This window comes from Scomber scombrus, chromosome 11 (assembly GCF_963691925.1).
Source record: "Scomber scombrus chromosome 11, fScoSco1.1, whole genome shotgun sequence".
In the NCBI taxonomy this organism is placed as follows: domain Eukaryota; kingdom Metazoa; phylum Chordata; class Actinopteri; order Scombriformes; family Scombridae; genus Scomber; species Scomber scombrus.
Window position 1 is genome coordinate 3,659,924 of NC_084980.1, and position 71,499 is coordinate 3,731,422.

At 38.0% G+C, this 71,499-nt stretch overlaps 6 protein-coding genes across 9 annotated transcripts in view; 3 read left to right on the plus strand and 3 right to left on the minus strand.

The window, feature by feature from the left end:
• The first annotated feature begins 4,489 nt into the window (after positions 1–4,489).
• cdc14aa (cell division cycle 14Aa) lies at positions 4,490–10,645 on the plus strand. The gene is made up of 12 exons (XM_062429026.1): positions 4,490–4,546; positions 4,640–4,732; positions 4,839–4,918; positions 5,043–5,109; positions 5,529–5,591; positions 7,250–7,337; positions 7,495–7,725; positions 7,857–7,995; positions 8,998–9,214; positions 9,460–9,551; positions 10,341–10,481; positions 10,597–10,645. The coding sequence occupies exons 1-12, from the start codon at positions 4,505–4,507 to the stop codon at positions 10,643–10,645; spliced, it is 1,302 nt and encodes a 433-aa protein (XP_062285010.1). The 5' UTR covers positions 4,490–4,504.
• A 3,452-nt stretch (positions 10,646–14,097) lies between these two features.
• On the minus strand, positions 14,098–22,002 carry dnai4 (dynein axonemal intermediate chain 4). The gene is made up of 17 exons (XM_062429129.1): positions 21,944–22,002; positions 21,676–21,844; positions 20,537–20,700; positions 20,320–20,426; positions 19,870–20,026; positions 19,544–19,683; positions 18,622–18,786; positions 18,184–18,369; positions 17,870–18,024; positions 16,619–16,699; positions 16,358–16,512; positions 16,103–16,263; positions 15,858–15,982; positions 15,547–15,645; positions 14,588–14,814; positions 14,334–14,487; positions 14,098–14,142 (listed from the first exon to the last, which is right to left on the minus strand). Exons 1-17 carry the CDS (start codon positions 22,000–22,002, stop codon positions 14,098–14,100), a joined length of 2,349 nt encoding a protein of 782 aa, XP_062285113.1.
• Positions 22,003–23,808: 1,806 nt separating this feature from the next.
• On the plus strand, positions 23,809–32,600 carry fam151a (family with sequence similarity 151 member A). The gene is made up of 13 exons (XM_062429130.1): positions 23,809–23,855; positions 24,065–24,228; positions 26,402–26,548; positions 26,662–26,811; positions 26,907–27,069; positions 27,429–27,486; positions 28,013–28,102; positions 29,118–29,194; positions 29,519–29,655; positions 30,260–30,430; positions 30,775–30,881; positions 31,366–31,545; positions 32,264–32,600. Exons 1-13 carry the CDS (start codon positions 23,809–23,811, stop codon positions 32,570–32,572), a joined length of 1,800 nt encoding a protein of 599 aa, XP_062285114.1. The 3' UTR covers positions 32,573–32,600.
• An 819-nt stretch (positions 32,601–33,419) lies between these two features.
• acot11a (acyl-CoA thioesterase 11a) lies at positions 33,420–48,019 on the minus strand. Of its 2 annotated transcripts, none has more exons than XM_062429729.1 (17): positions 47,983–48,019; positions 45,101–45,289; positions 44,812–44,881; positions 44,651–44,711; positions 43,230–43,334; positions 43,003–43,138; positions 42,423–42,514; positions 41,692–41,753; positions 41,043–41,162; positions 40,720–40,858; positions 39,126–39,181; positions 38,592–38,658; positions 36,358–36,441; positions 36,140–36,273; positions 34,677–34,844; positions 34,468–34,594; positions 33,420–34,388 (listed from the first exon to the last, which is right to left on the minus strand). In XM_062429729.1, the coding sequence occupies exons 2-17, from the start codon at positions 45,279–45,281 to the stop codon at positions 34,149–34,151; spliced, it is 1,842 nt and encodes a 613-aa protein (XP_062285713.1). In that variant the 5' UTR covers positions 45,282–45,289; positions 47,983–48,019; the 3' UTR covers positions 33,420–34,148. The 2 variants fall into 2 exon arrangements, with proteins under 2 accessions (XP_062285713.1, XP_062285714.1); XM_062429730.1 differs by lacking the exon at positions 47,983–48,019 and adding an exon at positions 47,327–47,367.
• Positions 48,020–49,186: 1,167 nt separating this feature from the next.
• mrpl37 (mitochondrial ribosomal protein L37) lies at positions 49,187–55,086 on the minus strand. Its single transcript, XM_062429731.1, has 8 exons — positions 54,627–55,086; positions 53,437–53,620; positions 52,355–52,470; positions 51,948–52,133; positions 51,704–51,858; positions 51,412–51,543; positions 49,592–49,666; positions 49,187–49,463 (listed from the first exon to the last, which is right to left on the minus strand). Exons 1-8 carry the CDS (start codon positions 54,991–54,993, stop codon positions 49,386–49,388), a joined length of 1,293 nt encoding a protein of 430 aa, XP_062285715.1. The 5' UTR covers positions 54,994–55,086; the 3' UTR covers positions 49,187–49,385.
• An 8,724-nt stretch (positions 55,087–63,810) lies between these two features.
• The window catches only part of LOC133991237 (casein kinase I-like), a 20,108-nt gene continuing 12,419 nt past the window's right edge, over positions 63,811–71,499 (plus strand). For all 3 annotated transcript variants that reach the window (XM_062429735.1, XM_062429733.1, XM_062429734.1), the window contains exons 1-4: positions 63,811–63,941; positions 66,858–66,898; positions 69,760–70,917; positions 71,160–71,229. In XM_062429735.1, coding sequence (XP_062285719.1) covers positions 70,636–70,917; positions 71,160–71,229 — 352 coding nt within the window. In that variant the 5' untranslated portion in view covers positions 63,811–63,941; positions 66,858–66,898; positions 69,760–70,635. The remainder of the gene's footprint in view (positions 63,942–66,857; positions 66,899–69,759; positions 70,918–71,159; positions 71,230–71,499) is intronic.

Genomic DNA, 71,499 nt, shown 5'->3' on the forward strand with positions numbered 1-71,499 from the left:
TCTTAGTCTTTAGAATAGAGAGCCCAAACTTTATATACAGCACCATTCTGTCAGCTCATACATGGAATAACTGAGCAACACAATGTTCCAATATTTTAATATAAGACTTCCTGTTCTGTGGCTATAAATAATGAATTCAGATGATTGGAGTTGTGGTCAGATTCACACAGATTGCATGAGTTTAAGGACATAATACATGTAATTTACACATAGCTCAATAGTGCAATGTAAATCCTAACAGAAGGAACTTTATAAAAGTGGTTGTTACTATAGTCTGCTCTTAATATCTAACACAGCCCATCTTCTCATCTGTACTTTTCCAGCGCTAATATAATCCGTCACCTCCTACTTGAACCGTGCGCAAATTCATCTGAGTGCACGACCCAACAGATCACCATGCATATTAAATCAATGCTCCATATTAATACAGCTCGGAGCTATTTAGCTTTATAGAAAACAAGGTCTTGCATATGAGACCCCTTACATCTGGGGAGGGCTGCTGCACTCTGCAATCAGTCAGAGGAGTTGACCGTCTGCCAAATGAGGTCACTGCTGCTATAATAAAGTTGATTTATGTTGCACGTATCAATATATATTGATCACAAAGTGCTTTATGAGGACAGAATGAGGGAAAAAAAAAGAAAAACATGCAAACCAGCCTGCATATACATATAAATACATACATTTTATTTAAATGTGCACAATTTGAATGAGTAAGAGTAATTAAAAGAGGTAATTAAAAAGCCTTTAGATAAGAAAGGATACTATAATTGGAAGTGTGAGTTTTATTTGGACGTTGTGTTCCAGAGTTGAGGTTGAAGCTCTTTAGTCTTACTCATCATTCCTGCCCGATGACCTCACACTGCATGTAGGGACAACCAGGCAGTGATTAAACATGACCAAAACATATGAGTCATGTCATCACTCTAGTGTCATCGCCGCTGCTCTCTGCTATGACAGATTTAGCGTCCACACCGCTGGTAATTACACTCTCTGCTATGACACATCGATCCAAAAAGCAACAAGGTTAGACTTTCCTTACCTGCTAAAAATAAAGAACGTGCGCCGCCTTAGTCGTTCATTTTAATAGCATACTGCTTTTATTTATGGGAGGAATTGTGCAAGGTTTTTAAATGAATACACATTAGCAGGTAAGATATTAACCCTTACATAATGTCATGAGCTGTAAAAAAAACACTATACACATTTCTTTAGCCACACTTTTCTCTAAATGTGACCCACTGTTTACAAAAATGGAAATAAAATGTATAATTGTTCATTTTTGTACAGCTGATACACATTTTTATACATGCAAATGCACAAGTTTGACCTGTTTATTTATTATTTTATTTTTTTTAAACCCTCAGAAATCTGCATTCAAAGAAGTTATAATCATCATATTCTATAAAAAGGTCTTCTGGATCATAAAATAGTGATTGTAAAGCCACAGTATATAAAAAAAATGGAAATAAAATGCATCATTTTTCCATTGTTTGTGCAGCTGATACACATTATGTACACATTTGACCTGAATCAGCAAATCAGATGACTCTAACAGAAGGATGAATCAAACATTTATTAATGACTGATGGGGAATTTATGAATGTGAATTGGCGTAGAGACTCTATTATGAGTCAGAATATAGACAGCATGTAAAGGGTTAAACATCTTGAAGACAGTTGACATATTAGAGGAATAACCAGATTAAATGAGCTTTACATTCAACCCCAGTTCATCACCTATGGGAGATGTTAGACACGGCTCAGCGTGATGTGTCACCACCCCAGACATGTTTAAGTACAGTAAGCCAAGGAAATAGCTCAGTCATAGTTAATCTTACGTCTCTCATCCTTCTTTCGGTCATTCTTGCATCTGTTCATTTGAGTTGCAGCCTGTATAGGTGAGGCACGGAGCAGACAGAGGTTATGATCCCACTATAAGACGTAGGTCAAGATGAGATCAGTGGCTGTGTCCTCGTGATGGGAAAGGGGATTTAGGGCAAACTATGAATGACGTCAGTTGGACTGGATCCTTCCAATCTACCATTAGATGGAACAAATGTATTATATAGCGCTTTGGTCCTGAGCCCCAAGCAAAATAACAAGAACACACTGAAACCTGTTTGTTAAATTTGAGGGGGAAAAGTTAGAAAATATGCAAAATTCTACACATGCCTCCAGGATTTAGTTTAATAATTAAGTGCATTTTAATACACACATCGTAAGTTTTAAGTAAAGCATGAGCATAATACAAACATTATGGGTCCTCCATGTGAAAGCACAGTACAGCTCACTGTTCACGCTCCCAGTCCCAAAGCATGCGTGCTGATTTAAGCTCATTATGCAATCACGTTTGAAGGAGAGCTTAAATGTGCAGATCAGTGCTGGAATTCATCTGAGATCAACAAACTCCAAAAAAAAAGAAATAAAAAAAATGCATTTGATTTGCAGGAGAAGATCAGCAGGATTCAGAGAATGAGCATTTTGTTTAATGTGAGGTTAAAGGGCAGCGGGCAGCAGATGTGAAACATTGCTCTCTGCGACATTATAATATGTTTGCGTGCCAGCTGTCGTGCAAAATCAGCTTATTTCAAATCATCGATGCAAGCGCAATCATGGCATGTTTGTCAGTAACACTGTAATATCAGTAGTTGGGGTAAGGGTGGATATGAACATGTCTCCGTGGGCGAAAAAAAGCTGGACCGCTGCATTTTGGAAAAGTTCCAACCGAGGCCGAGATCTCTGGCTCCGGAAGGCAGAAAATGGAATTATAATAATCCAAATGAGATGAGATCAAAACATGGATTATTTCTGCAGGTCATCAAACAATGAAAAAGAAGTCGTTCCAAAAAAAGCAGGACTTTGACACAGAGGTCCAGGACCATGAGCATAACCTGATTATAGATTTGGTGGCAATCAGCGACCCTCTCCTATGTATGTTTGTACTTTATAAACATGAATATTAAAGGATTTTATATGGAAGTGCTCCCAGCTAGTTTTATAACTGTTCTATGAAGGGTGGGGGGGGGGGGGGAGTTCATAGTCATAACATGAGAGAAAATGTTGCAAACTTTAAAGATTGAAGTCTGACACAGCTACAGTAGAGATTCCATTGCCAACCTAAAAGTGCCACTTTTTTACCTAGGCACCCTGAGGCTCAGGCCAATCACATGTCCAGTGGTGCGTAGGTTTCACCTTAGAGGGCCAACATGAACAAGCAGCAGAGGTTCAACCTTCTCATTTTTATTCAAGAATATAATTCATTTCCACTCATGTGTTTTTTCATTGAAGATAGAGACCTCAACAAACAGGATATACAGGATCATTGCAGGGTCACTACAGATCACTGCACTCTTATCATTATACGTCAAACTCAAAGCCTGTTTTAACAATCTTACTTGGAGCAGATTATCAGAACACACCAGCGTCCTTTTGACTCTCTGAGACAAACCAGATGTCTCTTGTGTTTACTGGCTCGGTTTCACTTGATTTTTATTTTTTTCCTTCATTAAATTCAGTGTCTCAGGAATCTGTAGTATTACTATGTCACATTTTTTCAATTTAAAAAGTCAGATATTTATTTGAGAAAAAAAAAAGTCAGAATCAGCCTCAGAAAACCCAACATGTATAATATGTGTGTCATTTATAGAAGGTTAAGTTCATGTTGTGTTATTAACCTTTACATACTGTTCATATTCTGACTTATAATTAGTCATATTCATACATTCCCCATCACTCATTAATAAAAGTTTGATTCATCCTATAGAAAAAATACATTCAAAATCCCTATTTTATGGTCCAGAAGAACATTTGAAAGAATATGGTGAACACAAAAACATGTTTGAATGCTGATTTTTTATTTATTTATTTTTTTAAATAAACACACATCAAATTTGTACATTTATGTATATATGCATATATAAAAATGTGTATCAGCTGCAAAAAAAAAAAACACTTAAATGGTGCACTTCCATTTGTTGTATACTGTGGGTCACATTAGGAAAAGTCCAGCTAAAAGAAAGAAAGCATATAGGGTGTTTTTTCAATTTTACGTTTTTTACAATTTGACCCTAAATGCCCCCAGTTTCATCTTTTACCTCAGTGTCCTCAGCTTCACCCATATTTCATTTTTTCAATCATTTTCCTGATCCAGATGTGACATTAAACATCTGTAAATACACATCTTTTGTGTCAGTCGTACATATATTGAGTTCCATTTGACCACAGTAATTGCTCTATTATAATATATGACAGTTGTACACAGTTTACTAGATTTCAACATTTGCATTTGCATTGACAAATCCACACCAACAACCAACCAGCCACTTTCTTTTAAAGGCTTGAATATGATGGACATGTGTGAGAAAGTCTACACTTCTAAAAGTATAGATTTGCATGTATTGTGGATGTAAGTGATATGACCCATATAGAATAAATGAGCAGTGTGTGTCTGTCCTTGTGTGTGTTGCAGTTTCTATGCCGATTTCGGTCCTCTCAACCAGGCCATGCTCTACAGATACTGCTGTAAACTCAACAAGAAGCTCAAGGTAACACAAGCTGATCAGCTCTGAACTTCACACATACTTTCTATTATTCATTCAGTCTACAATGTGAATCCTCACTTTATTTCATGTCGTCAGTCCTTCACCATGTCCAGAAAGAAACTGGTTCACTACACCGGTTACGAGCAGAAGAACAGAGCCAACGCCGCCGTTCTCATCGGTGCCTACGCTGTAAATATCCTCTTTATTTGTCCCTCTGTCATTCTGTTCATCCGTCTGTCTGTCTGTCTGTCCATCTGTCCGTTATTAATAATACAGCATGACGTTTTTCATGTAGGTCATATATTTGAAAAGAAGTCCAGAAGAAGTCTACAGGACTCTGATCTCAGGGAACAACGTAGGCTACATGCCTTTCAGGTAAGCTCACGCTACCTGAAATGAATCTGCAACTATTTTCATAATGGATTTAGAGCCTTTTTTATGTGTGTGTGTGTGTGTGTGTGTGTGTGTGTGTGTGTGTGTGTGTGTGTGTGTATCACAGGGATGCAGCAGCAGGAGAGAGCTCCTTCAACCTTAACATCCTCGACTGTCTACAAGGAATACGCAAGGTGAAGTACACACAGGCTCAGATCAGTTGAAGTAGACACGTTCGACTCTATCACCAGAGCAGTGGAAAGTAAGTTAGTGTAGTTAAATCCTGTTTTAGTTACGTCATATTAAGGTGATGTAAGATTTGAACAGCGTCTGGTAAACAGAAAAAAAATCAGCAGCTGTACGAAGGTCAGAGATTTTCACTATATTCTTAATCCTTCAGTCTTATGAGAGTTTACAGAGGTCATGAGGAGAGACGTTGCATCACAGTATTAGATTTTATTGAGAGAGCTGCCCTCAGTCAACTGTCCTCTCTCCTCCTCTTCTGTCCTCGTCTGTCCTCTTCTGTCCTCGTCTGTCCTCTTCTGTCCTCTTCTGTCCTCGTCTGTCCTCTTCTGTCCTCTTCTGTCCTCTTCTGTCCTCTTCTGTCCTCCAGGCTCTGCAGTACGGGTTTCTGGACTTTGAAAACTTTGACGTTGAAGAATATGAACATTATGAGGTGAGTGCACACAGACACACAGACACACATACACACAGACACACAGACACACAGACACACAGACACACAGACACACAGACACACAGACACACAGACACACAGACACACAGACACACAGACACACAGACACACAGACACACAGGCTTTGCAATTAAAAGGATGATTATAAAATAACGCGACAGAATAAATAACTAGCTAAATCACTGCATGAAAAGATAAAGGAGAGAAAAGATGAAGGGCCATTCTATTTTTGTTTTTCCGTCCTGATTAATCATCCTATGTCTGTGATATTATTTGAGTGCTTCTATGTTACTTTTATAGAACATGTGATCCTGAGTTTCAGTGATCACTAGCATTAAAAACTCATGACTGAATATTGAATTATTCACACCCCCAGTATGTCATTCGTACAAACTTTCTGTTATGAATGTGCAGCCAAAGCAGAGATATGATGAGGTTATTTTCTCCAGCTGTATTAAGCTCCTCCACAGCCACAGCAAATATCACACAGCTGTTTCTACAGGCTAAGTATTACTCATCATGAGGAGTAAACCGACCTTTGTGTGTACAGTCATTCGTTCTAATTTACATCACTTATCACACTTTTTATATTACAAGTCTTTGCTATACATATCAGAGTATTTTTTTTTTATGACAATGTCTCATATTTTATAAACTGATCATATGATTTGTACGTACAATCTTAATCTGACACGTAACTAGTGTCTATAGCTGTCAAATAAACATGGTGGAGTAATAAGTACAAGTACAAGTAGCATGTTTAGGCTATGTTATGACCTCAAGTTGGTCTATGGAGGCACAGTGACATAAATAAAGTGAGTTTATTGATCTTTTATTGCCAGTTATAGTAGCTTGAATATAACTTGAGGGAGAGTCTTGATCAAAAATAAAAAAACCAAACAACCTTGAGTAGAAATAAAACCAAAATGCTAAATAAATGACCCCAAAAAAGGTTACAAACACCCTAACAAAACCAAAAAAACCCAGGAGAATAAGAATGGAACAAAACTGGCAGCTCTGCCCTGGATGTGAGCACATCCACTTATATTATGGGTGAATGTAACACTTCGGTAAAGTTCGAGTACATCAAAACTGTAACACAATACTTGAAAATGTACTTCACGACAATTCAGTTTCCACCACTGACAGTTTCTTTGTTGTTATTTTGCACTGAAAATGTTTTAAAGTGAATAAATCGTGACTACATTCATTCTGATATATAATTGTAAAGAACATTCACACATGAGAGGAATAAGAAGTCTGGCTGTATGAATCTCTACAGTTATTTTTACATTGAGGGACATTTGCTGCACTACTGAACACAAACAGCCAGAGGGCGCTGTTCTTCCTGCACAAACAGCTAAAACTGTATTGCAGGTGGTAGAAAGAGTGAGAAGATCATTTCCAACATACATATCTTCTTACAGAATCATTCACTAAGAAGACTGATAGGAAGAGTGGTCATTTTAATAAACACTAGTGCTGGTGTGAGATTAATGCTCCAAATTATCCAATTAAATGCTTTTATTCATAAAACCTGAGTATCAATTTTATGGTTATATTCTGATATTTGTAAATGTTACAGGTAGTCAGATGACCTCATTCACTGCATCTTCTTCTTCTTCTTTGTGTTTTAGCGAGTAGAAAATGGGGACTTGAACTGGATCATTCCAGGGAAAATTCTGGCCTTCAGCAGCCCTCATCATCGCAGTAAAACAGAGAACGGTGAGTCAGGTGAAAGTCAAAAATGATGTCCAAAAGTAAAGTAAAGAGAAGCATGTATTGTAATATTTATTTACTATTGTATTTAATTATCCTTAAATAGAAACTACTTGTCTGAAAGCTATTAGATCATATGATCATCATGTGGATTCTTCTCCAGGTTATCCTCTCCACGCAGCAGAGGCGTACTTTGCATACTTCCATCAGAATTATGTCACAGCCGTGGTGCGTCTGAACAGGAAGTTGTATGAGGGCAGGAAGTATGAGGATGTAGGGATCGAGCATCACGACCTCTTCTTTCTGGACGGGACCACGCCCTCCGACCTCATCGTCAGGCGTTTCCTGCACGTGTGTGAGAGCACAGAAGGAGCTGTGGCTGTGCACTGTAAAGGTGAGGAGGGTTTTTTGTTTTTGTTTTTTTTTTTTACAGTCAAATATAATAAAATGTGACTGTCAGGAAGGCAGAAAGTCATACAAACCTTTTCTACAATGTCTCCCATTAAATACTCCATCCTATCGTAGCTGGCCTGGGTCGTACTGGAACTCTGATTGGATGTTACCTGATGAAGCATTACCGCTTCACTGCAGCGGAGGCCATCGCTTGGATCAGAATCTGCAGGCCTGGATCCATCATTGGCCCCCAGCAGAACTTCTTAGAGGAGTGAGTCCCAGTTGTGTCTTGTTTGGCCTTTGGTTAAATTACTTTAAAGAGGATTTTGGAGTGGTCACATTTAGTTAATTAAGTTAAATATGATCAAGATATCATTTTATAAAATATTTTTCTTATGGTCAACAAATCCAACAACAAGACCAAATTCAACAATGAATTGATATACTAATAAGTATAATGTGTGATATATCTTATTCCTCTGTGTCATAGAGCTTCATTGTTGTCCATAAACTAGTAAAAACACATCATTGAGTCACACTGTTGCACTAACATGTTCCTTCATTACCATGAACACACACACACACACACACACACACACATACGCACGTACACACACGTACACACACGTACACACACGTACACACACACACACACACACACACACACACACACACACACACACACACACACACAGACAAACACTACATCCTGCTGCTGTAAATACTCGAGCATCAAATGTAGATTCATCCACCGCTTAAAATAGTCCCCAACAAATGCACTATTTCTTCCTGTTTGAGTAACATTTGCTAAGAAGCACACTGGCCAACTGCTTTAAGAAATTACTGAGAGCATTTACTTTATTCATTTAAATAAATTACTTTATTTTTTATTGTTCAATTTATTTATATTTTCTAAACTTTTTTTTATCATCCTCATTTTCTCTTGCGGGCATTGATATCAGTTTTTGTCTTTTAATTTGTTCTTTGTTTTTGTTCAGTCATCGTTTTTATTCCTTTTCTTTATGTTGTCACTTGTTGTGTCTTATTATCAACTATGAAACACTTTGAACTACATTAACCTGTATGAAAGGTGCTATATAAATGAAGTTTTATTGATTGATTGATTGATTGATTGATTGATTGATTGATTGATTGATTGAGTTGGTTGGTTCTATGCAGTCATTTTTGTCATCTTTATTTGTTCCGTGTGTGTGTGTGTGTGTGTGTGTGTGTGTGTGTGTGTGTGTGTGTGTGTGTGTGTGTGTGTGTGTAGGAAACAGCACAGTTTGTGGGTGCAGGGTGACGTCCATCGCTCCAAACAGAAGCTGGTCCAGCAGAGACAGAGTCGGCGGCAGCAGCTGCAGCATCAGCAGCAGCCTCACACCTCTGACTCTGCGGTGACCAAACAAGAAACTATGTCCCGCCTGCTGTCCAGCATGGATGACCTGTCAATCAACACCACCCTCTACAAATCATACAGCGTGGATGAGGTGAGGGGCGTTATCATTGCTCCTTTGGAGTGAGGATTACAATATTTTAAATTATGAATAGACATTGGCTATGTATTTAAAATTAGAGCTCACTGATGACCTCACATTTTCTTCAAGTTTGAACAGCTTTTTTTGTTTAATTATGTTTTGTATAACATAACAGTATAACTGTTTGAATCATGTATTCATTCGGGAGCTCAGTGTCTTGTCACACTGAAAAAAGTCTTTATCTGTGTGTACATTAGAATAACTTTAGGGAAGCCAGTTTAACTCAGGGAGACCACCTCAGAGCCCTGAAGGGGAACCGTCCTCCTAGATCTGCCTCATCCTCCTCAAGGTACACTGCACTGTGTGTGTTTGTGTGTGTGTGTGCATGTGTGTGTGTTTGTATTATTCACATTGCAGGCAGAAAAAATAGTTTATGATGTGAAATTATGGGAAGTTTGACATGATAAAGAACTGAGAAGAAGCTTAGATGAAGTTACATTCATCTCAAGTATTTAGCATTGACTTAAAGGTTCAGTATGTAGAATTTAGTGGCGTCTGAAATGGAATATAATATTCATAGTTATGTTTTAATCACCTTAAAATAAGAATTGAGTTTTTCTCGCCTTGGAATGAGCCCTTTATATTTACAGAGGGAGCGGGTCCTCTTCAACCACCATGTTGCACAGTCATGTTTCTACAGTAGCCCAGAATGGACAAACCAAACACTGCCTTTAGAGAGGGCCTTTTTTATTTTTTGCGAGTTTTACAGCCACCGTAGGTTCTCCTACAGTACATATATGGAAGGAGAAGGACAGTGGTATTCAGTTGGTTGTAATCACCAATCTCACCACTAGATGTCACTAAATCCTACACACTGCACCTTTAACCTAACAGTGAACTAACACTCATTAAGTGATAATCAAGTGTTAACTAATCAGATAAAGTAATAGTGACTTCATCTTTTACTAGTGGTGATAAACAGGAATTCATAATACATCCTGTTTTAATTCATGCATTAAATCATCATGATTCATGCATTAGTTAAGTGTTGTTTAGCATGTTATATATTATAAAGTGTTACCCATACACACGTACACATTTGTAATTATCTGATGATGCGTTTGTGTGTCTTAATCAGATTGAACTTGTCCAAGGCTTCTTACTGCTCCATCCCCTCACCCCCTAAGTCCTCTAAGGTCCCCCTCTCCTTCTCCTCATCCTCCTCCTCTTCTAAGAAGCTGATACGAAGTTCCTCCTCCTCAGCCATGCAGATCAGGAGGTGAGCCTCCACGTTTGTAACCACTTTTCAAATACAGAAGAGCTTAATGTTAATTCTCATGTCTCATAATTAAACAAATTCTTCTCTCTCTCTTTTGTCTTTGTCTCTCTTCCAGTCCCTTCAGCCTCAGTCTGTTCACTAACAGGCCTGCTGTCATTCACTGACTTCACAGTTTCCAATCTGCTGATAAGCTGAGTCAAGCTGACCAGCTTCTCTATTGACATGCTGTGGTTGTGTAGGCCTTAAACATTTTGTCAACCTTGACAAATGTTTTAATGATCTGTCTGACACAGTGCAGGGAATCACAGGAACAGGTCATCTCACGTAGAGTCATCTCAAAGTTTATGAAACACTTATTATGCGGACAGTTAAAGGGCTTTATGGATCATTGGTCACCTTAACCGATATGTGCTTAAAGTACTGGCATCAAAAGTAATTTCCATGTCTCCAGTACATTATAACCAGATGCTGTTATGTAATTATAGATCATTAACACGATTTTTTAACACGAGAAAATGAAACGTTGTAACAGCTGTAACACTGGATTACATAATAATTCAATTAAGAGGGTTATTTTAGAGAAGAAAACGTTGTTGAAGCAGAGCACTGACATTACACGCGTATAGCATCAGCTGCTTCGTTTATCCTCAACAATCATTGGCTCATTCATCAACATAATATGACACTGTTTCCTCCCAGCAGAATTCTTTCCTCTGATTTGTATTTAATGAATCATTAATGGCAAAAACCTTTCGAAAGTTTTGGAGAGCACACAAGTGTTTTTTGGAGTGCATTGGAAATCTAGTGTTGTTAAATGCTTTGTACAGCTTTCGTTTGTATTGCAGTGTCACCCATAGTTAGCACATTTTCAACACGTTTTAGTCACTTGGGGATAATAATATAGAATATATTCAATCTGCACATCTGGCAGAATGAAATAACATTAAATAAGAACTTTGAGGCACTATTATCTCCATGTGGTGGATAATGCTGCTTTAACTTTCTTACTCATTATCATACATACACTTTGTTGCTGTCACATATTGATGCAGGTAACAAATGTATCCAAGTTTAAATAGGTGCTAAAAAGGTATTTAGCACCTTTTCTTAGCCTGAGTTACTTTATGAGTTTAAATCACATCACATAAGTAGCAGCAACCTAGACATGATGTAAAAAATGAAGTCCACACACATCTGAAGTATACCTGCTCTGTACATCGCTGGAAGCAGCAGCAGTGTATTACAACACTGAATTCAAGGGTCACTATATGGCAAAAAATAGTTAAAATCAAGAAGTGAGGACAGATCATAAAAGGAAGGTTGCCAGTTTTTCTTTTAATGAATCAGAATATTTAAACAATGTAGACACTGGTGGAAGAGTGACAATAAAGCCATGTGACTCTCATCTGCAATTGCACTTTATTTTTTTAGCACTATAAGATACAATACATGTTTTTGAAGTTAAAAAAAAAAAACTTCATAAATGATTACTAGATATTTGTTTTGAATCAAGTCAGAAACACTGGGTATCAACGGTTTATATAGGTACATATAGGTCAGTAATAATCACATTTATCAAACACGACAGGACACAGAAACTTGAATCACAAAGGTGTTTTTAGTTGCCAATGACATCATTTTGGCGACTAGAGACATCTTCATGTTCATAAGGGAACTTTCTATCAGTGTCAGGCCACAGAAGCCGAGCTTGTGTGTGTAGCTGTGTTTAACGTTTTTTTTTTCTGTTTTGTGAGCAAATGCTATTATAATGATATTTGTTTAACTTTTTTTTTGTTTCTTGCGACATGAACGCTAATATTACTATGCAAATAATGTGCTTTTACTGTTATGAAGTGTAATAATCTTCTATTGGAATCTTCTGTGTTGTTTTGGGAATGTATTGTCTGATCACTGATTGAATTTTTAAAAAAATATATCATTTGTGATGTAAAATCTGATGAGATGGTTTTCTTTAGTGTTGCTGCAGAGATTATTGTTTTTAAAAAGAAGAATAAAGGCTGATGAACATAAAATGATTCATGTTATCCTTTATTAAGCACACATATCAGTAGGAATGACATATGTGATAATTGTCAGTTTTTGCTTTCATACTTAAGGTCATATAATGTTATATTAAGTTCTCATAAAAAATAAAGAACATGCATATTCAGAACTTGAGGTTTTGAGATTATTTCATTAAAAAAACCTGATTCATAAAGTGAATGGCATCGTTTTGACCACCATCAATTATTGTTGAGAGATGTAATAACAAAACCTTGTGACACTTGTTATCACAGCAGCAAAGACAAAAAAAAATGAAAGAAAATGTATGATGTAAAATTTATATTACACCAATATTCTAAGAAAATACTTTAAAATGCCTTATTCATGAATGTAGGAGTGTTTTATTGCTTGATTAAGCTGTGTTAAGGATCAAAGGGGGCTCTGTTCCCTGATGCAATCTCCACAGCCTGTTAGGAACATTATTATGTGTTCTTGTTGCTATGGCTCCCATATGGACAAACAGGGGAAGTTAGGATATATTATCACAGACATAATGTTAATGGTTACTGTTGCAGTCTACGTTGAGGTGCTGTTTTATCAGCCTTATAATTTATAGTATTCATCTTACAGTAAAGCAGCAGTGTGTGAAATGTGCAAACACTTGCAGTCACTGTGTGTGACAGAGTACAAGTCTGGTTTAATGTAGTTCATGATGGGTATAAAAGTCATGGCCAGTCTTTGATGGAAATGAACACAGCACAGATAAACCAGCCACAGCATCAACTGGGATGGGGTCAAAGGTCATCAATCAGGAGTCAGTAAACAGCCAGAGAAAGATCAGGCCTTACTCCAGTCATGTATTAATGCTTCTTACTTCATGATAGATGAATGATATCACAAACCAACATCCAGTTTCCATCTTTGTCATTTGAGGATGTTCACTTGATGATGGATACAGTACTGTGCAAAGATTAAGCACTTAGGGCCTGATTTACTAAGATCCCAAATAGTGGGTACTAAATTGCTTCGTTTCTACACATGCACACCTTTAGTAAATCCGGCCCTTAAAGTGAAGCGAGGCTGCTTTAAAAAAGAATGCCTACCATGCATACAAAGTTGATCAAACACAATAAACCTAAATGAAAACAATATTTGGTTTGAGCAACTTTGGCTTTAAAACAGCAGCACATGATGATGTTGAGATCATGTCCTTGGTCTTCTTGTTGATGAAGATAGATCTTTATGAGTCTGGCTGTATGTTTGATGTCGTTGTGATGCTGCAGAATACATTTAGGACCAATCAGGCGCCTCTCTGATGGTATTTCATTATGGATAAGAATCTAAACATCTAAAGCACCTAAAACTATTGCACAGTGCTGTATCTGTTCATGTGTGTATTTGTATTAAAGCTACTTGGATATTATCTTGTAAGCAGCTGGATTTGTGACACGCTAGAATCCATGTTGTCAGGCTTCAAGTTTCAAGTCTGTCGTGATCGTGTGATCCTGCCAATCCAGCTGCCTTGCAAGGTAAGACAGTTATAGACAGATGTGTCATCCAATCACCTGCCAGGTATTTTTTTTTACAGTGCCTGCCCCATGATGCATCAGGCTTATCTGGATATTGCAGAATGGATGATGCTTTCCAGAATATCCACCTGAAAGAAAAGATGCAGAGACATACTGAGAAGTCGAACATCAAGTAAGACGCTAAACTGCATAAATGCTTCACAACAGTACGAAAATCTGTCAATAAAAGGCTAATACTACATGAGGTGATAGTGGAGTCATTTTAATTAAAGTTCATCAATTGTATTTTTGTCCAACTGGCCACCTGTTCCTGTATTACCTGACTGCTCTCTCCCAAAATGACGTCCTTGAGCTGGTAGACGGTCACTTGTCCATCACTGTCCCCTACCAGCACACAGTCTGTCTGTGTGGCAAACAGCAGGGACGTCATCTTCACACCAGGAGTAGCAGGCTGCACAATAATGGGGTCCAGGCTGAAAGAGAGACGTGTTTATGGACACACAGGACACATCAGAGAGACAACCAGGGTGAAGCTGAGTGAGTATAGAAGTCTTCTCCTTCATTTTGACTCACATGCTTGAATTCAGGTCCCAAATTTCCAGCTGTCCCTCATTAACAGCTCCGAATACCGTGGCCCACTTTGGGGACCACTTGATGTCGCACACGCCTCTTTGGTTGGAGGGGAGACTTAACACGGGGCTAAAGTGGTCCTGCCTCCAAAGCTGAATGGTCCAATCAGAGGAGCAGCTCAGGAACACATCAGGACTGAGTGGACACCATGCGAGGCAGTTGACAGGACACTGAGAGGAGCGAGATCAGTGAATGTTACCATGGGGTTTTCTGAGTGTTCAACAATGACCCACAGACCTTTAAAAAACAATATTTGTATGAAAGAGTAAAAAACTGAAAGCAGAAGAATATACAGTGAATTAATTCCCTTTTTAAGGCTATAAGTTATTATTCCTAGCACCAGAAATATCATTAAAGTTTTATACAGTAGTGTTCCTAGAGAGAAGAAACTTCAAAATAAGAGCATTTTGATTCCTAAACAATAGAAATGGCTAGATTGAGTAACATAACTTACATAAAAAGCCCTTAATGGGACCAAGCTACATGGCTAACTCCTTTGTTTACAATTTGCCTTCGAGAACACTGCGACCATCTGCTGCTGGTTTATTGGAGCTTTCTAGCAATAGAAAGAAAATCAGGATTGCAGCCTTTGTTAATTACATCCCCAAACTATGGAACAAACTACCTTAAGATATCACAGACATTTCTGGTGGATTTTCACATGATGACACACACATTGCCACATGATGAACATAACTCATCAAAAGCAGCATCAATGAAGTTAAAATACTACTGCATTTCACATCCTCAAGCTTGATGAAATGACATATGAGCTTTTGCAGTCTACATGGAATAATACACCTCTGGGTTTTTGGGTTTTAAAGCAGCTGCATTAAAATAATTGATACGATGTAATATCCAGTCATTCTTCACGATTGAAGCTTTTATACTAAAACCCTTACAAAGTGTTTCCTGTAAGTCTCCAGAAACTGCTGACTGTTGTAGCAGGAGCACTTGTGGATGAGACCCTCCCATGTACCAGCCAGGTAGATACTGGAGTCCTGGAGAAACAGAAAAAAAAGGAAAAAGAGAAGTGTGATGCATGGTACCAATGTCACAAGACAAATATAGAGAAACACAGGTAAGTGAGTGAATGTCAGAGCAGTTTCACCACCACAGCCCTCCAGCATGTATGTATTTCCACAATAATGGATGAGAAATCAAGCTCAACTACAACCAGCACATGGTCAACTCATTTATATCGTTAACTTACTGTTGGATGAAAGTCAAAACACAGACCAGGAGTCAGTGCTGATAAAACACTTTCTGTATTCTTTTCTGTCTTGGTCCCTCCAGTCTTCTTCTTAGTATTATGAATCTTCTTGAGCTTCATCAGGTCTACGGCAAAAGATGCACAAGTTGCTGTAAATTCTGCTCGGTTCTTCGTCTACTTCTTAATCACGTGTCTCAAACAGAAATGACATGGTTAAATCCACTGGCAGATGCTGAGTAGAGTACCTGTGCATTCGAGGCCATTGTTGCAGACAAACCACTTGCTAATCCTGCCATCTGCAGCCACAGAGAAGAGAGCTTCAACCTTTTCATCTCCTGTTAAGCTCAGTTCCTGTTGAGTCCACTTGAGCTGCCACACTGGACCCAAGTGTTTGTTGGGATACTCGCTGTGTTAGAGACGAACACAAAGAAAGAAACAGCAATGACATGAGTGCTGCTCGATTGTCTGTGAGCCTCTCTGTCCACGTACACAGTCCTCACCGGCTGCTGATGACACGTGCGTTTTTGTCTCGACTCTGCACGCTGTGGACAGCAATGCTGCCATCTTGCATCCCAACAGCCAGCTGACCGGGGTTGTTGGCTGAGAAATCCAGAGAAGTCACAGCGCTTTCACAATGGATTACACGCTCAGGCCACTGCAGAGGAGACACATGACAACAACCAAAAAACCTCACTCAGTATTTTGCATGAGGTAGCAAGGGGAATTTGAGGATGACATCTAAAAGTGAATAAAGGCCATACCGTGGGGTTTTTGAGGGACCAGCAGCAGACCAGTCCTGGTTTCTGAGAGTCGAACTCACCATAGCCCACAGCCAGGAGGTCCTGCAAAAAAAAAGCAGTGTCGTTTCACAAGGTGCATACCTTTCATTTATTAGGTGTCGTTCACTTTATGTTTATAGCTTTCAAACAAATAAGAACACACAGTAATAGAACCATAAAGAGTGAATCACTGCTCATTGTGTTGTCATTGTAATAAAAGTGTCAGTCAGGGCAATTCTGTTAGTTGGTAGAGCTAATGATTGATTTGTAGTTGCATATGAGACTATTTATAGTGTTGGCATGTGTCACCATCATTTCCATGTCTAACATAGTGTCAGTTTTATGTGTTTATATATTCTCTTGGGTGAACTTTATTTTGTCTGTGGTGCTCAACGCAGTAAAAACAATGTTTGAAAAAAAAACAAACCCAAATGTTCACAGGGACTATTTTTCTTGAGGAAAGTTCTGTAGCTCCAATGAAAGCTGCTGACTGCATGATGTAGCACAGTAGGACATTGTTTCCGCAAAGACACATTACCATTGGGTTTTTCACATATAACTATTTAAATCTTTTGAGAAAAAGTTTGTTAAATGGATATTCTGTGATACTTAAAGGTGTGATAGACCACAAACACTCAAAAAACAGCTCAACAAAATCTTAGAATCAGTGGTCTACTTGTCCTTCAGCCACAGCAGTCAGGCTTTAGACCAGATACATACCTGATATAACTGCTGTTATGGATGACATTATTGACTCACTCGATGAAACACAACACTGTCGATGGATCTTTGTCGATCTGTTCAAAGCTTTTGATACTGGTGATCACAACATTTTATCAAATAAACAGCTTTCTTTGAGTTTTGATGCTTCTGCCTACAGCTGGTTCAAATCATATTTCTCTGCTAGAGTTAAAAATGTTGCTGCTAATGGTTTTAAATCAAGACCCCTAGTAGTTGATAAAGAAGTCCCTCAAGGATCAATATTAAATCCCCTGCTATTTACTCTATCCATAAATAATGTTTATTTTCCAACTCAGCACTGTAATGTCAATTTATATGCAGATGATACCATATTGTATGTCATCCATCCTACCATGAACCAGACCTTCTCCAGGTTATAGTCTGCTCTCAGATCTTTCTTGCAGAAGAGATTTTCATCTTAATAAGAGTTCCTGAATAAATAAAACCTAATTAAAGATGACAGAATGACAGCAGACGGTGTGTCTGTGTTACCGGGTTCTTTGTGTTCCAGGCTATGCTGCTGATGTTGCGTCCTCTGCTAAGCTCACAGGTGAAAGTCCACAGATGTTCCAGGGCAGGAGATGGAGAGCTCTCTGAATCTTCCTGTCTACACCCCTCAGTTCCAGGCTTCACTGGACTGTCAGGATCTGATACAAGCATTACATTAATGCATACTGATTTATTCAAAAAGTAGCAATTTAATAACACCACAACAAATTATATTTATGTATGGGGGGGACTAGCCAGTCAGCATATGGATTTAACTGCATCATCACTTGTGCATGTGACTGATGAACTGACTTTACCTTCTAGTACGGGCAGCTGTCTGTAAGCAGCCAGCTTGGGTTGGAAGGTGTTTCCCACGATGCTTCTCTCCATAACTAACAGACTATGCAGACATTTCTCTGAGTGCATGATCAGCTGCAGGTCTGTCTCAGCATTCAAACTGGTCCCAGACACTTCCACATCTTTCAGTGAGCTGGCAGCACTGCCTGAAGACAAATAACAGAAAGTAATGCACATTAATCAATGATATCCTTGAAAACCTATTCTAATGTTGTCTAATGATATCTAAATGACATCAAACCCTTTTCTCTATATAATAGCTGTGCCAGAAAAGTCACTTGCACCAACTGTAACCACTAGAGGCCTGAGAGTCATTTATTAACATACTGTTGAATTTTCACCACAGGATTATTCAGACTTGAATTACACAGTGTGATATCAAAGAGCTTTAATATTACCTGTGCTGGCTGTGCTGCCCACTGACACGCTCCTCTCTGCACCTCTGCTGGTGTCCACTGCAGCCTCTGGATACTCAGCCTTCTCTGGTTCAGGGCTACACGTTGTTTCATCCTGCTCAGTGCCGCACGAAATGTCATACATATCCCAGGTGGTAACAGTGGTTGCTGTGGACATGGACACATTTGACAAGGTACTTTGAGAAACTGAACATCGGACAGGATTGGTTCAATTTAGGTAGCAAAATCATCCACTGTTTAGATGTTCAAGTCAACCCAGGACAACCAAAATACTCAGCTCAGTATTCATCTTTCAAATAAAGATAATTGTTGTTTTCTGAAAACATACAGCAGTATATCACATATCTGTATTTTGAGCTAAGAGGGTCAAGGGGTATTAGTGAGGGGTATATAACATTCAGTTGGGGGTAGTTATCAGTGCACAATTGTGAGAAATGAGTGTTGATATATGATTATTGTTATTACATAGTCACAGTTTGGCAGTACATTAAAATATATCTACTTGATTTGACTCATATGGACGGCTGAAGCTTCATATTAGCTTCAGATCAACTTTTAAATTCATGTTTACACAGAAGGAGGACTGTGGATTTAGTCATCCATCACTTACATTGTAAGTGCATTATGAAAAGATCTTCTAATGGTCAGTATGAACAGGAGGAATGATTACAGCAAGAACAATCTATATCCTTTGGGCTCCTGACTGATGTTTTAAAAACTGTGAAATTATCCATTAATGTGAAAATATTGATTTGTTCAGCTTTAAAAGTAACAAAACAGAAGTCCAAATGAATGCCAAACTTTTTCTGTGTTTGCTGAATGATCTACCTGTCATTCATTTTAATGGATATGTATAAATCATCCTTTAAAGTAATACTAAACACAGAGAGCAATTAAGCCTTACCTGCATCTACCATGACCATACTGTCGCACTGGATCTGTTTGTTTTTAGTTGCTCCATTCAATGTCTGCATAGATCGATCAGTATACTTATCATTGCCCATTCTGTTCCTGCAAACCTTAGCATACTGATTGTTTCGTTCTCTGTTAAAACAAGAAGATGAAAACAGCTTATTACAACCAAACATTTTTAAAATGACTGGTAAATGAATAAAAATAACTTCTATTGTACAGTATGTGTGTCCCAGTCATGTCAGAGTGGTGTGATGTTTAGCCCTACTCAAGGATGACTTGGTAAAATAAAATCAGGAAGTAGAAGCCTTCACTCACATGATAGCTTGTGCATCATCAGCATCCACTGACACAAAGGTGCTGGGTATGTCCAGCAGTGAAATGCTGTCTGTCTCAGAGATGTGGACATCTATGACCACTTTCAACATGTCCTCTGTCACCTGCTCTTTCACAGTGTTTTTCTTTCGATGCAAATCTGGCAGGAAACAAACACGGCACACAAAAAACCTTTCACCACTTTCCATAATGAATGCATTAGAATTATCTGTTAGAGAGAACTTTGAATAAATCATGATAACATTTATTTGTAACTGTATTTAGCTGCATTTAGGTTAATTTCACCTTTTGCCATGTATATCCATGAAATATTATGTAAAAAAAATAATTAATATAGTAATTAAAAGAAATAAACAGTAGAACAAACATACCAGTGATGCCATATATATTTTTAAATGAAAGGATAAAAGAATATATAGTATTGTAAAGAACCTGGGAAGTTGATGGGTAACTCCCGTTTGGTAAATGTATCCTCAATCTCCTCATTTACTGACTCTATGGTGGACTGGCTGGATATTCTGCTGCTACCCAACACTGACCTGGAAAACAATGTTTAGAGTCATTTTTACACAGTGAAAATGTGTGGTAATATTTTCCCCAAAACACACTTATTATAAATGATACATTACAATAGCATGTGCTGTGGTACCTAGAGAAAGGCATAGTGAAACTCCCAGTGGATGTAGTCTGCTCTGATGCTGATCCAGCAGAGATCTCATCCAGAAAGAACCTGCTGGCTTTGGCCTGCACAGCTCCTGCTTCTGCCTGGTACAGCGGCTGAGGAGTGACGTCATTGTCCTCTTCATCAAACACCTGCACAGAGAACAATTAGATGCCACTAGCTACAATGTTACTGCTGCTAAAGGTCAGTGGAAGAAAGTAACTCATTTACTCCAGTACTGTACTTAAGCACAACTTTGAGTATTTCCATGTGATGCTACTTTATACATTTCAGAGGGAAATATTGTACTTTCTACTCCACTACATTTATTAGCTTTAGTTACTTTTCAGATGAAGATTTGACACAATGGATAATATAACAAGCTTTTAAAATACAACACATTGTTAAAGATGAAACCAGTGGTTTCTTACAAAAAGCAGTGTGTAGTCAGGCTCACATTTCAGATGTCTATGAGTTGTTAACAGCTCCACCAAATAGTGATTTTTACCTCTACATTTTTCTATTTTAAGAACAGATTTATGTATCATAACTTTTTTTCTTCTTTTCCTCTCCCATCATCTGATGACCCATCACATTTATCTGCTGACCCTTTGGACTAAACTAGCTAACTGTATATAAAGTAGAGTAAACTAGCTCCACCTCCAGCAGCTACAACAATAACATGCTGCTCTAACACTGATGCTTTACTATTAATAATCTAATGATGTCATATATAATAATATATCAGTCAGAGGACCAAACCACTACTTTTACTGTAATACTGCATACTACATCACTCATAATACTGCAGTACTTTTACTGTAATACTGCATACTACATCACTCATAATACTGCAGTACTTTTACTGTAATACTGCATACTACATCACTTATAATACTGCAGTACTTTTACTGCAATACTGCATGCTACATCACTCATAATACTGCAGTACTTTTACTGTAATACTGCATACTACATCACTCATAATACTGCAGTACTTTTACTGTAATAGAACATTTCATGCAGGACTTTTACTTGTAATGGAGTATTTTTTACATTACTGTATTTGTACTTTGACTTAAGTAAAGGATGTGAATACTTCTTCCACCATTGCTAAAGTAAGTTACCCTAACAGCTTGTCTGGTAGTTTGAGCGGTGCTCTTCTCCAGGACTCTGCTTCCTCCTCCCAGGCTGAAACTTCTCCTGCTGGGGGAACAGAGGACGCTGGCTGTGTATTTGCTACTCTGGGTGACTCCATGTATGGCCGACACTGAGATATTAATTGCTCGAGAAGAACTGGACACAGCGAAAGAAAAAAAGAAAAAAAAAGAAAAAGTTATTAGCATGGTTACTGTTTATTTGACCACGTTGGACAAAAAGAGAATGTCAACTTACGGTTTCAGCACTAGAGCACGTCTCTTCTGTTTCTCTTCTTTTGCCGCCCCGGTAGACATCTTTGTAATAGTGTTGCCATAGATACGTGACGCCATGCGCCCCTGCTGGACGGATGTGTAACTACAACACTGTGGATCAGTGCTATACTATGTTCCTGCAATACATTAAACTGCAGTTTCTAGTGCCCTAGTTTTAAAGGTTTATTACACCTAAATACTACTTTCTGTGTAACTACTTATAGTTTTAAAGGTTCGTTACACCCAAATAGTTTTAAAGGTTCGTTCCACCCAAATACTACTTTCTGTGTAACTAGCCTACTTATAGTTTTAAAGGTTTATTCCACCCAAATACTACTTTCTGTGTAACTAGCCTACTTATAGTTTTAAAGGTTCATTCCATCCAAGTACTACTTTCTGTGTAACTACTTATAGTTTTAAAGGTTCATTCCATCCAAATAGCTTTAAAGGTTCATTACACCTTAATACTACTTTCTGTGTAACTACTTATAGTTTTAAAGGTTCGTTCCACCCAAATACTACTTTCTGTGTAACTAGCCTACTTATAGATTTAAAGGTTTATTCCACCCAAATACTACTTTCTGTGTAACTACTTATAGTTTTAAAGGTTCATTCCACCCAAATAGCTTTAAAGGTTCATTACACCCAAATACTACTTTCTGTGTAACTAGCCTACTTATAGTTTTAAAGGTTCATTTCATCCAAGTACTACTTTCTATGTAACTACTTATAGTTTTAAAGGTTAATTCCACCCAAATACTACTTTCTATATAACTAGCTAACTAACTTCAACCATGGGTCTGTTTAGCAGGATTTTTCATCAGAGGGCTGTTAACCAGCATAGTGGAAAAGCAGTTATATGTTGTTTTTTTTACACTGCAAATCTGAACTCTGACAAGCCTCACCAGCGTCACTGTGAAATTAAATCATGTATGTAGCCTAAGCCATCGTCAAACTCAAACTAAACTGTGATGAAACCCCAGGGGCCCCTGGTCTCTGCAGCTCATGTCCCTCAAACATCTTTTATTTTATTCTGATTGGATAACGCTGCTGTCGGGTGGAAATCGTGTGACTCCATATTTAGTTTTGGACATACTAGGTTTCTGACAGTGACCGTAATTGAGACACCACACTTGGTTAGTACAACTAGTGATAAACTATTAAAGCATTTATATTGTCTGATTGTCTGATTGTACCTGACCCAAGATAGACTAGTAATAATATTTATGATTATGGCCTCAGCTGTTAACTTTGCTCAGCTGTGTAAATATCCCAGGCTTTCCCCTGATAACTCTTTAATATGTATGTGACTTATATCAACTGTTTGTGTCATGCATTTCCAAAAGAACTGACTTCCTGGTTCAGGTTCAATTTGAATATTTTTAAGATGGCTAAATTGGTAAACTGATTAGAGGATTAAACAAGATTAGAGAAAAAATCAGGGGGATATCCTACTTTTTATTACCTTCTGGCTATTGACCGCTTGGATGGGTGCCAACCTGTGAATTTTTATGTGATCCATAAGAAAAAGAAAAAAAAAACATATTTATTTTGTCCATAAATAGGTTAGTTTATTTGTTTATTACAGGACTCAAGCGACACTGCTCTCAGTGTTTGTTCGTAGTTCACCTATTACCATAAAACAGAGCTCTAACAAGCCTGAGAGGGGAGAGTGGAGTATGAAGATAGCCTGTCCACCTTATCAGTAGAATCACCGTGATCTCTGCTCTTTAGACACGGCTCATATACACAGAAAGATCCATATCCGTCTCTCAGTCTCTGTGTGTGAAGCTCTTTACAAGGACTACTTTTAAATCAACAAACGGTAAAAACACCAGGTAGAAGAGGATGGAAAGAGAGGACCGTGAGAGAGGCACAGAGCAAGAACAACCCAGGTCAGTGACAAACACATTAAAGGAATGATCTATTATTATCTCTTAAGCTGCACATACAAAGCAAGAGAGGTGAACTCCTCATATTTCTTTCAGTAAAGGTGGTGTGATTTGTGATTGTCTTAAATGACAATCCTTCATTCATAGAATTACACTACACGGACTGATGAGTGATCAGTCGTTTTACTGTATGTTCCACTGTGTTCCTCCAGAGTCTGGCAGCGGCCTAACCATGCGCCTGTGCACACGAAGGAAGACGAAGACGATTATCTGGGCTTTATGAAAAAAGAACACCTGATAATGATATCAGTGGCCGTCGGATTGGTCGTTCTGCTCATTGTCATTACTGTCCCCGCTGTGTTGCTCACAGAGTCAGGTAATATGTCACATGTCAAGACGTCTCTGTGGAAAAGGAAAATGATATAATTAACCCAGTCTTAAGTCTAATTTGTGAAATTTCTCTGATATATAACTGCTGCATAAAGTGTGATACAAGTGCAATGAAATATAGTGCTGAAACTGCTGCAGTGTAAGCACTTGACTTTATATTATAAAGCATTTATCCAAAGCTGTGCCAATGTAATTGTTCCAATAGTGTGGTCAAAGTTCTCATGATATCACACACTGTTAATTTTAATGAGATGATGCATCATATATCCATCACCAGGCAACAGTTACCAGGCACAGGACTTCACTTAGCTACAGTCATTTTTAAAGCCCTTTAAAATTTAAAAATATATATATTCCTGAACAGTTAACACTTTATCGGGCGGATAACTATATTTAGTAACTTCTGCAAACATCCAAAATAGCCTCACCATGTCTCTGTGTGAGCTTGTAGAACCATGTGGATTTTTTTTATATATAGGCTTTTTGGAAAATGTTTTTGGCAGTAACACCACAGCTATCATCACTTTCTGACCAGATTGGTGGTTATATTCCCAGCATGTCAATGTCTCCTTGGGCAAGATACTTAACCCCAAATTGCCCCCAATGGCTACACCAACAGTGTATGAATGTGTGTGAATGGATGAATGTGATGTAGTATAAAAGCGCTTTGAGTGGTGAAAAGACTAGAAAAGCGCTATATACAGTAAGTAAGTCCATTTACCATTTACCATTTACCATTTAAGCATATCTAAACTAGCGGATTTTTGTGTAAAGCCCAATGATAAATATCCAGCACAGTCTTTGCTCAGTGAAAAACATTACACCAGTTCACTGTTCACAGTCAAGTTTCAAAGCAGAAGTGGTGAGATGGGAGATAACGTGTGATAAGTCTCAGCAGGTGATTCTTAACTTAATCTGTATTTTGGGACACACTGATCTGTGCTACAGGTTGTTGCAACGCACTGCTGATTGCTAAACAGGCCATCAGATGTTAATGGATCATGCAGTGTTGTGTATCATGTATTCATTTGAAGATTTAAAATGAACTTATCAGTGAGGATTTTAATGCAGGTGGCTAGTGGACATGGACAAGTCAAGCAGTCATTATGTAATCCTCCCATGAACCACTGTGAATTGTTCAGTGTCTGTTACAATTATACACTGATGTTGTAAAATGATAAAACATGGAAAAGTTTTGGTTTGGACAATTCTAAGGACCTGTGACTGACAGCACTAAAAAAATGTATTAGAACAAAAAAAAATCATTCATCATTAATAGACATTAGGTCAACTTTTAGCAGCTATTCATACTAAATGAGTTGTCCCTGCTCCTGGTGCCAGGACCAACAGGGGCATCTTCAGGCTAAGCAGCTCTGTCTTCCCATAATAATGAACCAGCCCTACTTCATACTGAAGAAGGTGAGCAGCATTGTGTTGAATGATCTAACCCTAACCCTAACCCTAACCCTAACTGAAGGGTGTCTGTGAGAATTTATTTTTTTCTTTTTTTTTTTTTTTTAAAGTAAAATGATTAAATCCTTTTTCAATGAAAAGAATTAGTTGGTATGTAGACTTACAAATCTACTGTTGATTTTATTATTTTTTTTGTTATATCATTCTATAGATAATAAAGCTAATTTATTTTAATTGAAGAGGTTCATTGTTAAGAAATGTTTCCATTCAAGAATGTTAACATTAAAATTACATTCAGCTTATAAAAGTATGCCTTTAGCACATTACTTATAGAGGGTGTCAGTTTTCTATCAAATATTGAAATCCACTGTATGCTCACAGCTCAATGTCAGTAAATACTGTACAGTTAGTATTAGTTTACAGGAGACATGCATGCACAGGTAGAGTATTTTAAAGTTTGGAATGGGTCAGTTGGGTTCTGTAGGTGTGGTTACAGCAATTGTGCATAGTTGGCATGGCCTGTGCCTGTTGGTGGGGCCCAATGTGATATCTTTTCATAGGGTGCAAAATCCCTTGTGCCGCCCCTGACTCTGTGCATACATTATTCTGCACAGTGAAGCTCAAACATCCAACAAAACAAAAAAAAAAGTATATTCTGCTGCCTTCAATACATTACAATGTGTATCGGATTCTGTGTGAACGACAGTCCTGTAAACACTCACATGTGCCTGTATTTGTCCAATCAGATTCCTCAAGTCTCCAATCGTTTCCTACTGATGGAGATATGCTGGAGTTCCTGGTGCAGTCAGGTGAAATCAGCTCGCGTGACGGTCTATTGGCTACCTGGTATCACAGAGCCAACAAAAAGGAGGAAATGGACAAAGCTCTCCAAAGTAAACACACACATATTAAAAAATATATATACATCATTGTTCACTGAGGGTGTCCTTGGAGCTCATATGTGGTGAGGATTAAATGTATTGATGTCCTTCTCCTGATCCTTTAGGTGATGTCATGATCTTGGAGGCTGATATCACTCTGGAGGGTTATGGAACAAAAAATCAGACGCCAATCCCTATCATGGCCCACCCTCCTGCTATCTATAGTGACAACACTCTGGACCAATGGTTGGATGCAGTGCTGTCTTCTAGAAAAGGTTCTGGGCTTTGACAGAAGTGTAGTAGAACAGCACTGACCATTCAAGTTGACTTTAGATTTACAGATTAAAAATAATTAAATCTCTTTCTTTAGGTATTAAGTTGGATTTTAAGAATCTGGCATCGGTGGGTTTGTCATTGGACGTGCTAAGTCAAAAGAACATTACCAGAGGAATAAACAGGCCTGTCTGGATTAATGCAGACATCTTCAGAGGTCCCAATACACCATCCTTCATGCCTATAATCAATGGAACCGGGTACAAAAATGATTTTTATGTATTTGTTTGTCCATCAGTGCCTTCACAAGTTTGCATTATGCATGTACTACATGAATTATTGACACATTGCCAAATCAGAAACACTCCCTCAAACACAAATGGATTTACATTAGATTAAGATCAGGAGATACATTGAGAAGTCACATTGAGAGATCTGGAAAATGCAGCAGCAAATAATAGCATACAAGAAAAGGTGGAATTTAAAGAAAAGCATGTTAGTGAGTAGTAATATACACTTATATACAGGTCAAATAACATTATAGTTTCATTAATTCACAGCTCCATCACAACATACTATTCATTCCTCTCCTCTCTTTCCACCCTTCCTCATTTTCCAGATTTCTGCAAGTGATTCAGGAGAAGTTTCCAGATGTGACTTTGTCTCCTGGATGGATGGTACTGTATATGTTCACAGCCTTTTTATGAATCACAGTGTAATACTTGTACTGTAGGACAAAGTGATTGTAACATCAAAGTTGTTCCAATTTATTCTTTGGCCACCCTAGATATCTGTACCATATTTCATGGCAATCCACCCAATAGTTGTCAAGATATTTTGTTAAAACCTCAAAATATCAACATCATGGTGGCGCAAGAAAGGAGATCACATAAGTCAGTAGGATTCATCCTTACAGAGATCATACAATGCCATCCCTTAAGCACCACCACTGGTAGATAAAACCACATATAGGAGTGTCATGAAATTTGCTGAGAAAAACCATAAAAATGAAGCCTGTATATCTAAACATGACAGCATAGTAACTTAAGGACCTATGATTAGCAAAGTCATTCCTCAATTTTTCCAATCAGTGTTCTTTTCTAGAGTACGAGCATTTAAACTTTATGTTACTGCAATTGTGTTTGGGGGTTTTTTTGTCTGAATGATTGTAATGTACAGCTCATGCTACATTGTTTCTTACAGGTGTCCTATGGTCCTCCAATTTTCATTGAAACCTACACCAGGACCATGATGGAGGACATGTATAATATGATCAAAGATGTCCCCCAAAGGGTAAGCATCAAAAGACATACCAAAACATCAGTGGGAAAGAAGATAATCCAGTATTATTAACTTTGAAAACCCTACCCCTTAGCCCAGTGTGGAGAAGTTATAGTCCAGCAGAGCATTTATAAAACTGACTCAAGCGTCACAGCTTAAATGACAGAAGTTTGATATATTGGCAAAATGACCATGAATAAATAAGACCATCAATACAAAGACGCTCTAATGCATTTTGTCTCTTGATCCACCAGATCCACTTTCATAGGAGATCTGATGAATGAGTTTACAGCAAGAAACAGAAAGAGGACACTATTTCTACAGTGACCAATACTAAAGGAATGAATGTCTAAAGAAAAAAAATCATTTAAACCAATCATTATCCTCTTCAGTAGTGTCAAACAGTGTAGTACGTGCAGAAGTCACCTTTCATGGTACTGCTGTCTCCCTACTTATGGTCCTTGTGACTAAAAACATAGTTTTAACTACAAAACTGTCACTTATTTTGAGTTCATTCAATGTATTAAATTTTTTCTATTAACCTAATATTGTTGTCTTGTTGCTGTTTGTTCTGAATCTCAACACCACTGTTAAGGGTGATTCCTCCTCAATGGTCTTTCGAGGTAAATTAACGGTTAAAAATAAGAACTTAGAAAATCCTGTTGAGTTTGACTTTGGAGACACTGGTACAACTGATGCTATTCCTATTATGTGTGTCATTCAGTACTTTTTAAATCTCCACGGCAATCGTCTGCATGTCTGTGGGACAGGGCTGGATTATCAATAGGGCAGCTGCCACAGAAGCCCATACCCTCAGGAGATGCACCATGTGGCCATTAGTTTATAGCAATTTGATTAATTACTGTTAATACTATATGCACAACAACAACACAATAAAAACTGAAATGTTAGGGTTCAAATGGCATCACATATTACTTTGCCTGTAAGGTCGTCCTCATTTCAGTTTGTGTTTAACATTGTGCTTTTGCCATTAACATATTCCATTAATATTGATTTGTCTTTTCAGGTGACATTCCCAATCCATGCCCTGCTGGCTCGCAGGGGCTGGCAGCACATCAGCTGGCTCCTCAGCCAGTCTCCACGGTAAGAAAGTTTCCATTTGAATTATGGCAATTACTGAAAATACACTCCTTTACTAATGAAAATGACCCACTTGATTAAAACATGTATGAGCTCATGAAAGCTCTCATATTTAATGTTCTAAGTATTAATATACATTACAGTCTGGTGTAGTTTATTCCAGGGCAAAATTCTCTGGTTTACAAGTTGCTGACCACTCTTACAGAAGAAGATCAGCTAAAATATCAATCATTTTGGTGATTGTGATTTATATCTTTGTACTCACTCCACTGGATATAGGACCTTGTGACACTGAGACTGTGCTTGCTGTTGTGATTTTGTTTCTAGCTCCACTCTGACGTTGTGGCAGGGTTCAATTCACCCAAACATCAGCGACCTGCTGTTCATCCGTGACAACACCCACCCTGCCAGAGTCTACTACGATATATATGAACCAACACTGTCAGAATTTAAAGAGCTTGCAGGTAAGAAAGAACAAGGCGAAACATCCAAACATCAAGACACACCAGTGATTCAACTTAGAAAGAATGTGGAATAAAATAAGTAGAGCATGTAAGAAACCAAGCAGAACTCAAACGAAGTGTTTGAAGTTGAGTGTCATTGTTTTGTCTCATCGAAATTCTTAATAATACATTTTAAAAATAAATGGAAATTTTAATTTGTAGTTTTTTTTTGTGTAAGACACAAACAAGATAATTCATGATTTTGTATTTTAATCATTGAATACCTGTTGCAAAAAGTTTTATTAAAAACATTAAAACTATATTTGATAAAAACAGAAGACATGGCTAACACTTAAATCCACAGTAAAAAATAATCAATAAAGGCACCACTTTTAACAACAATAAAAATATTATATTTGCTTGAACAACTACAACTCCCATGAGGCCTTGACAAGGTGTCACTGGCAGGACAGAAATGTAATATTATGAATATCATTTGCTGCCATGTTGGTGATACACTTGTCAAAAGTGAAACCAATTTTCATATTTTCATACAGATAAGGTTACCTTATCTGGTTGTTGTGTACTACATCTTCACTTATCAATGTATTGATTATGTTTACAGGACAGCCACGGCGTCTGAGGAGATTTTATCCTGGAGGAGACCTGATGGACTTCATCTATCACACCCACCACTCACACACTAACCCTCCATCTGCAGTCCCACAGCACAACATCCTGGAAGTCCGTTGGTTTACTGTCACTGATCAGGCCTCTCTGCTGGCTAAACTTTCAGGTATTAAGATTTATAAAATAGCTTCTGCACACATTTCCTGGAACTCTTTGTTTATGCAACACAAGCTGTTACTAGCTTTTTTCTTCAGTAAAGTTTTTCAGTTAAATGCTAATATATCCTCTTGGAAATGTGGAATGAATTATCACATTATTTTCTCCATCAGCAGCAGCGCAACACATTTTACAAATGTGTCACTCTGGCACCATCTGGTGGCAGAATATAGAATGACACTCTGCTACAAAAATCTGTAATCAATAAATGTTTTTTTGCTTGGTAAAAAATGAATGAAAATGAATTTATTTACAGTTTTTACTGCCTTGTTCCTAAACAATATGTCTGTGCAGATGGTGCTGGTGGTATGTTGGTGGTTCGGGTGGGATCTGACACCAGCCGACCTGGATTCCCTGTGGTGGAAGGTTCAAGGAAAGGCTCAGAGCTCCTCACACTGCAGGTATATCAATACATATATCAAATAAGGTTGTTACTGACAGAGCAAACACTTCTGTTTCTTTCTTTAAAAAATGACGCCATGATCCCTTCTTACAGATGATTGTAGGAGCTCATTACTCTGGGTTTTTACTAGTTTGTGCTTTAGATGTCCAAAATGGCTTTGGAAATGTCAACTTCAAAACTGTTTCTGAATCCATCTGAGGCAAGAATTGGGCCTCAAAACTGCTAAAAATTTTGAATTTTTTTTTTTTTGACAGCAAGTCACATCTAAAGCATCTAAAGCCTCCCTGTAATACAATACAATGATTGGTTAACATCTATTTGAACTCAGTTGATTCACAGTGAATGTTTTCCAGATTTGAATCTCAAAGCAAAGACTGAGCTTGTGTCTGTTGATTTTATAAGGCGCTTCCGACTTCAACACTGAAAGTGAATATATGGGTTATTAAAGCTAAGATTAATAAGATATGGTTATGTCTGTACAGGACGTCCTGCAGCTGCTTGAGCAGTCACCTGAAGCTCCCTGGGGTGTTTACCTGCGGGTCCAGTCTCAGCAGCTTCTGGAAGCTTCTCTCCAACTTCTGCACGCAGCGTACAACAGAGAGGAGCTCTACAGGCCGGTCTGGATCAGCATGGAGGGTTTACAGAGCGCTGACAACACAAATGTATGTACAGTACCTCAATACCTCAATGCTTCATCCAATACAGGTTCTGATCCAATAACTGCGATACAATTCCTACTACTTTCTGCTGTGTTAGCAACTTCTTAACAAAAGTTTGGCAGGTTTAATTAAAATCCAATGCCATTGCCAATGGTTTTGCATGTCTGAACCTTTATTTTTTATTCATTACAAATCATACATACTAACATAACTTATTTGAATTGTGTGATCCATCATTAAACATCAAGTCTGCATTCAAGTAACTGTTTAGGTGGGCTCCACTACTGACCACAGGTCTGCATGGGGACAAGCTAGTTTAAAAGCTTTCAAATGTTGACACTACCACACTTCATTAACAAAGGACAATTCATTTTTGGTTGCTAAATCTTGTAAGCCTAAGGTGTCCTTCCATTGTACAACATTTATTTCTTATAGGCCCATTTAATTAGATTCCTTTGATTTCCTTTGAGGATTCAGATCTATACATACTGGGATTGAGTGTGTGGGGTGCTCTACTACTGCTATACTACTATTCTTTATGTGCTCTCCCAAAATATTTAGGTCTGATTCCCATTTTACTTTGACATATAGAGATCTACCGTCTTTACAAAGCTGCAATCCCTGATACAGTTCAGACTTGATTCTTGAATTTGTCTTTTTATATTGTGTCATCTACATAATGTAAATCCTGTGTTGTAACCTCGTCCTTTCTGTCTTTCAGAGGTTTGTGTCCACAGTTGAGGAGTTGTTCCCTTACGTCACAATCGTCCTGACAGAGCAGAGCTGGCCTCCTCTGGTCCCGCTGACAGTGTCGGGCTTGTCCCAGAGGGTGGCTCTACATCTGAGCGCAGTCTCACTGCCGAAAAAAGAGCAGGAGAGTCACTCTCTGATGGAAATGATGGACAGATATGACATCATAGTGGAGGAGGACATGAGGGGCATTGCTGAAGCTCTGACACGGTTGAAAGTTCTTATGAGGCGGAATGAAATAGAAAAAACAAAGATGTATGTGATGACTAACGAATCATAGCCGAGGAGTAATACATACATACAACATATGCGACATAGTCAAAAAGTGTCAAAGAGTATTTGATCAGCTGATATGGGGTCAAATTTGCTGTAAACAATGAAATAAAGGGTGCTGGACTTGTGCTGTATTACTATACATCTGAGTGACTTCTATAGTGGTGGTGACTATCAGTTAGTTGGTTGGTCCGGAGTGAAATATATCGATGTCTACTTGATTGATTAGCACGATATTTGATAGAGACATTAATACTTCTCACACAGTGTATTCTAATGACTGTGGTGATCCTTAATTTCACCTCTACTACCATGTTGACATTTGAAGTGAAATATATCAATAGCTATTGGGCAGAACACCATGAATTTTGCTACAGGCATTCATGATCTCCACAGGAATTGTAATAACTTTGGTGATAATATAATAAAATCTCACCCGTGGCCAGGTCTACCACACGGTGCCCATGGTTCCGTGAGGAGGAAGGGGCCCTCAGTGATGTGTTCTTTTTTTCTTCTTTTTCTTTTTTTGGGCTCTCTTGATGTTGATAATTATAGTCGCTGTCAGAAACCTAATATGTCTTAAACTAGATACGGCATTCCAGCAGATTTATCCAATCGGAATGTAATACAAGTTGTTTTGGGGGACATAATCTCACATAACCCTCCTGCAAATTTTTAGATATACTTCACCAAGCCATGTTATCACTTATTTATTCTGGCAATTTTTAGAAGGTAATATGTTACAGTAGATCTGTCTCCAATATAAAGTGCCCATAATGCACTATGATTAACAATCGTACTCGGTTGTGTAGCTGACTGCAGAATTGTGACAAAGGACACAAAACAAACATATTCTGTTCAAAACATTTTATTTTTAGTCAAGTTTAGTCATATAATGAAACATCCATGGTTTTACCAAAAGAAAGATGTTACCTTGAGCAAACAGCAATGAGCAAATAGAGACAAATCTTGCACCACTTCAAGCTATTAGTGTTTTTCAAAAAAGAACCCCACATTCCCTGTAAACCTCACACTCTGTTAGATTAAAGACCCTCTCTAGGCATGTTCAAAGATATATATAAATACTCTGCTTTGAATAAGAGAAAGTATGTGGTATGGTTTGACTGGCTGCTTGTTAGCACAACAATTGGCTTAAAGACTAGTTGTGATGTCTGTGACTTTATCAATAAACATTCACCAAAGATTTACAAAAATAAAAAGAATTTCTGTTAACTGACCATTGCTGACAGTACATAATTCTTTATTTGTGTTCAAACTGAACACTGAATGAGATCAGGTCTACTGTATGTCTTTACATATGATTCTGGTTTCATATTAAGCTGTGCGTTATTTGTGTAAAGGCATGTTTTCTTCTTTCCTAACTTTCTGATATTCTCATATTTAAAACTTTTGACTTATTAGAATTTCTATTCTACCATCTGTAAATTAAGAAAAGTTCTAACGTTAGGAAATATCTGAAAAATGTAATTCTTTCTCACTGTGAAAGTTACAACAGTCCATCGTACCGTCCCGTATAAACAGCAGATTAAGTACACTTTTGTGATGTAAACTGGCCCAACTCTCTACATGTGTGTGCTTTGGAGAACCACTGACAGCCTGTCAGCTTCATGTTCGCAGGTGGGGCTGTCAGTATGAGCTGCCTGGCTCTGGCCTGTAAGCTCCTCGGAGTCTGACTGCAGTCTGTTCTTGGTCAGGTACTGCCTACAGGAGCAGAAGGTGTGGTAGAAAGAGGAGGAGAGGCCGGCGATGTCTGTGGAGATGTAGGGAAGAACCTCTGGAGATGCCTGGTTATAATAACAGATCTGGAAAGAGAATGATAATAATTGTCAGGTTAAGGTTAGATGGAAAAATACACTCAGCTCAAATTGTTGTTTATCTTACCAGTGACATGTTGTTTTTAGTCTCTAATATGGTGAATCCAGCACATAGAACCTCTCCTCTGTTATACCCCTCAGTGGTGGGGTGAGTGGGCAGCGACACTGAGCGCAGAGCGATGACGTATGGATCTCTGAAAAAACAAAACAAATATGTACAGTCAATCCTGCAGGTTAGATGTGTGTTGACATCTTCTAGCCACTTCTTCTACTGACCCATTGCTGCATGGTTTCCTCTTGGAGGCCAATAGAATGAAGTCCTGGAGGATCCGTTCTCCTGGATTGGCTGAAGTGGGGGATCCCATTCCACCACTATTCACTGACGGGGTCACCACACGGTACAAGAAGTCATCATCGTCCACCCGGTAAATCAGCTCACATTTCCTAGTTTGAGACATACAGGATAAAAAATAATGAGGAGAGACATCTTATTGGACTGGGCTGGGCAATATGGACAAAATCAAATACCATGATATTTTTGACCAAATACCTCAATATTGATGTTGCAACAATATTGTAGGGATGACACACAGCTATATTTTTTCATAACTAATCATCAGCATTGTGGATATAATGACTAAGTGGGTTAAAGGCAAATAATAGAACAGCTACAACAGCCTGTTAAGTTCAGAAAATTACATAATTTTACTGTAATACTGACTTTAAAACCAGGAAAGGAAAATGATTGATATATTGCCCAACCCTGATTGGACTATCCACATAAAGTGAAACCTGTGTTTCTACTTGGCTACACTGCCTGCCAGAAATCAGCAGAGTCTACACATAACTAAACAAATAAGGCTATTCGGCCTTTGTAAAATGTGAACTTTGTGTTGTATACTGTGTTTATCCCATCTGTGATGTTTATGAGCTTAAACCCAACTACATCTGGACTCTTCACTCCAAAAGGAGAAGAATGTGTCTTTTATGAGATGTAACGTGTTAATATATGCCACCTTTTATGTTGCAGCCTAAACAACAAAAGTTAGACTACTAATTAAAATGGTTTAAATGGAATTTAACACACACCAAGTAATAAACTTTCAAATATCACAATTCTTTTAAATATGAACAGGGGCCACCATCGATGCATGTTTTTTACATTTTAACATGGCTGAGACTGGTCACAGTATATTTGCTTAACCACATCTGGATTGAAAAAATTAAGGAAATGTTACCCCAAGGTGTGTTTTTAGTTAAATGGAACATCACGCACATTTTAAAGTCCAATTACTACACCACAGGTCAAATCAATTGTGCAATAGGTGCCTTACATTTACATTTGAGTCACGTTATGAGAATTTGGTCTTAAATTTCAGTGTTAGGATTTTGCCTCAGGTGTCGGTGGGCTTGTTTCAAACTGAAATCCAGGACACTGATTTGAATTGATGACCAAAGATTTTTACCATGTTTCTCAATTGCACAGTTATTATAACATCTCAGTCTCAAATGGCATAAAGCTATGGATTTCAAGCAACTTCTGGACCAAACATTGTCAGTAACATGAGATAATGTATGACCTGTTTCCTCTAAAATCCTACCCTGAGCAGGATTGGTCATAAAGTATACCCTGACCTTTATACATGCATTGAAAGGGCAGTTTGCCAAGCTTAAACTAATCTTTTATCAAATGTGTGTGTGTGTGTGTGTGTGTGTGTGTTCGTGTGTGAAAGCATTACTGATAATGCGTGTCCCAGCTTGGTCGGTTGCTCAGCTCAGCCAGCAGACAAAAGGCTCTGTGAGGAGGAACATCCACCTCCGCTTCCACCCTGAAACTCAACATGGTCTTCTGCTCCAGCGTGTAAAGACGAACCTAGGAGCAAACACTCATATTAAACATCCAACTCCACACGAGGAAACTAAAAACTCCCCCTATGAAGTAGAGAAAAACAGATACCTTGTCTTTCTCAGAGCTGAGGCGCCAGTTGTTTCTGGCAGCCAACATCTTCAGAGCTGAAACATTGTTGTAGCTCAGATACACCTGGAAAACACACACACACATACACAAGATAGCCTTTTGATACAGTCAGGGTCAATATATCATCATCTCCTTTGGTTCTGCTTCACTCAAAAGCACATACATCATTTATATGTACCAAAGTGATATCTGCAGGTACGGGATGTTCTGCAGCTTAGCAGCTAATTAGCTATTTACCCTGTAAACTGATGTTAGCGGTGCACTTTTCCCTGATGAGTGTTTGCTTAGCAACAAGCTACGGTGCAGGACAAGATGTGTATTCATGTTTGTAAGTTAGATAAGGAGACATTAGCAGGAAAGCTAATGGGAGTCTGTGGTTCTTGTGTTGTGTAACAGGATGCTATCAGGCTTAGTGTGACCGTCTGCTTCACTTATAATCGGTGTTGGGGAGTAACTAGTTCCATGTAACAGCATTATGTAATTTAATTACAAAATAAATATAAGTTTTATCTGTAACATTAAATGACAGTTACTGATGAAAATGTTGATGATTACAAAGGAAGTTACATCTGAAGTCACACCTTTAAGATTTCACTCAGGAGGGTTTTTTAAATATTTTTAAATATTTAACATGTTACTGAATACATATATTGATTTTTATGATTCTTTGAAATCAATTTTTTAAATATTTTGTCAAAAAATCGTGACGTGGGCTTATTTGGAGCACACATGGACTTAAATGGAGTCACAGTACCAATTAAACCCACTTTATTCATCAAATATTTTTATTTTATATTCCAAAATCTACATGAACTAATGAATACATTTTATAATGAGAGATAAATCTTGCTATATAACAAATGATCTCCCTAATAAATCATGTCAGTATCCACAAAAAACAGCTGGACTTAGATTTTAGTGCTTAATGGGAACACTTACCCTAACAGCTGAAAACATTGGTTAGAACATTAGAAAAGTAATCAAATGCAGTAAGTAACATTACTTTGATTAAGCAATCGAAAAAGTTACATTACATTTAAGTAACTAGTAATCTGTAACCTACATTTCCAAACTTTCCAACCCTGCATATGATAGAATGGCAATGATTTTATTGGATGTATGAAGAAGAAATGAGGACTCCAGTTAAGTCAGCACATAATGGAGTGCATGATGTCATCAAAATAATGCAAAATTAGAGTGCACCATCATGAAATCAAAGAAGTTCAAATATAAATCTCTTCCTTTTGGTTTTCTGAAAGGAGCATACATCACAAGTGATCTACAGAGCAATTATGTTGCTGTAGTAGACAAAAAAAAAGCAATTTCAGTTGGAATTTTTAATGTGATAACTGAAATGAACTGATATTCATTCAAAGACATTAGATGATTGCTTTGGAAAAAGTTAAGTTAATAAGATAAAGTACACATTAATACTATTTATATTTTTCTCTCAAATATCAATGACTAACTACACAGACCTTTGACCATGGTATATAATAGTAATAGATGTTTATAGTGACTTTATTGAGTAAGTTGTTTTATAGAGATACAAGCTTCTAGCTGACCTTGTTATCTGTGGTGATTTCTATGGTTGTCTATGTAAATGTTGATAGTACGAGTGTTGGTGGAACAGTATCTTATTGTGTGATCTCAGATAGTGAATTTAATGATCTTTGGAAAGTCAGACTATATAAAGGTCATTTTTATTTCAAACAGATCATAGTTTTACAGGTAAAGGCTAGCTGTGAATGTGTGTAAATGTATCTTTATCTACCGCTAAACACTAAAACACAGCTTAAACATCCAGTATTAAGATGTTATAGCTACATTAATGCTGCTTGTAAGTTAAAAAATGCCAGTTGAGTACTTCCACGTAGTAGTACCAGTAAGACATTCTGTTCTCTGAGAACATAACCAAATACGCAATACAGGTCTTGTGTTGGTCACATGTTTCTGTTATCAGATGCTGCTTTCATCTGTTTTCAAGCAACAGTCAGCTCAGGTCCTCAAAGACAGCATTGAGATTTGTGTTGATGCCAGTAGTCATTGGTCACATTTCAATACCCAACACAAGTGACATTATTAACAAGAAAAACAACGCTGTGCCAAACATCTCACAGTTCAGTGTGTGAGGATGGGACAGTTTTGCGTCTGTTCTGATGTGTTATTGATTGTAGAGATTACAGACTGAGCCCCTTAACAGTTTTCCTCACCTGGTTTGTGGGGTCCCATGGTACAGACAGAGGTACCTCGCCCTGTTTCCGGGAAATTATGTATTTTCTGAAACGGCGGCAGGAGAGCAATTAGGAGCTTTTTTGATACACAACACAATTACGGTACATTCAAAGTGAAGTCTTCTTAATGTCAAGCAGATGAAACCTTTTCATTGTCGCTTAGAAACAAAGCTGTTGCTGTCAAAGGAAATAATCATTTATCTTTATGTGATGTTAAGACTGGGAGATTGTAGTCCTGTATTTACCTTTATCATTGTTCAATAAATCTACTGAATCTCTGTCTACCATTGGTTCAAAATGTGATACTGTTTGCTGACTGCTATTAAAGGTATTAAAGTTTTTGACCACTAATGGCATTGTACACCAACGTAAAAAGTTAAATCCCTCTTAATTTTAGTTCAAACAAACTGAAAATATCATAAAAGCTGTATCACTTCTGGTATATAGGGGTGGACATCTAAATGCTAACAGAGTATTCTTTGTGCTCTTTACAGGAGTGGACAGATAGGTCACCTGTCTAGTCTGATCTTCTTCCTGGCTATAGCCTCTTGGAACCTCCTCTCCCCTTCCTGTAAATATAAGACAGAGAAAGAGATGGAAACTGGGGTCATTTAAGCATACAATAGTGCTGTTTCAATTAAAGGTGCAACACGGAGCATTTTTAGATAGTGCTATATTATTGTAAAGTTAAAGGCGTAACATTAGAAATGAAGTTTTGCACTTCCGAAAACATTGTCATGTCCTGACTAGCTCCAAAAACACTGGATTACATTACACTACATTTCCCATAATGCATTTAACTTATTTCACTTGACACTCCCTGATCGGTAACGTCTTTCAAATTACCTTGTGTAGATGCTCATGACGGCTGTTGTTAAGTTGGTCACAATAATTAGGTTATCAACTTTGTATTGTACAATAACATAATTATCAACATCATTATGTCTATATATGGACTTATCATATGATACATGGACATTTTGACCTCAATATTGCCACATTTCTTTCACTCTGCCATTGAACCATTGTCCGTGTGACTCATATACGTAAGGGTACAACACTGATAAGAGCTGCTTCACTGAACATTATGCCGGCCCTTCACAGAGTTCACAAGTGGTGACATTTTTCCTCCGGCATTCTTTCCACTTGGCGAGCCATGTCGAGTTTATAGCTTTGATCTTTGTTCACACCTCTCCGGTCCCAACTCAGGAAAACATACAGAGAAGATTACATGGAAGCAACTTCAATACAAATTAATATGACTGCAGTTAATGCTGTAATGGTTGGGAAATGATTAGCTAGCTATACTGCAGTTTTTTGAAAGGTGGTGGTGATTAACAAACTCCATCTACTATCAGGTGTAGTTATAGCAGTAGTAACACTGTGTCAGTTTCTTAAAAGTTATAAAAGATCGACTCCTCATGTTCCATTGTTTGATATAAGTTTAAGCACAAGTTGAAGTCTTCATATCAATATTATATTGCTTACAGATATAAAGAAGTTATCTTAGCTATCTAGAAGCTATCTACCTTTTTCAGTTTCAAAACTATAATAACCCTGGATCCCACAGAAGGGTGAATCTGTTATATAAAAACCAGACGTATTGATCTTGATACCGAGACATAGTTATTGTCAGCTGCCTGTGATAAAATACACCTTTTTTTATCTCCACGCACAAAAAAAGCCATATTTTTTATGTAACTATTTCATCTTTTTTACCACAGTAAATCGAACAAGGAAAAAAAAAAAAAGAATATGGAATAAAGTTGGCCCAAAAATGTAGATTACCCCAGCACACTATAATTTGTCAGTTTGCAAATATGTTCATCATATGGATTTTATAATATTATAAAGAATTTTTTTGTTTTTTAGCTTGTTTCATCGTTCCCTAATGGACAAAAAATAAATAAATTACTGTACCTTTAAATGTATAAACAGCGTACAAAGAAAAGAACACTTGGTAGAAAATGGACAGAGGACCATTAATTTATTTTCCCCTTATTTACCATTGCTGGGCAACAACAAAACTATTTAAAAAACTATCATTTTTGTCCACTTTGTTGCTTCTAGTGTGTTTTGTTCATCTGCAATTCTAATTCTGACTCACCACTGGTTCAGGTCGTATCCGTGGTAATGTGCACGGCTTCCCGTGGTTATCAAGCACCTCAAAGGTCATGAAGGCAGAGTTTATGTGTCGGTTTGGTCCTTCCTCCTGGTAGGCCTCTGCTCTCACGCCCACCTCTATGCTGCAGGACACATCATATTGTTCTATTTCTCCATTCTTACTACAAACTATTTTTCTTTGCTGTATATACTCTTAAATACTGAGCTACTATCATTAACTGTTGTCTCCAGATGGATCACTCATGTTTTTATCTTATCTGATGTTATCTTCTGTATGTTTATGACACTTTCTGGACACAATGATACCTGTTTTTGAAGGCGTTGTTGACTATAGCTCTCAGAAGAAGTCTGTCTCCGACCTGAGACGGCCCTCTGAAGGTAAACATGTCGATGGCCCGGAGCGTCGGGTGAGCCTGACACAGACGGCTATATAGAGAGAGAGAGAGTATGCAAAAATGAAACAACAAGAGAAGAGAAATGTCTGGAAATACTGAGTATCTGTGTCATGTGATAGCAAAACTCAATGGATTAGTGTGTTGACATAAAAACTATTGCAGGTCAATTGTTGTGGGTTTTTGAAGGTAGGCACCAGTACTAATGTTTTTATATCAATGTTTTCAGCTGCTGCTATTTTGTGCAGACGTGTAATACCTTAAAAGGTTTAAGCTTTATAATCCCTGATCTTAAATAACAAGTCTAAGGTGTTTCCTCCACGCCAACAAAACCTCTGTTGTTTCACACTTCTCCTCAGGGTGGGAACATTAAAAACAAAACATAGACAATCACACGACTCAAAAACACAGAATCAGTGAAAGCAGCTTGTTAAGGCGGAGCAAGGATGACTTTAAACACTCACACTAATACATAAATAAACATAGAGGAACAGATCAGAGACATAACCCTGATATTGTCTACATGTTTAACTGTGTGTGTGTGTGTGTCTGTGTGTGTGTACCTGGCAGCAATCGTAGCAACATTCACCATCCAGGCCATGATCTGTCCTCCAAATGTGTTCACCTGGTGTTTGGACAGGCAGAAATAAACCCTTTAACATGATATAACACATAATATTTATATTATTGTTATTTTGTATTGTCCAGATATTTGGACAAATTGTATTTTAATGCTTTGGCAACATTGTTCTCATAACTTTCATGCCAATAAAGCCAACTGAATTAAAATTTAACTGAATTGAAAGTCAGTGGAGGAGTGCATGAATACCAAACAGCCCTTATTTTTACATTAAACTCATGCTTAAATAAATAAAAACATAATCTTAAATAGATTTCCATAATATACTGTGTTTTGGCATCATATTAAAATGTGTGTACTACAGTTGATAGACGAAAAAAAAGAAAGGTCCATCCAAAAGTATCAATATGTTTTGGGGGACAAACATTTAAAGATATCTACTTGATATCACTCAATGGAACAGTTGAAGATTCATAATTAAATACTTTTTTGCCCAGATTGAGTGATGTGGATTTAGTCCTCCATCACTTCCATTGTAAGTACATTATGAAGGGATCTTCTAATGGTCAGTATGAACAGGAGGAATCATTACAGCAAGAAAAACTTTCATTTCAGTGTCTTATTATTGTTTAAGGCAGACCAAATTTAAACCTATCCTTTAACACTGTGATAAATAGACAGAGAGGAAGACAAAAACACACATAAATAACTAACCTGATGGTTAGCATGTGGGGGTAGAACCAGTTCAACACTTTCTACCTTGGTCCTCTCTGCTGCCACTGCATTGCCTACGGCAGCGTTGTCAGCTGAAAACACACAAAGATTCAGAAGTGAATTAAAGTTTTTAAAGGATAAAGTTGGCTTCATTCAAACAGATCAGAAATTAAGTGTGTTAATCCATCTCTCAATACTTCCCGGCTTATAAGTGGCACATCTGACAAAGTTGAAATCTAAAACTGGGTCACACATGTATAGTTTCATTTCTACAAAAGCCTCAGTAGTTTCCTAAAACAATCATCCAGGGACTATTTTCAGCTGCGGATGAATCCACAGTATTTCTGTAAATGAGTAAAAATAACATGTGTGTTCATGGTAATAAAGGAACATGTTGTCCAGTGCAACAATGTGGCTCACTGATGTGTTTTATAGTTTCAGTTCGGCCCACTCTTTCCAGAAAGGTTGTTTCATTTTTAACACAGCCTTCATTGTAATTACTTGTTGTCCTTGACTTGTAGTCAGCTTGTAGTAAGGGCAAACAGTTACATTACATGCAGTGATGTGGCAGTGTGCCTACCCTGCTGGATGGACCCGTGAGAGAGCAGCTCACTGATGATGTCATCGTGCACCATCCTGACCCTCCGTCTCTCAGCGGCCACACTGTATTCCACCTGCTCTTTCTGAGTGTGAGGTACGATGGGCTTCAATATTACCTGTGAGGTCACGTGACAGACACTTTAACAAGACTTCAATAATCATTTCATAATCGCACCGAAATCATTTGCGTTCCGTGCAAGCCGTTACCTTTTTTCCATCGTCTTTGCGCTGGGTGACAAAGGTGGCGTAGGCATGACAGACCCTCCAGTGACGATCAGCGAACAGGTCCTCACAGCTCACCTGTATGCCCACCTGGGATGGAATAACAGATCATTTATGGTCAAAACATATCTTGGAGCACTATCCTCTTTAAATATGGCTTTGTCGGCAACTCCAAATTTTAAGACAAGACAGTTAGTTGGACATGATTTTGCACTGTGCCTGTTTGGAGTCTGTTTGATAAATAGCCGTAGCCCGGTTGTTTACCATGGTTAACATTACTGTTGTATAAAGCTCTAAATATATATTACAGTTTGTTATCATTGGGTCCATGAAAAAAAGGGAAAAATCTTCAAGTTATTTGTATAACTATGTTTCTGGCACGAGCAGCTCTGTGTGAGAAGCACAAACTGAGGTTTATACTTGGCTGCAGTTGATATATAAACAGACCTCAGAGTCTTAACTATTACATCACATTAGGAAGGGGCAGAGAATTCACATCAACTGACTTTTTAAATCCAAGCAGACAGAATTCAGCTCATTTTAAGCAGCATGTACAGATGTGTGTTCGTGCATATATTCAGTATAAGATTATCAGCCAATATATCAATATCTGATTTTTTTTACTCCTTAATATCTGCATCGGCATCAGCTCCAGAAATCCGGTATCAATCGTGCTCTACCTTTAATAACATCCACTGTGTGATTATGTCTGATTTAGTGTGTAGTTACACTTAAAGTAATGTGACAACTTGTAACTTATGCAATAACGAACTGTGTATACTGTCGTGTCTCAATGCCCCTTATTTATATATTTATTTATATTTCAGAACACAGATTTGAACGTTTTTATGGGTATGGGTATGAATGTGTATGTGGTCATAGGTGTGGGTGAGATGTGTTGTTGTACTAGTGTTATGTGTATATATTTTATATTTTCATGCTGCAATTGGACTGCTCAAGTGGAGTTTCATTGTATACTTGTAATGACAATAAAGATATATTCTATTTTAAATGAGTAACATGTAATGTGTTTTTGTAATGTGCATTTTCTAATTTAAACTCTTAAATCAAACTGACAGGAAAATCATGATTTAAAAAAAAAGAGGACTAATTTAAATTGAAGTATGAATCATGAACCTACAGTTACATTATCCAGGAGATCCCTGTGTTTCTATGCTGAACATGAAGAGTATCATTAAGAAAACATCACCTCCTCACTTTGTAACTCTACTTTAGTTACAAGTGAGTTCTTGCCTTATAAGTTTATTACAAAGAAAGAAAAAGAAAGAGAGAGTGCATATGTGTGTGTGTGTGTGTGTGTGTGTGTGTGTGTGTGTGTGTGTGTGTGTGTGTGTGTGTGTGTGTGTGTGTGTGTGTGTGTGTGTAGAAATGTGAACTTATCTGACCTCCATACTGGTGTTAAAGGCTCTGTTGACCTTTGCCTTGATGTTCACCACCTGACCCACACTGAGCAAAGAGACAATGAGAAGAATAAATACACACACACACACACAACAGCAAATAAAACCATGCCTCCACACACACACACACACACACTTCCTCTTACCTGATGGTGTGTTCAAAGTGGATGTCATCCATGGATGCAGTGACGCAGGGAGACCCAGCATGCCTTTCAGCTGCCCAAATGAAACACAGGTTTGTCATTTCCTGTCTGGCTAGGAGTCGGTGGTTACAACACACACTGGACATTCACACCCAGACACACACACACACACACACACACAGTAACACAAGCATTTCATCACAGCCACACTCACATGACTGAACCACACACACACACACACACACACACACACACACACGCACGCACGCACGCACACACACACACACCTCACCAGAGAGGCAGGCGGTGGAGTCCATCCATTTGAGCAGCTGTCCCACGCTCAGCTCCTGTCGATGGTTGCTGTGACAGGGCATCACTATCTGACTCATCTTCACCTCCGACGGGTTGACGCTCTCCTCTTCTTCTTCTTCCTCCTCTTCCTCCTCCAGATCACCTGACACTCTGGAACTCATTTTAAAAGCTGAAGGGAGAAGAAAAGTTTGTGAGACTGAGATGACTGACAGTTTTTGGTGTCTATCTAAGTCATATATGAGAACACATTACATCATAACCAAATGTCTGACTTTTTCTACATGTATGCAAGTTTTTTGATGATGCATTCAAATGTATTTCTATAATAAAAACAGGATTGTTGAGGTTGAGGTGCTTTTTGAGAGTTTAAAAACCAAATGATGATATATCCACCAATATAATATTTTCTTTACACAACCTATAAAATAAATAAATATAAAAACATTATATGATTCCTTCATTTTAGTGTTGTTTTTTTTTTTAAACAATGCAATGACATGAGGTCAATATAGACAATATGAAAGGACACAATCAAAGGAAACTTATTAATTAAAGATATTCTGCCACCAAACATAATAAATGATACTTACATTTCAATAGAGATAGACATTTACTATCAAAGAATTTTAATTGGACACACTAAGAGACATTTGAAGCATATAATAATACATCAGAGCTAGAATCTAGATTTCTAGAGGGAGGAATATAAAGGTGCTGTAGCTGTTTTTTGTTTGTAACTTTTGGTCATTTCATTACATGAAGTTATGTTTACCTGTGTATTGTAATTAATAATATTATAATTATTATTATAACACCTGTGCTTTTCCAACTGTGAAAAAAAAAAGATAATATACAGATTGAATTTGTTCCCCATAAGACTTTCTAAAGAGCTTTTTTTTACCCTATTTAAATCACCTTATTGATGTAATCTTACTGTAGCCTCGGTATGCACCATGCACATGTATTATGAGCTCAAGAAGAATATAGTATGAATAAATACAAGACTAGATAATAATAATACAAGAATATGAGAGGACTCTGGTCAGAGTGTGGGCCGAACATATGATCAGGACATCCCTAGTTTTAATGAATCTTTCATTTTTTCAAGAAGGAATGTAATAAATAAATAAAAATCACTTCAAGCAAAAGCTCTGTCTCAAGGACCCGAGGCCAGCTTTCTCTTAGTAGGAGGCCAGACTGTTATTGGTCTGTCTGCTAAAAAGAGCAAAAAGGAATTTTAAAATGAGGTCAAAATACATTTACAGTATTTGGCCTAATAGAGCAGACTTTTAATCAATTAAAACATGTCCAGGTTTTAATCAAATCAAATGGTAAAAATAACACTCCTCACGTATTTCTCTTTTTACCATAAACATCTGGATCAATTTACCTGAATAGTTACACTCCTTACTACTGTACGTACATTAACTTAAATGTGGAACTGTAAAATCCTGAAGGTCCTAAATGTCTCATTAGGTCATGTTGTTTTCAGTCAGTGATGGTGACATAGTGTAATGCAACGGTTTCCTGTATCATGACTCAGTTCAGATTGCTTTCAGATTAAAACATTATTTTTTAAAAACTATCTTTATGTCACCAGTAAGGAAACAGGCTGGGAATGGAACATAATTGAGTGACATTGTGTTGAGGCAGCTTAAGTTATGAACATTTGGCTCAAACAGAGGAGCTGCATGGTGGATTTGGAGAGCTGCCAAACGACCTAGAAAGCCTCACATATCCCGACAGTCCATGAAAGCATCAGTCACATAAATAACATGGAACAATGCAGCAGGGAAGTAATTAACAGCCTAAATACCTGCAGTCTGATAACTGTATTTAACTGTTTAACGTGAGGTAAACGGAATAGAAATACAAGGAAAACAAAGTTCAGGAACTCAGAACAAACTGTACTCAAAGTTACATACATAAAATGAAAGTTTCAACCTAAACATATATTTTTTTAAAAAGTCGATAAATACAGCAGAAGTAAAACTTTGCTACATACTTGCTTCACATAAGCTACTTAATCATTCATTTGTTTTAGCTTCGGCGTTAACAGCGAACGGCTTAACTTAGTTTAAACGTCAAAAGTGACGTAAAAGACGTAAAAGAGTTAGTTTATAATACAGACTGATGCTACTAGCTACTAGAGTAAACACACTGTACTAATGTAGATGTGACACATAAAGTCGGTCATGATACTTACATGTCAACGCACCGACCTGACAAACAGCAGTGATACTTTCACACTCCCAATTAAAAGCGCGTATTTAGCAAAGGGTGTTCCGGTCAGACCTTTCAATATAAAAGCCGCGGTGTTTGTACTTGGCGAATGTATTGTATTTTATTTTTCTGTGTTTCTATTGTTAGTCGTTTACCTGTTTGTGTTTATCTCTTTACTTGTGTGTTTACCTGTGTGTTACTTGTATGTGTTTAAATGTTTACCTATGTGTGTTAACTTGTGTGTATTTACCTGTTTACTTCTGTGTGATTAAATGTGTTAACTTGTGTGTATTTAACTGTTTACTTATGTGTGTTTAACTCTGTTTACTTGTTTGCCTGTGTGTGTTTATTTGTTTACTTCTGTGTATTTATCTGTTTATTCCCGTGTGTTTACCTGTGTGTGTGAATACATAGCTACATGAGCAATTAACAGACAGTGATGGACTTGAACAGACAGGACTTACCACAGAACTACACCAACAATATCTGCACTAAATGCTCAGGTTATGAAGGCAATACACCTAACTTCCGGTATATCTCTGTGTATCTTCTGCTAACTTTACACAGCTCAATCTACGGCTGATTGCGGTTTCTGGAGTCGATAAACAAAGCACTGCAACTTTAATAGTTTTGAATTACCTTTCTGTTCTGCAGCTGTGTGTGCTGATGATCTCTGCATGCTCTCTCTCTCTCTCTCTCTCTCTCTCTCTCTCTCTCTCTCTCTCTCTCTCTCTCTCTCTCTCTCTCTCTCTCTGTCTGTCCGTTCTCAGTGTGTGTAACTGTGTGTTGTTGCTGCTCCTGTCAGGGTGATATGAGGGCGTTGACTTGTTCACACTGCTGTCGTCCACCTTTCCAGGAGGAGAAATGTGCTGAAATACGACTGTGGGAGTGTTCAGCCGCCCTGCAACTTTGAAACTAAGTTATAGAAAAGTGCAAAATCTATCAACAAATCATTTTTTACACACTTGTGCGCATAAAACAAGTTTGAAATACTCTATTTCCTCCAGTGTTGATTTATTGCAACTTTGATGACTCATTTCAAAGTTTTAATCACAATTTGCATTAGTCAAATATCTGTGTATTTTTTCTAGTGATACATGTATGTATGTAATCTTGCACAGTCTCTAAAAAGACATTTTGACTGCATTGATACAACCTGATTAAAGCCACTGTTAAAGCCACTTTTTAAAATCCTAACTTGGCGACCCCTGGTGGTACTATGAAGAATAACAGCTATGTACACCACGGCCTGCACCAATTTCCACTGTGATCAGTTCATTTTTCTACAAAAAAAAATATGCCCATCAGAATAATTATGGCGACATAATAATACAACACATTACAAAGTAACTATAAGTATCGGAATTACTAAGCACAGTTATAATTAATAATGTTAATGATGGGGCGAGCTGCCAGCCTAGCAGTAGACATGCTCTTTTCCTGACATATCTCCTCCAAATCATGGTATAAAATACCTCAAAATATTATTAATGATGGCAAAGCTCCATCAAGTGTTGCAGTATTTCATTACAGTGAGCCACCGTGTGCTATACAAGCATATGGGAACAAGCTAATTTAGCTGGAATGCAGCAATTGATGATGCTGATATTTCCATCATTTCTAGATATTGTGCCCTGACAATCATCCATATGATTAATCTATATAGATTATCATCACCCGGCCTTAATGGAGCCTGTTCCTGCTGGCTCTTCACATGAGCAGTAATGTGTTATAATAAGTTTGAGGATGAACATTTGTAAGAACTTCACAGGAAGAAATGATACAAAATATTCTTAAAAAATTCAAAACACACTGATGTACATATTCAGAACGACAGATTTTTTTTTATTGAGTTCTCACAGGAGGAACAGACAAACAGATGGAGTCAATGTGTCAGAATGAATTGGAAACTTTCAGTGTGTTTAAATAATCCTGACACAGTGAAGATACACACACATACAAACATACATACTTGTCTGGTGACTCACTGCTCAGAGTGTGTCCATCCACACACACACACACACACACACAGGTATGTAGTCCTACACAGCTCCGTGTAGGTACAGTGCCAGGAACTTGCTGAATGTCTCGGGTTTGTATCCTGTCAGACCAGCTGGTACCTGCAGAGACACGCAGCAGCCAATCAGAATCACCTAACTGTAACACCTCTGCACCTCATGCGACCGGACAATTTTTTTAAAAGACACATTCTCATGCACAAATTGTTGAAATATTGGCGTCGTCGTACCTTCACTTGCTTCTTCTTGATGAGTGGTCGCACTTTTGCAAATTCATAGAGGTCAGCGTCTTCATCCAACCACACCTGCAAGTAATGGAAGAAGTCATGAGATAGAGAAGCAGCAAACCTACTCTGACAGCAGGCCTTTTTTTTATCTGATGGTAGATTGTGACTGTGGTTGGAAACTTCACTTTTCTGCTGATTTTTTTTTTGCAGCTTTAATAAAGACCATTTTCACAGCATTGACATGTCAAAGCAGGAAAAGCACAGGTGGAATCATGAGCATTAATAATGGCTTAATATAATGTTATAGTGTTATACTACTTGGTCATGATTATTGTGGTGATGTTTCACCAGTATGACCACCTTGGACTCTTTAATGGAACTGAGCTATTGTTTTATACCTGTGTTTTTTCCTGCTACACCTGTGAAATAGATCTACAGTAAACAGTATTAAACAGTGCTGATGACATCTGACAGGACGGAGAGCCACGGAGTCCAAAATAGAGGAAGTGATCAATGATTTGCTTTTTAAGCTGTGTTGCATCAAACCTAAAGAGCAGTGGTTTGCAGACAGTTATGAGACTGCATTACCACACTTGTGGCTAAAAATGCCAAGGGGAAGTAAACAGAGCAGTAGAGAGAAAAGAACCAGAGAATCTATGGTGAACAGCTACAACAACGCACCATCTACACCTGCAAATAGTCACTAAGGCCTTATTTACATCTGGTCTTAACATGTGTCTGGATTAAGATATTCATCTTCTATGGGCGTTTTTGTATTTACACCTGGTATTAAAATACGTTCTTGTTTTGTAAGTTGTGTCCGCACTATGATTGGATGCAGATATGCAAATTAGATAGGTTGGAGCTGTCGGTTGACAAGCATGGTGTGCTCGAGGTCATGTGACGGTGCCATGAATGGATATCTTTTATTGTTGTGGGGTTTGCTTTAGCTGGCAGGAAGAGGTTGCTGAATGTATATTATTTTAATAGAGTTGCCCCTGTGTATGAAATGCATTATATAAATAAAGCTGCCCAATCCAGGGAGGGTCCAGCCAATCAGATCACAGTGTCATAAAAAAAACTTTCAGGGTGCATTTACATCTGTATTTACATGCAGTATCCAGATATAGATCACATGTTAATACAAATAATATGCTTCAGGCTTCACCTCATCATGTGGACAAGATAATGTGACTTAATGGTGCGATTGCCGCTTTAAAGCATTAACCATTATTAAAGTGCAAAGATTTGGTCCTAAAATACTCATAATGTCGTGATATTTTATAGATTTAAGAGTGAGCTCATGATGCAAAACTTAAAAAGGTATACTCCACTGGAAATAAATACTCGCTTAATCGCTTTAACAGGTGGCTGCTGTGGTTGGCGCCGATTCCCCAAAAAGCTGCACGGCACCCAGAGTCACAGAACAACAAAACCATCCATAGAAGCTTCTCCAACACTGCTGCATACACTGTTTGTATTGAGTTGCATATCAGTGAAGGGTATAGGATTGTTGGGTTCGCACGATGATGCAGCAGGAACGCTTGGAGAACGTTCTACGGATGTTTTAAATGCATTTTGACTTTTTGCTGTAATTTCAGGAATATTTTGATGGAGAATGATTTTTGTGTTTTAATTATAACATTAAAATTAAATGTAGGTTTCTTGGTATTTACTGCAGAGCTGCTGGTGTGTGTTCTGTCATTAAAGCATTAACTCTTTCATATCTGCAGTACTGTAGCAACACTGACCTCATGCTATTAACATGTAGTATTTCATACAGTTACTTAGCATGTACAGCTGATATAATAAAGAGGAGTCACCTGGTTCTTGATGCCGTCGTCTCCTGACAGATCTGTGGTGTTGAGCTGGAAAACCAGAAAGTGGAAGACTCTGCCATTGGACCCCACTGCCTGCACTGTTATAGGATGTTCTAATAGACGCTGGGGCTGGGGCTAACACACACACACACACGGACACACACACACAAACACGGACACATTATAGGAGGCAGAAAGAGAGAAGGATGATTATGATTGATATAAAATAAAGCCTAGCAGTATGTTCTCAGACAATTCCACTCTCATAAATGTGTGTGTGTGTGTGTGTCCTTACCCCATACAGTGTCTTTGCGCGGGCCAGAGCGTTCCCAAAGGCGAACATGACCATCTTGGCTCTGAACTGATCCGGGCGGAGCTTACAGCGAGTGTCCACTCCGTCCAGGAAGTAAAGCGTGTGGGCATGAGGGTAAGGGTAGCCATCCCTGAAACCTGATTGGACGAGAGAAATGTCACACCGCAGACTACTATCACACCATTATCTCTATATAGCATCGGGACAGGAGCGGGCGTCTCCTCACCTGACGAGTTCACCTCTTTGTAAAGGTTAATTTTCTGAAGGTCGATGGTGGGGGAGACTGGGTAGAAGCTTTTCAGGGCGTGATCCTCCGTGTCCGCCACTTCCTGTTTACCGGAAACCTCCGGGAGAGGATCCATGCAGGTGTGCAGTAAACCGTTCTGACCCTTGATCTGTAACAGGTCCTCACCTAGAACACAAAGATTGGAAGTCTATTAGAACTATTCATTCAGTAGAATCAGATTTATTATTATTCCAGGCAGCATTCATCGATTTAATCCTCCACTGCCTTTCTTGGCACGCTACTACTTCCTTTGCTCGTTATCGCTGCCAAGAATCAGTCAGTTAATAGTGAGAAACCATCAGCAGCACCGTTCCCTTCTAGCAAGGGTACCTCTAATCCAATAATACCTCTTTGCCATGAAGCTGCCAGTGAGTATTTGTCAGCGAAGAGCCTCCTCCCCATCGCTGGGTGACTGCTTTGTAGAGTAGCACACACATGGAGCAGGTTGGAGAGAAGTGTGTTGCTGCGGGAAGGGAAAAAAAAAACAAGCAAGAAGGGTAAATGTGCGTTTGTTACCATTAACTACCAAGATTAAACCACATATTTACAGAGTCAACACTTTTGTTACTTTTGAATTACACAGCCGCCACTAGGTGGAGATGTCAGAATATAACAGCAAGCTCCTTTACATGGTATAATACACACTGTAGTGACTAGACTGAACAATAATAAGCCACTCAGCTGGGTGTAGGTGAAGATCTGTTTCTATCATGATTCAATGAGTGATGACCAGGCTGTATTCACTGTTTGGCGAGGTTCCCATTTAATAAACTGGCTGGTAAATAGTTTTCTGATGTCACTGCTGCCTGTATTAACTGTGAGCTGCTCCATCTTTGTATGGAGAGAGGAAATTTTATGCCTTGTTTTTTTATTTATAGGAGGCATTATATCCCGTTGTTAAATAGTTAATAGAGTACAAATTCCACAAAACTCTCATTGATCTCACATTAATGTTAGCTAATCCATGCTTATATTCAATTTTTCATTAATCAGTTACTCACTTTGTCTATAAAAAGATCAGAAAGTAGTAAACAATGTCAAAAATGTGATATTTAGATGCTTGTTTTGTCAGTTTGGCTGGTTTGTTGTGATGTAAGACAATAAGTAAGAATATAAGACATTTAAAAAATTGTAAGCAGTGAATTTTTGGCATTTTTGCTTGAAAATATGTCATCACAATAGTTGCTGTGTCAGTTTCTGTCAATTAAGTAATCTAGTACGTGAGAAATGGACTTCACTTCATTTAACAGATTCAGTAAAAGTACTATTTCGGTTTTTATTGTGAATATAAAGAAGGAATGTACAAAAAAAAGATAGAATATGCATCAGATTGTCTGTAAATGTGCAGCACAGTCTGTAGTTTTTCTTGTGTTTTAATGTTTGTTAATCTAACACATGAAACGGACGTCACCGTGACTTTACACTCTACCTGTATTTGCTCTTGTTCGGTCGGTTCTCCGTCGTGTCCCAGAAGCGGGCGTGTTTGATGGCGTTCTGCACCCGCTCGTCCTGATTCGGTATCTGATTGGCAGGATTCTCCACCAATGAGAGGAGATGAGGGGGCAGACCAGAGATCAGCTTGGTTTTGGTCAACCACAGAGCCTGAAGCACACCTGAGAGAGAGCAAGAGAGAGAGAAAGAGAGTGATGAAGATGTGAGGTGCAACAAGGAACATTATCAGCAACAGTGGCAACAGGTTGGATCTACTACTACCTACTCCAATCAGAGGAGAAAATGAAAGTAGTAAGAAGTTCATCATAATAACAGACATACATACTAACATAAAATATTAGACCAGGTTAAATTTATTCAGTCAAGTCAATTTTATTTATATAGCCCAATAACATAAATCAAAAATATGCCTCAGGTGGCTGTTGATACGGATGAAATTCAGCAATGTAACCATGTCAATACGCAGCCTCAATACCATGTTATACTAGTTTGTAGATGTGGGTGAAACTCAGTTATGTTCACATTTACCTCTGTATTTTCTGCTCATTAGGTTTTTATATTGATACATTTTACATTATAGTTCTGGTCGTGTGTGTTCTACTATTATGTGGACATTTGATTATATCATTTTTTTATTAGGTAGCTTTATTTTATCTTGACTACCACTCTTTTTTCTGATGTTTCTCTGTAAACCAAACTGCATTTAAAAATCTGCAAGTTTGAAGAATTCTTGATCCCTGGCAAAAGTGCACCTCTATTAAAACATGGATCAACACTTGTCAAGAATCAGTGGGGTTTTCTGATCAATTCGGCATAACAATAATCAACCAAGCAGCACTTAAACTAATAATTTGGTCTGATTATTTCTTGCAGTCAGTCCAAACTTAATTTAAAAATCTGCAAGTTTAATAAATTCTTGATCACTGGCAAAAGTGCACCTCTTTTAAAACATGGATCAACACTTGTCAAGAATCAGTGGGATTTTCTGATAAATTCGGCATAACAATAATCAACCAAACAGCACTTAAACTAATATTGTCAGGGTCTGATTCTTTCTTGCACCCAGTCTTTGTTGTTATGACCCCCAGAATGTTTAGGGAATAAGGTAGTAAAAGCCTGGGAGTAATGGCAGAGCTTGTAGTATTACACAGGTGTGTGACTCTTTACCTTCCAGTGCGTTGGTCCTCTGGTTGTACACATAACACGGTTTCTCTTTATACAGAGGCATCTCCTGAGCAGGGGGAGTTCTGTAAAACCTCGGGTCCTTGTAATCCCTCTCCCAATGTGGATTAACGGGTTTAGCCAGCCCCGGCATATAGTGCATCCTCTCCCCAAAAGTCACCCTCTCCAATCCGGGGATGTCCACCTTCTCCTTGGGCTTCCGTACAGGATGGGTCTTGCCTGTCAGACAGCGGGTGGTAGTGAAATGTCTGCGGGCCTGCAGGCCGCCGGTTCCTCCATGTGCTGACAACCGCCTCAAAGCCTTCACAAGGACGGCCTGAGAGAAGAGAGTAGCTGCCGCTTCTGGAAACATGTCGCCTCCTGGTCTGCTTCTTTCTTTTTTCTAGATAAAAGCTGTTTATCTGACTAAAGTCATTGCCTGGCAAAGTATACGCTGCTGTAGGGCGCCGACATGTTGGTTCCTTTGACTTCTTCGGCGACTTTTTTTTGCCAGTAAAAGAGACTCATGGAAGTAGAGAGCGCCCCCGGCAGGTTACAAGAGGACACTACATACAGCTGCTATAGCATAAACCATAGCTAGGATTTACAGGAAATACATTATGCAAGCAATATTCACCTCTTTTTCAATAAATCACTAAATGAAAAAGGGCAAGTTTTAAAAGTCTGTCTTAAAACAATAGTCACGAGCCCAAACTAACAGTACATTTTTTTCCTGCTGTATTCATTCCTCCTGTTCGTACTAACCATTAGAAGATCCCTTTATAATGCACTTACAATGCAGTGTCCACACTCCTCCTAATATGGAGTTTCAGCCGTCCACATGAGTCAAATCAAGTCTTCTATATTTCAACGTTACAGTCTTTTTAGTACCAAAGTCCCTCTTTTTGTTACTATACTTCCACCACAGCTCAACAGGGAAACACTCATTGAAAGCACATTTGAAGGAAATCTTTTATTAGTCAGTATGAACAAGAGGAATGATTACAGACAGGAAAACCTCTTTCACTGTTCATATGGACACCTGACTGCTGAAAATGTATGAACCCGCCCTTTAACTCAACATTTTTCACATTTAATTATCACTTATTGTGATTGTGATCATGATTTTTTACATTGAACTATATTTTCTGTAACTTTTATCTCCCATACATGTTGGTATAAAGGCTGGTTTAAGGCCTTCTCCACAATGCCTGCAACATAATTCTGGTGGAAAAACACAAACATCTTTTTTTTCCTTCTTTTTTTTAATGGGATTTTTGTTGTCCAAAAAAGCCTAATGATGCAAAAAGTAAAATGAGTCACACTACCAAATTATAACACAATTTATATGTTGTTGTACTTGTGTATATACAGGATTTGTGCAATTTACTTTTATTTCTGTGTTTTTTTATTAGCAATATGTTATAATTTGTGATAATTGGATTCTTTATTTAATTTATATTTATATATTAGAATTGTTTTTACTCTTCTCGTCTTGTGAGCTGAGTGTATCATCACACCCCTACAACATTAAAGTAAAAAATAACAGGGAATAAAATGTGCTAAAAGATTATTTACATGAGAAACACAAATCAAAATACATCATTAATATTCAAACTCAGCAGGGAAGCAAGAACATAAACACTCATTTGTAGAATCCAGAAGAGATCAATTCTGAATCTGCTTCATTGGCATTAAACATTAAGTTAATATGAGGATTAAAGAATGCAAAAAGTCAATTATGGAATTAAGTTTTGAATGCAGTAGAAACAAAGCATTGTTGTGGAGAGAGATCTGCATCCTTCTCTTCTCTTCTCTTCACTTCTCTTTCATTATCCCTTTCATCATCTTCTGTATTTTATGACCAGGGAGACCAAACTGAGGAGGAGGATGGCAGTTTTTCCCAGAAGCATCCAGTACCACACCTGACCCTGCAGACCTATGTAGACACAGATGGATACAGACTGAGCTTACATAAAAATCTCTCAGTAGCAAAGCTGCAGGAACACATAGAGATGAAAGGAGGCAGAGTTAAAGCAAAAAATGATAAGCAGTGTTTAAAATTATTTATTCAAAATGATTATTTATGTACTTCAGGAAAGCACATTTCAGATACATACATTTGGATTAACATTTGGTGGAAAAACATGAGCAGAATGATATTGTATGTGAGAATAAGAGAAATAGTGGTCTCATAAATTTTCTGCTTTACACAATTTAAAATGAAATCTATGAGAGCAAACATTTGTAATCCTTAGAATCTTATAAGACACTTAATACCTAATTGTAAAATTGAATCATTGCTGAATATTAACTTACTTTACTTTACTTTGAATTCTCCTCTTTGAATTCTGTAGAGGAACATTTCAAATTTTAGGTTTGCAGTCTCAATCTAAGCATTCCAATCTTGAGCAACTTGAATATTGGGTTTAAGATATTAGACACTTACATTTTTAATTTGAATTTGGGAATCCTTAAAAGACAACGTAAAACATATTTCATGAAACTTATTTAGCCCTCCTGTACAACAGGAACTATCTCAAAAATGAGGTTTCATTTAAATTAAGCCTATTGACCATCATTTCAAAAATATGTGTAAAGCCTGTGACATTATGTTGGAATGAGTTGGCATAAAAGGTCTAACATAGAATTGGGTTATAATTTATACCATATACTTATAAACAGTTAAACCAAACCAGTCAGTTTTGACCCGAGAGGTCAAACGTTGCATTGTCAATAGAAGGACAACAGGAGGGTTAGTTGGATGGTTTCAAAGAATTTTTAATTTCACATTTAAATATTAAATTGTTTATAGATTTCATAACCATATGGCCTGTCTTGGCTTCCATACCCATCCAGTCAAAGAACCACATGTGACTGCTGAATTTTGTATTATAATCCCTTACACTGCTCAATTGTCAATCTCAGGAAGTCATACTCTCAACTGTGAATGGCGCAAAAACAATAATTTAATAGCATACATTTTAAATTGAAATAAGTGGTTTTAATTACTCTTTATTTTCATTTGTGTAAGGTTTTATAGTAATTACACAACATATTTCCTGATTTGGTTTTCAGCTGCAATGAAAAAGCAGCGGATTGACCACAATATCAGACAACACAGCAGGTTCTCTTTCCCCTTTTCTTCATGATTCATTTCTAGTAACTGGTGTGGGTTTGTACTCATGACCTTTTTTCACAGCAGACATTTAGACTTGTCATACCAAGAAAAGCACAGGAATTACTAATATCATTGTAGCTGCCTTTGTTCAAGTGTATGACAGTGAGCCAGAATGCGCTACGCTAAGACCCTGAAACTGAAGCAGCTAAATGGAATTCAACCATCAGTAATTGTAACATTTACACCGTAGACTGTATATAGATTTACACCTGTGATTTTACTGCTGTTGCATGGAAAAATGTTGGCAAACACACACCCTAACCCCAACATGCTAATGGAGGTGAGGAGTCATTATTTGCCTTAGCTTCACCTATGACACTGCGCTGAGTAATAGGCCTATATTTTTTAAAACACCTTAAGAGAGACGCATAGGCCTACAATATTTTGTGAAGTGAATGCACTTTTGTTTAATATTTCACAGACTATTCAACAACTATACTACACTATTGTATCACAGCCTCACACATCTTCATATTGCTGAAAGTGAAAGTACTGATAAATACCAGTTTGTCTTTCGCTATGGCATCAAATATGGTCAATAAGAATTTTTTAGATCGTGAAGTGATAATAAATCATTCCGTGACATGCAATCATGAAATGTGAGTGTGCATGCTTGATATACGGCATATGATATGATGCTGGAGAGTCGGTATGCCCTCTGAGAAGCTGTGAGCTCTCACCTGCTGTACTGGTGTTCAGTTGGGCGCTGTTACACAGTGGCATGCTGGCTGTGGTCAGGTCAGATGTTGTAAAGTTACCTGGGTCAGGGGCGCTAGCAGAGGCGTTAAGCCTGGAGCCTTCTAAAGGAAACAACAGAAGAAAGTTACTCATGTCATATACCTGTACTTAATATGGTAATACACAAGCACCAAAAATGTTGTCTACATGTTAGGGTTAGGGTTGCAGCAATTTAGAAGTTAGAAAACCAGTTCTAGCTAGGTTAGCCATTGATAGCAATACCAGTGGATAAAAACACATTTCTTTCTATTTTGCACATATAAACACTACAGCAACATGTCCACAGATAGAAGTTGGACAGTGCTTTGTGTACTGATTCAATGACACACAAAAAATACTATAACTTTCACACTGTTGATGAACAAGCACACAATCTTGGATTTTGAGGTCGGGGCTGGTGGGGTTCGTCGGACATTCCGAGTTGGATGTCCGACTTCAAGGGACTTCCAAGTTGAAATTTCTGATTGGGAACTCTAAAATTCTGAATTCCGAGAACAAATGGAACGCACCATTACCGTGCCATCATTAATCTAGGATGTGAGCATGCTAATTAGCACTATACACAATGCGTAGCTGGGGCTGTTGGGAATGCCATTAGCTTTGACATATACAAAGTATTAGGCAATACAGTGATTGATTGAGACAAAAAGAATCCCAGGGATAACATGTAAAAGTGAAAACACTTATTTCCAACATGGATGATTGTGAATTGGTCCCAATACAATTAGTAACAGTTGACCCGATGACATCACAAATGTGAACCTCATGGTGACGCTAGAAAAAAAGTATTAGTATCACTACTCGCCAGACGTCACATATGTAGCTGTTCTTAACATTCAACTTTACAGCGTGTTAGTCAAAATCGCAAGTAATTAGGTGAATATATTAACTGATACAATACCATTGAACTAATTACTTGTAATTTTTGTAGATGGAGCTTTTGAATACATTACACCTGACAATAATCATTGACTTGAAATGGGCCACTGTGGTAGAATTTGAGTCTGGGTTCTTCAGCATCTTACCAACTATCTCAATGGAGATTTGGCTGATTGTATCAGATGGCTGGAACGTGCAGGAGTAAAAACCAGAGTCTGCCTTTGTAACAGAGCTGATATGCAGGACGAGGGCCACACTGGGCTGGATGGAGGTAGCATTGACCAGGCACACACCACCCTAGGAGAAGAAAACAGTTATTGTTGCGATAATACACGCAAGGACGAAAGGCAACATTTCACTGCTTTCTCTGGTCGACAGATTGAAGTGTGAGGAGTGCATGGTTGCACCTATAACCACAAACCACAGCGATGTGCCGACACACCCTGGATACACTTCTACATCACTACATGCATGCTCAGAAAAGAAACCACTAGGTTCACAGTGTAACAAGCTCCCATAGAAATACAAACTGCCAAGTAAAACTGAACATTATAATCATTTTGCGGATGATGTTGTATTGTATGTTGTATTTTGTATTGAATTGCATTATTAACCAAGTGTTAATGATATTGCGATAACCAGGGACTGGATCTGTTAAGGTGAACATTTGGTTGAGTAGAAAGGAAGAAAAATGCATTTAGGATGGAATTACACAGGTCATATCTAAATAAAGTGATATTTCATTGATTTTCTTTTAACACGCTGTCATCACTGGTTTTACATCACAGTATAACCATAGCACTTTCTCACACATTAAGTGCTTAATGCACACGTTGCAAATAATGTAAATGACCAGAATCATACTAACCTTAACCTTGACAAGAGAACACATTTACTTGTAAGACTTTGGTGCATAATCAAAAGTATATTTCATATCACTTTAATTCACGCTGTAATGAATTATAAATGTTATAAAACTCTTACAAATACCTCATATCCTCTGTTTTTCCACAGCTGGGCGACATGTTTGGCTTCCAAACATTTGAACTCACAGGTCAGTTTGATGCTTTCTCCAGCATGAAGCTCCACTTTATCTCCATAAAAAGTCATAGAAGTTTTGCCGCATTTTGTGTAGGTAGCTGCAGTGAAGGTAGTCATAAAAAGACAAGATTCATTTAAACATAGAATTCACACCACAATCACAGTATTTTTAAGTTTCTAGAGTAGAATTTTTTACTGTGGACTCATTTGCTCAAAATCAATTGGAACTGACTTTTTTAGGTTAGTAGGATTGAGTGTCGTCACTTTGCGGAGGAGCAGTGTATGCATGAAATGTTAGTGCATGAAAATATTATGTAATATAATGTAATGTCATGAAGTGCTGTCTTACTCATGATTTTGGGGATTAGTTAGACTACCCATTATGTTGAATGATACTCTATGGAACTGCAGCTGTCATAATATTGTATACTATGACAACAACATGGTAACAAAAGGGACTATAATATAATATAATATAATATAATATAATATAATATAATATAATATAATAGTGTTAAAGTAGAAAGCTTCTCTGCTGATAGTGTTATAAGCCTTTTTCACCGCAGACATTTTGACATGTCATAGTATTATAAGCACAGGTGTTACTAATAACATTGATGATGGCTTTATTCTCTTCCACTTTCTCAGTCATTTCACTGCGAGCCAGCATACACAGCATCAGGACCCTGAAACAGAAGCAGCTAAATGGAATTTAGCCATAATTCATTTTATTATTTACACATGTTTTCCTAGAGGCAAAATAACAACAAAGTAATCTCAAGGCACTTTTCACATAGAACAGGTCTGGACCGTACTCTTTAGTTTAATTTAAAGAGAGCCAACATTCCCCCATGAGCAACCTTTTAAGTGAATTAAAACTGATGTGAAGAGTTCATATAACATATAAAACATATAGACATCACATTTGTAATTTCATATTTACTTAACCTTACTATGTAAATCCCAGGAACATTGTGCATGTATATAAACTCAGGAACTTCTGCATAATGCACATTTATATATTGAATATTTGAATATTATGAAATGTATTGCAGGTTTGATATCTTTCTTCCTGTTTGGGTTAATTAGTACATTTATGTATTTATTGTTTTATTTAAGAGTGACAGTGCACATTAATTAACATTGCTGCAAATATGCCAAATTAGATGATATTTTTCATCTGTAATCCCTTGACAGATGTTACAGGGCATTATACTAAATTGTGAATTCTTCCAAACACACACTGTATCCTATTTTCATACATCTGCTTCTATTATAACTAATGTATTAGTGGCTATTGTAGTTTTTTCTTATCCTTATACGTTCACTGTTTGTAGCTTTTACGAACAGCAATAACAAAAATACATAAAAACAACTAAATGATAGACAATGATTTTATTAATATAGCTTCTGTCATCACTATATCAAATACACAACTAATTAATATGAATGTAAAGTAATAATAATAATATTAATCATTTTTTTAACTAAAAAGCTCACCTTCAGTTTGAGTCCAGTACAGCAAACTCATCAGCAGAAACAACATATCTGATTTTTTCTGATTCCTTCCACCTGTGTATCTGTCCACCTGTCACTGTCACTCGTGTGTGTGTGTGTGGTTTCAGTGCTAGGTATATTTCACACTGACGTATAAAGCACTGACTAACTGTCAGATTGACAGAAGCTACTGATAGAGGCCAAGAGCCAGACAGGATGTACAGCTCTGCGTTTTTTAAACAGATGAAGGCTGTGATAACCATTGTAGAAAAGGTTACTGCTGATAACACTGACCAACCTGTATGCATGGCAGGTAAAGGGAGCGGGGAAAAAATCCCCACATCTGCTTCAGCGTTGAAAAAAAAAAAAGGTGACAGAAAGTACACGCACTAAAATGAACATTATTGCTAGTGTCAGTATAATAACAGGAAATCATTAGTTGTTATCTGTCCAATCAAAAACGACAAATGACACTTTGTAACAGAAGCTGACCATTGTTTCAACATTAAAATTTCTGAGTTTTATGAAAATAAAGGTTAATAATCATATCCACAGCAGCCTCATACTACTTCTATAAAATTATAGGGTGTTACAGCTTCTTTTGGGAGGGTTTTGGTTAAAGATGCTTCTATAACATTAAAGTTGCAAATTATAAGTTTAAAATAAGTACATTCGACATGACACCATCACTATATATATACCTAGTCAAAATAGATATGCTGATATAGCTCATTTGGCTTCTGACTGGAACACTACATCTTTTTGTGTGCCAAACAGCAAACTGATCTGACATAGCTTTATTTAAGAATATGCATCATGTGAGCACAATGTAAACTAAATTCAACTACAATATGGTAGATTTTGACACAAGCCACGCATGCAAGAACAGGACCACGAGATAAAGATACTAAGGGACATGCTCCAGTTTATAATGTGTGTAATAGGTACAGATTCCTTTAAAAAAAAATGTAAAAAGGAGTAATTAACCAAATGCAAACAAGCAGTTGACACACTGTGAACTCATGCTAAATAATCCAGACATGGTTGACATCAATCATGGGGGAAGTTTTGATCACGCCATTATTTCAAATGAGCATGTGATTCACTTGCTGATGATCAGACATGGAGTAAAAAGTCCCTTAAACATGCCAGAACTACATACTTTATTAGGATTTGAAACCAAATGTTACACATGATGACTTTATTGAATTATGTAAATAACTGGATTCAAGATTCAAGATACACTTTATGGTCATTTCACTATTATTTGCATACACAGAATGAAATGAAATACTGTTTCTCACTAGCTTCTGTCAGTGCATTAAAAACAGTAATAAATAGCTACTAAAAATGATCATACTTAAAATAAAAACCAAATATTTCAGACACACAATTAGCAGTCGTGCAATAAAACATAATACACCAGTTTAGCAGCTTTTTTTATTTTGAGAAAAAGGTGCATTAATGTGATTGGTAAAGTGCTGTTGTCATAAAGATGACTTGACTTTGATGTCCTAAAAAGTGAAGATCTATATGAAAGGCTTTCTACGCCATTCAACAACTCTTTTTAAAAATCGAGTCATAATAATAGCAAAGACACACAACGTATTAAAAACATACACACACTCGTACTTATTTCAGTAAGTGATGATAAAAGTAAAAAAAAAAAAACCAACAACTTTTCTCCACAAATCAAAGTGTGCGGGACCCCCTCTCACGCACACGCACACGCACACAGACACACATACGCATTCACAAGATTTCTGTCGACATTCCTCAAAGGAGTTTACGCTCGCTTCTTCCGTTTAGTGCTTGCGTGTTTATCTGCATCTACGCAAATGGCGTTACGAGCTCTGGCGAGGCTTTTCAGCTGGTTAGCCAAACATCCACAGAAAAAAGAGATGAGCAGGAAAACGAGACGAAGAACATAAGAATACATTTATTACGAGCTAGAAAAAATAGCGACAGGAAGGAAATCCGTTTAGGTACGTACGCTCTTTTTCGAACTTTTGCACGAATTAGCTTTGTTTAATTAGCGGGCTATGTTTATGAATGGCTGTCTGTAGGGGCAGAAATTCAACGTTAGCCAACACTGGCTAGTTAGCTGGCTGGCTGGCTAACATGCTAGGCTACGTCGGGTTCCCACCACAGCTGCTGGCAAGTGGGGTAGCCAGCTGTTTGCTAACTTATCTCTTTCGCTACATTGTCTTATTTTGTCGTCGTGTTCTCAGACGTGACTTCTCTGCTTTTGCAACTGCGTTTTTTCTCTCGCTATCTAAGTTACTTCCGAATTGTTTCAATGAAGCTAACGTTGTGAAGCTACACTGAGGCCAAACACTGTCACACACACAAACTACTGTGGCCTAAACCCAACTTCCTGCGTTACCCAGCTCGATTCATAGTTTAACGTGCAATAACACTACGTTATTAGAAGCGTCACACATAAGCTATATGTATCGATTAAAAGCGTGTATTCATCTTATTGGACCGTGTCTGCTGTGTGAATGTTGAAATCTACTGCAGCAGGCGTATCAGCTAGCTTTAGCTCCGAGAGCAAACTAAATACCTTTGGTCATACAACACCTTTCTATTGCGAAATGTAAATAGTTTTAAGTTGTAGGAGTATTACAGCTGCTTTTTAAGTATTCACCTGCGCTTTGAGATCTATACAGAGATGAGTGTGAGGTGGTGCAGCTATGATATTCATTGAAGTGTGGGTGGTGAGACAAGGCCATGTTGATACTTATAGATATGCGTTATTTCCCCCTAAACAATCCCACCAAAAAAACATGGTACTACCTACTAAGAAGAGTTTGAAATGAACAGATTGATTATTATAACTAACATTAGGGGGCCAACAGTACTGCAATGCACTAGTTATAATGTAAGGTGCCATTGATACTTAAGTGGCATATCTTAATATAGAGACACATTTAAAATGTTGTATACCATGCCTAACACTGTCAGCAACAATTCATATTGGACATTGTGGACTTATAGTGCACAAACAGTAGTGGCAGTGGTTGTTTTGTTATTTAAACAGGGTAAACATGAATTTGGGAATGGTCACAAATTGAGACAGAGCAGTAGGGCTGGGTGTTGGTACTCGATACCTTTTAAGGTATTGATCGAAATAAATACCAAGTAGTATGGAAATGTCTCCCATCAAATGATACCTGCAATCAATCCTTTTTTGCACTAAAGAGCTAAATATGACTATTTGTATGGACTTGCTCACAGCCAATCAATGCAAGCGTTCTTTGATTTCTAAATATTAATAATTTAAAGACTTGTGTAAAAAATCAAATCATTTAGATGTGGAGGAGTGGTGGAATTTTATGTAATTTAATGCTTCTATTCACATGATGGGTATCAGATGAAGCACTCAACTGGTATCAGTATCACTTTAAAGGTACTTGGATTGGTGCTGGTATCATCATTTTATTTAAACGATACCCAGCCCTACTGAGAAGCCACTGCGCACTTCTTTTATGTGGGCCGGCAGTGTGAAGGACCACCCGGTGTAGGGTGAGAACACGATCACAGCCGAGGTATAGCCAAGGCCTATTGTTTTCGTTCATCTCACAGGAAATGTACAGAGGAAGTTTTTATTAGTAAGCATTGCTCACATGTTGTCGTCAGCTGGCCTGAGGTGGATGTTCTGTGTTTCATCACTTCTCACAAGGGGGTAGTTTGTGGGGATGTTTAGTTAAAGCAAAAGTGAAATGGGGAAATAATTTTCAGTTAGCTGTTTGGTTTCATACACACTTAAAATACCTTCCCTTCAAAGGACTAGGCTTTTTGTTGTTTCACCTGTTTCAAATATTGTCACAAGGACACCAATGAATGAAGTTCATGAACTTTTTAAAAATAAAGTAACAAAAGAACACACTGAGGGAAATCATAATTAAACTGTATCTCCACCTGCTGATTTCATTCCCCCTCATAAACAATGTGTTTGTGGATGTGGTCACATTTTAGTCAGTAGTTTGCCTTTGTCTGAAACTCAATCAATCAATCAATCAATCAATCTTTATTTATAGCAGCTTTCATACAGGTTAATGTAGTTCAAAGTGCTTCACAGTTGATTGACAAGCTGATAATAAGACAGAACAGGTTAGATTGAGGACAACGTGAAGAAAAGGATTTTTTTTTTTAACTCAAAAGATTTAGGATTTACAATATAAAACAAATATTAAATCAAGTAAAATAAAAAAAGAGAATAAGAGGAAAAGTTTACTAAAAGTAAAAAAACAAAACAGGTAAAAATAGATTAAAAAAGTAAAATTAAATAAGAGATAAAGTTTGGAAGTAAAGCTAAACTGTAAACTGGGTTAAAAAGAGACAGCAGGGATAGAGAGAAATGGAAGATAACTCACTTTTTTATGTATAAAAACACTACTTTTACACCCAGCTTGCCTTGTATTTCCAGTAGGTGCCAACACACAGTCTCCAGTCTGATTCTTAATTTTAGCCTGGTGATGTCTAAGTCGGCATATTTAAAAAAAAAAAAAAAAAAAAAAAAAAAGATTCTCCAGTGCGTCAGATTTCTCCTCTTGTGGAGAAACTGTAGAATCTGTTGCACCAGTTGCCTTGTAATTGAGGTCAGGTTTTGTAGCCTGTGGCGTGCTTGTGTGGAGTGGATACAGTGGAGGGCTGCATGCAGTTCAGTGGGTGTAGAAACTGCTAAACTTTCACTGCAATGCTCGAGAACAACAAAACACAGTCGGTTAGCAGTCAGTGTTTAAAAAAAAAATATTACTTTTTAACAGGCAAATACAATGTAAAGTAAAGCAGGATCTCCATTGATGTATATGGCTCTAGAGGAGGTTGTAGTAGAGAAAATCAAACTTTAGTAGCAACTTCTTAACCTCAAAGTGTTTTTTTTTTCTTTTTTGCAGAAGGCAGATTTTTACAGAAGACAGCCTGTGGTGGAGAAAAAGTAAGATTTTCAAAGTCTTTCTTTAGCCCAGGCCAAAGATAGTGGGAGTGTGGGAGTGATTGTGCCTCTCTCTTCCTCTCTCTCTCTCTCTTCACACAAGCCTGACCCTCTCTCTCTCTTTCCTATACGGCCTATACAGCAGCATTGATTTTTTTTTTTTTTGCTGTAGGTTGCTCAATTTGATAGAGGCCTCAGTGGGAGGGAGAAAAAACAACAACAACAACCACAAAAAAAGAGCAGTGTTTGACCTGCTACAGGCGATGTAATTAAAGGCATACATCTAACTTGAGTGGTGTAATTGTATAAGCCGATCCTAGCAAAGTCTCCCAACCTTGTTTTTTTAACTTTCGAGCAACCCTAATTCCCCTCATTTGATAAACTGAGTCGAGCACAGTTCCCGAATTCAAGTTGTCAGACGCACGTATTAGCTCGCAGGTCCTGCTGAATCCCCGCTGTGTTCATAGATTGGTGTCACCATCAGCTGTTTTTCACACGCATTCAGTAGCTACAGTTATTGGCTACACACATATACCCCAGTGTGCTTCTAGTTATAATGGTTTGATGAAATCAGACCATCAATAACACAACCAGACAGTAACCTGCACAGTTGTTTTTGCGAGGGCAGTGGTACAGATTAAATAGAGATGTTTTTTTAACCCTCACATACTGTTCATATTCAAACTCTTCACAGTATCCCCTCTTAATTAGTCTCTACCACATTTCTGCACAACAAACCACTCATGAATACACCATCAGTCACAGATAATGAGCAACATTAATCTTTAATGAAGCTTTCCGAGAGCTGAGAGTCGTTTATTATTCAGTTTTCACACTTTTTGTTTATGGAGAAAAACATGAACTATATTAAATGTAATGAATGCAACAGTTTAAATAAATATGGGTCAAAAACTGTAAACGTGATATGTATCAGCTGCACTCAAATGTTTTAAGGAGAAGTAATCAAATTCCAGGCTAAGAGTAAGAGGTATTTAGAAGGATTTACTGCTTTCAAATGAAAAAAGGGGTCACATTTGATCCTGAACAGTATGTGAGGGTTAATGTAGTCTTTGCAGAAATTCAGAAATAAAAAAACCACACAAGTAACATTTGGCTTATTCTGCAGTTGTTCATAAGTCATATTATTCCTGCTAATGACATCAGAGGAGATGTCCAGACATGTTCGGCATCGTCCATTATCTCAGACATTTCCTCCTCCTCCTCTTCCTCCTCCTCCTCCTCCTCCTCACTGTTATCAATTCAATTCAGTACAGCTTTATTTATCCCCCATAAAGGCAGCTGTACGCACTCTCTCTCTCTCTCTCTCTCTCTCTCTCTCTCTCTCTCTCTCTCTCTCTCTCTCTCTACCATCTCTCTCTCTCTCTCTCTCTCTCTCTCTCTCTCTCTCTCTCTCTCTCTCTCTCTCTCTCTCTCTCTCTCTCTCTCTCTCCCTACCATCTCTCTCTCTATCATTACCACGACTAAAAGACGTGGCCGTGAACTATTATTCCAAAGCTGACCCACACAGACAATGCCAGGAAAAACCTGTACTTATGTACGTCAACGTTGTCTGTGACCTTTGTTAACACCTATAATCTTTTCCCATACTAACTCCCATTCACTGCGTGTGTTTGGTGACAGAGCAGAAGATGTCACTATTTATGTCCGAGCTATTCTGTCAAGATTCCAACCAATCAAGAGCACACATGATTCAACCTATCAGCTGTCTGAAAACTGAGATGAGTTGATTAAATGAGACACGCCTGGTGTGCTGTGACAGATTCTTTTAAATGATTCTAAGGCTAAAAGAATGCTGTATCTCATATGTTTAATAAGTAGAAATAATGCTGTGTCTTTTACCACGTTACAGGAATGTATTCATTCATAAAACAGAACTAATTGAATCTCTAACTGTTTCCAGACAGTGAATTAATTAGACGTATTAGATGTGCAGCAGTTAAATAAAGAAAGCAGTAATGATAACTCAATGGGAGGATGCCTCCAAGCCAACAACCAAGCTCTTATCTTTTAATAAGCTGTTTGTGTTTCTAATACAATAACATCCATGCTGCACCTGTCTAGCTGCATCCTAATAAATACAAATGAACACATTGTCAGTTACCGTTTTGTATCAGTAACGAGAGCAGGAAGGAAAGGAAAACTGTGAGGAGAGAAGGAAGGAATCAGAGTAGCCAGGATGAGTGTTATTATTAGAAGAGGAAATCAGAAAACACAAGAGAACATGTCCTTTTCCTCCTGGAGGAAGATCTGGCCTGGTTTTTCTTTTTTGGTTAAAAGGCCAAATGTGGCCTTCAGTTCTTTTCTGTTATTAAATGTTAAAAAACGGAACATGTAAACATCCCTAATGTTCTTTGGGCAGTCAACTTTTTGGCCTGCTCTCTCAATTCTAATACGTTTGAATTAGTGGATCATAATTGTCAGGATCTGATTATTGTGATTGCTACTAGAAGCTGACCAATACTGGATTTTTGGAGCTGATGCCGATACCAATATTAAGGAGTAAAAAAAATATTGGTGTATATCAGACAACGTATACGCCAACACGATATATCTGCAATATCGGCCAAAAATATCAGCTGACCGATATATTGGTCGGCTCTAGTTAATACACATCAGCACTTAAAGGAAAACATATAAAATGTGATACTAATGCATGTGTTTGAAACTCAAGCACAATGTGATTCATCTCCCAGGGGTTCAGCACAACACCAGAATACTCAGGTCACTGTTCACACCTCTAACATCTTGTCTTCTGAGCGTTAAATATTAAAATACAGTTGAGTTTTTGTGAACTCATTTGAATAGAATCTAATCTTTGTTTTCTTTTCTTGTCTGTCTTTCAGGTGATACGTTTTGAAAACCTCATCACGAAGCGTTCCTCACACCCCAGAAGGGCCACCCACAGCTTCCCCTTCACCTCAACAAGCAGAGCCTCTGTGCGACAGCTGCGCAGCATTTACAGGAACACACGCTCTCAAAAGCAGCTCGCTGAGACCTATGGCAATAAATCAAACAGCTAAAGAGTCGAGTCTCACCTGAATATCAGATGTAAGAAAAAGGGGGAAAGATCTGGAAGTCGTCTGATCCACTCGACACATTTCTGTCGTCCAAGTCTGCACTGGGGTTCGGGTGCATGGGTGTTTTGCTGACGGAGGTTTATTGTGATGGTGTGATGGTGGACTGGTATGTCCGAGGCTGAAGCTAGCTTAGCTTCCCGGTTTTAATATAGCATGTTGGCATATGGCTAACTGTGTATGGTGACAGATCAGTCCATTATCCTCCTCCCCTCCATCACCATCTCTGGCCCCTACAAGGGGGTTTTAACCTGTTGGTAGTGGTGCCCCCTTACCCCATCATCTCTTCATTTCTGTTTTCATTTTACTCATCCATCCACCCCACCCTAGAAATCATCAGCTTTTTGATTTTTTTCCCTCCATCTTTCACTTTCATCAGCCCTCATCACTGTGGTGTTTTTGTGAAATCTCTTTCTTTTTGTTGAATTCATCTCTCACCTGTCGTGATTCACTGTGCATTACCGCCGTTCAGCCCCTGTCATCTTTTAAAGTCCTTCTAAAACCCCAAACCCAGTGCAGCTCAGCCTGGCCCAAAGCAAATCACCTTAACCTCTGCAGAGTCGAGCCGCTGGGCAGTCGTTTTGGTGGTTGTTTTGGTTGCATGGAATCGGCTTAACCGTGGAGAGGCCGGGCTACCACAAACTGATGGACTTTGACAAGCGAGGAGTAGGGGGAGGAGGGGGCGGAGGAGGAGGAGGAGGAGGTGGTGGTGGAGGTGGAGGGAAAGGGGAGGCGGAGGAGGGAAAGAGGATGTCCGGGAAGACGGGGAGTCGGTCGGGGCACGGCGGCCGCGGCACCGGCTCCAACTCCGGAGTCCTGATGGTCGGACCGAACTTCCGGGTTGGGAAGAAGATCGGCTGCGGGAACTTTGGGGAGCTGAGACTCGGAAAGAATCTATACACCAATGAATACGTGGCTATTAAACTGGTAAACATCCTTTATCTTTAACTAGTTTATAGAATTGTAGGGCTACTCAATGAAATAAATTGCACTTTTCTATCCCCGGTACCTGTTTTAAATGTGGGTTTAATTACCCTTTATAACAGTATTGTCAGAGAAATGCAAATTCCTATTAACCCGATGATCTCCTAGTATTATGAATAGTATTTTCTGAGTTTTAATACCTCTATTTTATGACAAAGAATGAATCTCTCCATCCGTCTTTGTAGGAGCCAATCAAGTCACGGGCACCGCAGCTGCATCTAGAATATCGCTTCTACAAACAGCTGGGAAGTTCAGGTGAGAACCAGTGTCTGATTGGTCGGGAGTTCTGCTCTGAGATTCAGGGGTAATGGAAGGGTTTGTGTGAAACCAACATTTATACAGAACATAGCTGTGTATCGTCACTTTTTTCCACTCTAACATGTGGGAGGTTCAAGCTCCTCCCCCCTTTGATCAGCCAGTACAAGTTAGTGTAGCAACAAGGACAAGAACACCTGATGGCTTTCCTGCCTAATTCATAATGTTTATTAGAATAACAAGCCAAACGTATTTACAACAAATATTCAT

Bases quoted from the DNA above. Each gene is read 5' to 3' on its own strand.
- mrpl37 (XM_062429731.1), bottom strand. From the start codon at position 54,993: ATGTTTCCAGAAGCGGCAGCTACTCTCTTCTCTCAGGCCGTCCTTGTG. The intron at 51,544-51,703 runs GTAAGGACACAC...TGTGTGTGTTAG, and splicing joins GCGCAAAGACACTGTATGGG to CCCCAGCCCCAGCGTCTATT. The intron at 49,464-49,591 runs GTACGACGACGC...GTGTCTCTGCAG, and splicing joins TCAAGAAGAAGCAAGTGAAG to GTACCAGCTGGTCTGACAGG.
- fam151a (XM_062429130.1), top strand. From the start codon at position 23,809: ATGGAAAGAGAGGACCGTGAGAGAGGCACAGAGCAAGAACAACCCAG. The intron at 29,195-29,518 runs GTAAGAAAGTTT...TTTTGTTTCTAG, and splicing joins CTCCTCAGCCAGTCTCCACG to CTCCACTCTGACGTTGTGGC. The intron at 30,882-31,365 runs GTATATCAATAC...ATGTCTGTACAG, and splicing joins CAGAGCTCCTCACACTGCAG to GACGTCCTGCAGCTGCTTGA.
- acot11a (XM_062429729.1), bottom strand. From the start codon at position 45,281: ATGAGTTCCAGAGTGTCAGGTGATCTGGAGGAGGAAGAGGAGGAAGAA. The intron at 44,712-44,811 runs GTAAGAGGAAGT...CTCTTTGCTCAG, and splicing joins CACTTTGAACACACCATCAG to TGTGGGTCAGGTGGTGAACA. The intron at 41,163-41,691 runs GTACACACACAC...CTCTCTATATAG, and splicing joins GTTGCTACGATTGCTGCCAG to CCGTCTGTGTCAGGCTCACC.
- dnai4 (XM_062429129.1), bottom strand. From the start codon at position 22,002: ATGTCTACCGGGGCGGCAAAAGAAGAGAAACAGAAGAGACGTGCTCTA. The intron at 16,264-16,357 runs GTGAGGACTGTG...TCTCTAACACAG, and splicing joins GCACGTGTCATCAGCAGCCG to CGAGTATCCCAACAAACACT. The intron at 15,983-16,102 runs GTACTCTACTCA...CTTTTGCCGTAG, and splicing joins CAATGGCCTCGAATGCACAG to ACCTGATGAAGCTCAAGAAG.
- cdc14aa (XM_062429026.1), top strand. From the start codon at position 4,505: ATGCTCTACAGATACTGCTGTAAACTCAACAAGAAGCTCAAG. The intron at 5,110-5,528 runs GTGAAGTACACA...TCTGTCCTCCAG, and splicing joins GTCTACAAGGAATACGCAAG to GCTCTGCAGTACGGGTTTCT. The intron at 5,592-7,249 runs GTGAGTGCACAC...TTTGTGTTTTAG, and splicing joins AAGAATATGAACATTATGAG to CGAGTAGAAAATGGGGACTT.